This window comes from Oncorhynchus mykiss, chromosome 20 (assembly GCF_057628025.1).
Source record: "Oncorhynchus mykiss isolate SJ-2025 chromosome 20, ASM5762802v1, whole genome shotgun sequence".
Classification (NCBI taxonomy): Eukaryota; Metazoa; Chordata; class Actinopteri; order Salmoniformes; family Salmonidae; genus Oncorhynchus; species Oncorhynchus mykiss.
The window spans coordinates 7,633,505-7,705,593 of record NC_143041.1 but is presented as its reverse complement, the minus strand read 5'-3'; the positions used below and the strand labels follow the sequence as shown (position 1 = coordinate 7,705,593).

At 42.2% G+C, this 72,089-nt stretch overlaps 1 long non-coding RNA gene across 2 annotated transcripts; it reads right to left on the bottom strand.

Moving 5' to 3' along the window:
• Window positions 1-18,810: 18,810 nt before the first annotated feature.
• LOC110499238 (uncharacterized) lies at window positions 18,811-25,960 on the bottom strand. 2 transcript variants are annotated; one of them, XR_002469934.3, is made up of 3 exons: window positions 25,822-25,960; window positions 20,445-20,778; window positions 18,811-19,871 (listed from the first exon to the last, which is right to left on the bottom strand). It is a non-coding gene; the product is annotated as an uncharacterized LOC110499238 (long non-coding RNA). The 2 variants fall into 2 exon arrangements; XR_002469933.3 differs by having other exon boundaries at window positions 20,445-20,714; window positions 25,822-25,957.
• Between the last annotated feature and the right edge of the window lie 46,129 nt (window positions 25,961-72,089).

The window sequence follows — 72,089 nt, the reverse complement described above, 5'->3', positions numbered from 1 at the left end:
CTGGTAAAATAACGGATAAATAAAATAAAATAAAAAAATGTACCAGGCCTTTCCCAATCGGTCGATGAGCTCGTCCACCCTCGAGATGGGGTAGGCGTCGAATAAGCTTATGTCGTTCACACCCCAGAAATCATTACAGAAGCGGAGGCTACTGTCCGGTTTGGGCACCAACACGATGGGGCTGCACCATGCACTGTGGCACTCTTCAATGACCCCCGTCCTCATTATAGTCTCCACTTCTTGTTTCAAGGCATTCCTCCCTGCCACCGAAATCCGATATGGCCTCCTTCATAGGCCCAGTATGGATGTGGTGTTCAATGAGGGTCGTGCGGCACGGCTTCTCGGAGAACACCGCCGTGTTCCGATGGACGAGCTCCCTGAGCTCTTGCTTCAGGGCCGGGTCGAGGTCCTCATTGCTCGGGACCACCACTGGTCCCTTTGGCATCCTGGGTCTCAACCATAACATGGCCAAGGCTGTCCTCTCGTGCCACTTCTTCAAAAGGTTTGCGTGGTAAATCTGTTGGAGATTCCATCTCCCTGGTTACGGTACGCGGTAATTGACAGGTCCCAGCTTCTCGATCACCTCGTATGGCCCGTGCCATGTTACCAGGAACTTACTTTCGGCCGTGGGGATTAAGACCAGCACCCTGTCTCCCACCTGGAATTCTCGGGGCTGGGCTCCTCGACTGTAGATCTGGGCTTGGGGGAGTTGGCCTTCTCCATATGTTCCTTCGCAACTGGCCATATGGCGGTCATCCGCTCCCTCATCGTCTCCACATGTTCTACCACGCTGCGTAATAGGGTAGGTTGGGCTTCCCACACCTGCTTGGCGAGGTCCAGTAGGCTACGTGGCCTCCTCCCGTAGAGGAGTTTGAAAGGGAAAATCCAGTGGCGGACTGGGGTACTTCTCGGATTGAGAACATTAGGTGGGGTAGTAGCTGGTCCCAGTTCTTCCCGTCCTGCTCGATGACCTTCCGCAGCATTTGTTTGAGCGTTTTATTAAAGTGCTTGACGAGCCCATCCGTCTGCAGGTGAAAAACGGAGGTCCGGATCTGCTTGATCTGCAGGAGAGCACACAACTCTTTCATTAGGTGGGACATAAACTCCGTACCATGGTCTGTCAGGAACAGCTCCCGTGCAATTCCCTTGGATATCGCCGCCTGTAGGGGAATGGGCTCAGGATACTGAGTGGCATAATCTACTATCACCAGGATGTACCGGTGTCCTCATGCTGTTTTTACCAGGGGTCGCACTATGTCCCTGGTGATGAGTTCAAAGGGCACCCCGATGATCGGTAGGGTTTCGGCAGCTGCGACAATAGTCTTCCACGGCCCTCCTCATCCCGGGACATTGGAACCGGGTGGCGATTCGTTCCCGGGTCTTCTCCATTCCCAGGTGTGCCCACAACAGGTGGGTGTGGGCCAGCTGAAGAACGGTTCTCACATGCCGTCGAGGCAGCAACAATACCTCTCGAAGTTCCCCCTGTTGGCGCGACACCTGATACTAAAGGTTATTCTTGATTTGGAAATGGGTGGGGACCAGTAGATACAGGCTGGTTAACCGGTTGCTTTCGGGCCATACAAGCGATGGGTCGTCCCCGCTCTCTTCTTCGGCCGGCTTGTATCTTTTCCTCAACTCATGCCCACATAGGGCCATGAACAGCGGACAATCCCGTCCCACTAGGAGAGGTACCGGCAACTCTTGTACTGCACCCACCATCATCTGGCAGCTCCATTGAGGCGTCACGATGTTTGTCCATACAGTTGGATACCGCTTTGTGTCCCCATGAACACAAGAAATGGACATCTCCCTACCCCATTTGGTCTCCTGGTTCAGCAGGCTCGTGGTTACGAGCGTAACCATACTTCTGAAGTCTAATAGCGCTTCCATGTAGTGTCCGTCAACCTTCACCGGGACCATGGGTGCAGTTGATTCGTGGTGCGCCCAACAGGAGATGACATAGTTCACGGCGTGACCCACCTCCCCTCTGGGGCTAGCCGAAGGCATCGACTCCTCTCGAGCCAAGCAAGTACAGGCAATGTGCCCCCGGGCGCCACACTCAAAACACCTTCTTTGGTCTCCATCTACCTGGTCTCCATCTACCTGGGGTCGTCGGTGGCGGGTCAGCCCTACCCCAGCCATCTCTCCATGGGTTTGCGGTCCTTTGGCCCTGCCGACTGTTGGTTCGGGGGATACAGCGGTGGGGCTGTCCTTCCGTCCCCTCGAATGGGTCGTCGACTTGTCCCGGCTCCCACTCAGCAGGGCCTGATTGTTCTGATACGTCTCCACTGCTTCCAGGAAGCCTTCCAAGGTCTGAGGCGCGCAAAACTCACTGCCCTCTTCATGTCGTATGGGTATGAGTCGGTAATAAGCGATCCAGAACCACTTTGTCTAGGATGGAGAGGGTTAATACGTCAGTTAGGAGCCATGCCCTGGTGACGCACAGTTGGTCGCTCATCTGGGCTCGGGGGGATGCGTTGGGTATGAACCTCCAGTCGTGGAACCGTTGAGCCCGATCGGCCAGGCTGTACCCGTAGTGGCTGAGTATCTCCCATTTGAGTCCTTCGTAGTTAGGTTCATCGTTCAGGTCCCAATACACCTTTTGGCCATTCCCAGAGAGGAACGGGGCCAGCAGACTTGCCGACTTTGGCCTTGGCCATCCTTCCCGTAGCGCTGTCCTTTCAAACATACAGAGGTATGTTTCCATGTCATCGTCTTTCTTCCCCCACTCTTCCCTGTGTGCTGCCCTTCTGGCAGCTTTATGGGCCTTACAAAGCTGGTGAGCAATCAGCCCTTGATTTCAAACGTGGGAGCTCAGCCCCAGTAATGTATTGGGCCGTACGCATTACCCTCTGTAGCGCCTTGCAGTCAGATGCCAAACAGTTACCATACCAAGTGGTGATGCAGCCAGTCATGACGCTCTCAATGGTGTAGCCTACAGCTACACCATTGAGAGCGTCATGACTGGCTGCATCACCATAACCTTTTTGAGTATCTGAGGGCACATGACAACTCTTTTCAGTCTCCTGAGGGGGAAGAGGCGTTGTCGTGCCCTCTTCACGACTGTGTTGGTGTGATGTGGACACCCAGGAACTTGAAGCTCTCGACCTGCTCCACTACAACCCTGTGGATGTGGACATGCTAGGCCCTCCGTTTCCTCTAGGCCATGATCTGCTGCTTTGTCTTGCTGATGCTGAGCGAGAGATTGTTGTCCTGGCACCACACTGCCAGGTCTCTGACCTCCTGCATGTAGGATGTCTCATCATCGTCGGTGATCAGACCTATTGTGTCGTCGGATTTAAAAAATATATATTTTATTTTTTATTTTTTATTATTTATTACAAAAAAACATAAGGAAGGGGTAACAGTCAAATATTAGAACATGAAGGACAAACAATACAGTATCAAGACACATTCAAACATGTATCAGTCTTTCCGCAACAGAGCCATCCTTATGTGTGGGGGTGTGTGTGCATGATAGTGATATCAAATATATGTCATAGTTTCCTTTTTCATGATCACAATCTTGTGAAACCCGAACCCTCCAAGATCCCCCCACAGTTCCCCAATAGCTGCCCCTAAACCATTCGAGACCCCTCTCACCATTCGAGACCCCCCCCCCCCCCCAGAAAAAATATATTCTATTAATTCCATTCCCCACCTTCAAGAACCCCCCCAATGCACCAACAACCAAGATAATTAACTAAACTGTATATGCATGTGTACAAACACCTGCACGGCATCAGCCTCAGGCAAACCGGCATTAGTTGTAAAAACACTGCCCCTTAGTGTCATTCAAATGTACTTTTATTGTTTTATTTATATATATATTTTATTGTTTTATTTATCTTTTGACCATCATTCTCTCTCTCACACACAGCAACTCCACTCCCACTTGTCTACAATTCCACATCCCAACCCTCAGCTTCCTTCAGCCCATCCCATCTATCTCTGTTGGCCACCCACTTCGTGTTTTTACACAAAACATATCTTTCAACTATGCTATGATGTTTAACGTACAATTTCATTTATATCTAATCGAATAGAATCTACTGATTGCGTGTTGAAGATAAATATTTTTACTAAGAGTATTGGTATATTAGTAATTGACTGACCCAGTCTCTCCAGATCTCCTAACAGTACAATTTCTATGGTCAATTTCTAGATCCATGCTATGCATTTTCAGCCATTCCTGAACCTGAGACCAGAAACAGGCTACCTGAGTGCAATACCAAAATAAATGGTCTGTCGTCTGAAAACTTAATTATGGTGTTGGAGTCGTGCAGGCCACGTGGTCGTGGGTGACTAGAGAATACAGGAGGGGACTAAGCAGGCACCCCCGAGGGACCCCAGTGTTGAGGGTCAGTGTGGAGGATGTGTTGTTGCCTACCCTCACCACCTGGATCAGGAAGTCCAGGATCCAGTTGCAGAGGTAGGTGTTTAATCCCAGGGTCCTTAAATAAAATTGTATTGGTCACATACACATGGTTATCAGATGTTATTGCGAGTGTAGTGAAATGCTTATGCTTCTAGATCCGACAGTGCAACAGTATCTAACAGTTAATATCTAACAATTCCACAACAAAACCTAATATGTAACAAATTTCACAACAAAACCTAATACACACAATCTAGTAAAGGAATGGGATGAGAATATATGTATAAAATATATAGATGAGCAGTGACAGAGCGGCTAAGATGCAATAGATAGTAAAGAATAGATAGTGAAGGATACAACCACCACTAGAACAGAGAGGTGGCTGCATACCTACAGACTTGAAATCATTGGCTACTTTAATAAATGGAACACTAGTCACTTTAATAATGGCACTTTAAGAATGTTTACATATCTCAAATTACTCATCTCATACGTATGTGCTGTAATTCCTAACATATGTTGGTAGACAGATTGAAATTTACAATGTTACATCTACCCCTGAGTCCAGGTTGCATGAAAGGACCTGGTAATAAGTAACTAAATTAATGATGGAGTTTGTGTATGTGGGAAAGAACACGAGACAACACAAGAAAAGGACAGATAGAGGCTACAGGCAGGAAGGATTCAATGCCATTTTCATCATCAACTCAGTAAAAATCCCTTTAACATATCTGACACTAGGATGACATTACTAAAACATCCCTGCAGCAATCTAAGACCTTGATTCTAGCATCATGTCGCTCCGTCACGTCATTCATTAGTGTAATGACCCATCTATTCCGCATTTACGTAACAAAATAAGTTGTGTCCCAAATTGCACCCTATTCCCTGGTCAAAAGTAGTGCACTAGATACTTTCAACCAGGGCCCTGTAATATAGGGAATAGGGTGCCATTTGGGAAGCATTAAAGCTTTAATATTGAAAGTGGCCATTTGCCAAGCCAATCACTCAGAGAATAGAGAAGCCAGGGTGGCTGTGCATCCTGGATACAGGAAGTGATTAAACAGACTTGGAACAGAGGAGCGTTATATTTCTCCTTTCACACTTTGATAGCTAAAACAAGTTGGAACCTGCTTAGAAGTACAGTGGTTCCTCCTTTAAAAGTTGCGAGCTTACACCGCGGGACTTAGTGGCACCCACTGTCACGGCTTCATTGCTCCAGACCACCACAAGGGGGAGTTATAGCACTCATTATGCATTTGGTCCCAATATTTTTATATGACCAATCATATCGAATGATAGTCCCAAGCGCAAACCAGATGGGATGGCGTATCGCTGCAGAATGCTGTGCTAGCCATGCTGGTAAAGTGTGCCTTGAATTCTAAATAAATCACTGACAGTGTCACCAAAAAAGCACCCCCAACACCATCACACCTCCTCCGCCTTGCTTCACGGTGGGAACTATACATGCAGAGATAATCCGTTCACCTACTCGGTGTCCCACAAAGACACGGTGGTTGGAACCAAAAATCACAAATTTGGACTGATCAGACCAAAGGACAGACTTCCACCGGTCTAATGTCCATTGCTCGTGTTTCTTGGCCCAAGCAAGACTTTTATTTTAATTGGTGTCCTTTAGTAGTGGTTTCTTTGCAGCAATTTGACCATGAAGGCCTGATTCACGCAGTCTCCCCTGAACAGTTGATGGTGAGATGTGTCTGTTACTTGAACTCTGTGAAGCATTTATTTGGGCTGCAATTTCTGAGGATGGTAACTCTAATGAACTAATCCTCTGCAGCAGAGGTAACTCTGGATCTTCCTTCCCTGTGGCAATCCTCATGAGACCAGTTTCATCATTGCCCTTGGATGTTTTTGCCACTGCACTTGAAGAAACTTACTAAATTCTTGACATTTTCCAAATTGACAGACCTTCATGTCTTAAAGTAATGATGGACTGTCATTTCACTTTGCTTATTTGAGCTGTTCTTGCTATAATAGGTACTTGGTATTTCACTAATTAGGGCTATCTTCTGTATACCACCCCTATCTTGTCACAACACAATTGACTGGCTCAAACACATTAAGAAGGAAAGAAATTCCACAAATTAACTTTTAACTGGGCACACCTATTCATTTAAATGCATTCCAGAGGGACTACCTCATGAAGCTGGTTGAGAGAATGCCAAGAGTGTGCAAAGCTGTCATCGAGGCAAAGGGTGGCTACTTTGAAGAATCTTAAAGAAAAATCTATTTAGACTTGTTTAACACTTTTTTGGTTACTATATGATTCCATATGTGTTATTTCATAGTGTTGATGTCTTCACTACTATTCTACAATGTAGAAAATAGTACAAATAAAGAAAAACCCTTGAATGAGTAGGTGTCTCCAAACTTTTGACCGGTAGTGTACATTTACATTTAGTTAATTTAGCAGACACACTTATCACACCATATTGCCATCAGATTTTTGATATCAATGTAGGGTGCATGAGGGCCACAAAATGTTGAACCGCCATAAAGAAATAGCATAGAAAAGTATTTTGGATTTTGAAAATGCAAATTACAGCTTTCAAAAGTACACTACTTGACCAAAAGTATGTGGTTACCTGCTTGTCGAACATCTCATTTGAAAATCATGGGCATTATTATGGAGTCGGTGCCCCCTTTGCTGCTGTAACAGCCTGCACTCTTCTGGGAAGGTTTTCCACTAGATGTTGGAACATTGCAACAGTGACTTGCCTCCCTTCAGCCACAAGATATTAGTGAGGTCGTCCACTGATGCTGGGCGATTAGGCCTGGCTCGCAGTCGGTGTTCCAATTCATCCTAAAGGTGTTTGATAGGCTTGAGGTCAGGGCTCTGTGCAGGCTAGTCAACTTCTCCACACCGATCTTGACAAAGCATTTCTGTATGGACGTCGCTTTGTGCATGGGGTCATTGTCATGTTGAAACAGCTTAAAAAACTGTTTCCACAAAGTTGGAAGCACAGAATAATCTAGAATGTCACTGTACGCTGTAGCATTAAGACTTCCCTTCACTCAAATTAAGGGGCTTAGACTGAACCATGAAAAACAGCCCAGACCATTATTCCTTCCGCTTCCTTCCACTTTAGCACTCTGCGGTACTGTTCTGTGAGCTTGTGTGGCCTACCACTTTGCGGCTGAGACGTTGTTGCTCCTAAACCTTTCCACTTCACAATAACAGCACTTACAGTTGACCGTGGCAGCTCTAGCAGGGAAGAAATGTTACGAACTGACTTGTTGGAAAGGTGGCACCCTAGGATGGTGACACGTTGAATGTCACTGAGCTCTTCAGTAAGGCCATTCTACTGCCAATGTTTGTCTATGTAGATTGCATGGCTGTGGCTCGATTTTATACACGGTGTGGCTGAAATAGACTAATCCACTCATTTGAAGGGGTGTCCACATACTTTTGTATATAAAGTGTATCTACAAAATACATTGGAGTGTAGTTCAGCCCATTGTAACACAACATACATAATACACAGAAGTAATTCAAATACATATTTGAAATATATAGCAGAAATACTGTCCATCTCTGCAGTGCGTGCATAAAGTGCATGCCTGTGCATGTGTGTTTGTGCAGAGGAGATGGCGGACGGCAAGGGGAAAGCAAACGATTGACTTGGCAGTGGGATCGGTACTATTCTGGGAGCGTGTTCACATTTGAGGAATCACTTTCCAATATAAACAGCTTGAAATTTCTGCTCGTCCCTGTGGGTTGGCTTTGTTCACCTGTGGGAGGTCTGTCTCCAAATGTTTTTTATATTCTCTCTGATGTCATCTGCCTGCGCCCTATGTCCAAGCTGATCCAGAGACTAATAACCAGTCACCTACTAACCTTTGTTATCATTCCCTCTCCCAAGGCTTTATACATTTACCAATGTCCTGGTCCACTCTACTCTGGACTGGTCCCAACTTCCCCCTCCTCCCCCACCAACCCCATGTAGGACTCCACACTCCCAGTATGAGCTTGTAACTGGTCCATCTATTTCTGGATGGATACATCTGCCAATTTGGGCCGTTTAGCAGGCACCTGTCGCAGGCCATTGGTTTCCATATGGACAGACAGTGTGGGTGTTTGCTCTTCCAAGACATTCCCAGCCAGCCCAGCCAGCCCTCCATCAAGCAGCTGCATTTAAAAGTGAATGAGTCAATGCGATCGTGGGTGTGGTTGAGGGTTTATGGAAACATGCATGCCGTATTGACTCAGAAGCAATTGTCCATAATTCCTTTCCTCCAAATTGGATTTGGAGGGTTTTGAAGGGCATCCTTGGCAAATGAATGCCAATGCATTGAGTTAATTGAAAAGGGTAAATACATTTATTTGTCTGTTGATATTAGATAAAATAGGCCTATATTTTCACACAAAAAAGTAAACGACAGACTCTTCTGCATGCAGAACCATTTTTCAGACCAATTAGGAACTAAAGCCTGGGGTTTGATCTGTGTGAGATGGAGGAGCAGGTGTCTCAGCTTCCCTAGACACCTTATACAAACACCTGGCCTTCTTCCCCATCTATCTTCTGTCCTTCTGTCCTTCTCACATGTCTTGGGGTGGTTTAAAAATGAATACTAAAGTTTAAGTGTAAGGCCGGCCTCGGCAGTACAAACAACCCTAAACAGTGATGTTTGTCCCAGACCTTGGTTCTAATACTATTAGAAACCATTTCAAAAACTTTATTTGGGCTAGATTGAGTTTGCCTGGTGCAATGAAACCATTAGAATTGTTGAAAAAGTGCAAATGCCGCCCATCTGGCACTCCAGTCAGACTAGAGCAAACGCTAACAGTATTTTAATTATTTCAAACAGTATTTGAACCCAGGTCTGGTTTGTCCCTCCATTCATCCTGTAGTCTCCTCCAGCTTTAACATATTGGCATTTCTGAGGTGTTTGGCGGTAATTGTCAGCTGCATGGCGTCTCCTCGTTTGTTTCACTGACATTTTGCCTTTGCTTGATTGTGTATTTAACGGGGGAAGGAAAGCAAAATTAATTGGAGAGAGGCCTAATCTGTCTGCTTGAAATGTCACCCCTGTACTGCAATGCCTGCACAGTGGCACACAAAACCGACAGGGAGGGAGAGGAGAGGAGGGTGGGTGCTTAAGACTGAGAGGGAGAGAAAGAGAGAAGAAATTAAGTTTGAGACTGTGCATTTAGAAAGTATTCAGACCCCTTCCCCTTTTCCACAATTTGTTAGGTTCAGTGGTGTAAAGTACTTTAGTAAAAATACTTGAAAATGCTAAGTAGTATTTTAAAGTATTTTTACTTAAGTACTTTACACCACTGAACCTAACAAATTGTGGATATAAATAAATAAATATAATTTAAAGTAAATATACTTTAAAATAATACTTATGTAGTATTTTGGGGTATCTGTACTTTACTTTACTATTTATATTTTTGCCAAGTTTTACTTTTACTTCACTGCATTCCTAAAGAAAATTATGTAATTTTTACTCCATACATTTTCCCTGACACTCAAATGTACTCGTTACATTTTGACAGGAAAATAGTCTGATTCACACACTTATAAAGAGAACATCCCTGGTCATCCCTACTGCCTTTGATCTGGCGGACTCACTAAACACATATGCTTAGTTTGTCAATTATGTTGGAGTGTGCCCCTGGAAATATTTTTAAAAACTTTTAGAAATTAAGTATATTTCAAACCAAATACTTTTAGACTTTTACTCAAGTAGTATTTTACTGGGTGACTTTCACTTTTACTTGAGTAATTTTCTATTAAGGTATATTTACTTTTACTCAAGTATGACAATTGAGTACTTTTTCCATCACTGGTTAGGTTACAGCCTTATTTGAAAATGGATTAAATATATATTTTTTAAATATCAATATACACACAATACCCCATAATGACAAAGAGAAAACAGTTTTTGTTGACATTTTTGCAAATGTATTAAAAATAAAACACAAATGTTTTACTTACATAAGTACTCAGACCCTTTGTTTTGAGACTCAAAATTGAGCTCAGGTGCATTCTGTTTTAATCATCCTTGAGATGTTTCTACCTTGATTGGAGTCAAACCTGTGGTAATTTCAATTGATTACACATGATTTAGAAAAGCACAGACCTGTCTATATAAGGTCCCACAGTTGACACTGCATGTCAGATCAAAAACCAAGCCATGAGGTAGAAGAAATTGTCTGTAGAACTCCAAGACAGGATTGTGTCGAGGCAAAGATCTGGAGAAGGCTATGAAAAAATGTTTGCAGAATTGAAGGTCCCCAAGAACACTATGGCCTCCATCATTCTTAAATGGAAGAAGTTTTGAACCACCAAGACTCTTCCTAGAGCAGGTCGCCCCGCCAAACTGAGCAATCGGGGGAGAAGGGCCATGGTCAGGGAGGTGACCAAGAACCCGATGGTCACTTTGACAGTGCTCCAGAGCTCTTCTGTGGAGATGGGAGAATCTTCCAGAAAGACATCCAGCTCTGCAGCCCTCCACCAATCAGGCCGTTATGGTAGAGTGGCCAGATGGAAGCCACTCCTCAGTAAAAGGCACATGACAACCCGTTTGGAGTTTGCCAAAAGGCACCTAAAGGCCTTTCAGACCATGAGAAAGAAGATTCTCTGGTCTGATGAAACCAAGATTGAACTCTTCGGCCTGAATGCCAAAAGTCACGTCTGGAGGAAACCTGGCACCATTCCTACGGTGAAGCATGGTGGGGGCAACATCATGCTGAGGGGATGTTTTTCAGCGGCAGGGACTGGGAGACAAGATGAATGGAGCAATATACAGCGAGATCCTTGATGAAAACCTGCTCCAGAGTGCTCAGGACCTCAGACTGGGGCGAAGGTTGTACTTCCAACAGGACAACGACCCTACGCACACAGCCAAGACAAAGCAGGAGTGGCTTCGGGACAAGTCTCTGAATGTTGTTGTGTGGCCCAGCCATTTAGTCATTAGAAACGGATCTTACTAACCATGCCTTTCATTCAGATTAGTGTTAGGAATATCTCTCACTTTGCACTGTAACAAAAATCTGTAATTTACACGGTAATTTTAGATATCATCAATCATAAAAAACTGAAATGTTTTACTGCTGCATACTATAAATTGTCGTGCATTGTGGGAAAATTGCTGTATTTAGAATGGTACTGTAAATCCTCCATACATAATACAGTACTGTATCTTTAGATTGCCAAAAACCTTTTGACCACTACAAAACAAAGGAGCTGATAGGGAGCTGATCGTAGACTTCAGGAAAAAGCAGAGGAACAGAGGAACTCTATCCACATTGACGGGACCGCAGTGGAGAAGGTGGAAAACCTCAAGTTCCTAAGTGTACACATCCCTGACGATCTGAAATGGTCCACCCACACAGAGAGTGTGGTGAAGAAGACCACAGGAGGCTGAAGAAATTTGGCTTGGCCCCTAAGACCCACACAAATTCTACAGATGCACAATTCAGAGCATCCTGCTGGGCTGTATCACCTCCTGGTACGGCAACTGCACCGCCCGCAATCACAGGGCTCTCCAAAGGTCTGCTCAACCTTTCAACAGGGACACACTGCCTGGCCTCAGGACACCTACAGCACCCGATGATCATCAAATACACCAACCACCAGAGCCAAGGCCTGTTCACCACGGCCTGTTCACCACGGCCTGTTCACCACGGCCTGTTCACCACGGCCTGTTCACCACGGCCTGTTCACCACGGCCTGTTCACCACACTATCATCCTGAAGGCAAGGTCAGTACAGGTGCATCAAAGTTTTGACCGAGAGACTGAAGAACAGCTTCTATCTCAAGGTCATCAGACTGTTAAATAGCCATCACTAGCCGGCTAACATTCGGTTACTCAGCCCTGCACTTTAGAGTCTGCTGCCCTTTATACATAGACATAGAATCACTGGTCACTATAATAATGTAAAACAAGTCACTTGAATAATGTTTACATACTGCTTTACACATTGCATATGTACAGTATGTACCCTATTCTATTCTACTGCATTTTAGTCAATGCCACTCCGACATTGCTCGTCCTAATATTTATATATTTCTTAATTCCACTATTTTACTTTTATATTTGTGAGTATTGTTGTGAATTGTTAGATATTAGTCCACTGGATGTAACCCACATCCTGTGCCGACAGAGATGGCCAGCTCGCTTCGCGTTCTCAGGAAACTATGCAGTATTTTGTTTTTTTTATGTATTATTTCTTACATTGTTACCCCAGGAAATCTGAAGCTTTATTACATACAGCCGGGAGGAACTATTGGATATAAGAGCAACGTCAACTTACCAACATTACGACCAGGAATACGACTTTCCCGAAGCGGATCCTCTGTTTTGTCCATCACCTAGGACAATGGATCGGATCCCAGCCGGCGACGCAAAACAACGGCGCCGCAGGAGGGGCAGAAGAAGCGGTCTTCTGGTCAGGCTCCGTAGATGGGCACATCGCTCACCGCTCCTGAGTTTACTACTCGCCAACGTCAAAGTCTTTTGACAACAAGGTAGATGAAATCCGAGGACGTGTTGCCTGCCAGCAACATCAGAGATTGGAACGTTCTTTGTTTCACGGAAACGTGGCTCACTTGAGACAAGCTATCGGAGTCGGTACCGCCACCTAGTTTCTTCACGGCATTACGCCGACATAAACAAACATCTCTCTGGTAAGAAGAAGGGGGGGTATGCCTTATGATTAACGAGACGTGGTGTGATCAGAACAACATACAGGAACTCAAGTCCTTTTGCTCACCTGACATAGAAATCCTTACAAGCAAATGTCGACCACATTATCTACCAAGAGAATTCTCTTCGATTATAATCACAGCCGTATATATCCCCCCCAAGCAGACACATCGATGTCCCTGAATAAACTTCATTGGACTCTATGTAAACTGGAAACCACATATCCTGAGGCTGCATTCATTGTAGCTGGGGATTTTAACAAGGTTAATCTGAAAATAAGACTCCCTAGATTTTATCAGCATATCGAATGCGCTACCCGGGAGGTAAATCCTGGACCATTGTTACTCTAACTTCCGAGACGCAAACAAAGCCCTGCCCCTCCCTCCTTTCGGAAAATCTGACCACGACTCCATTTTGTTGCTCCCAGCTTATAGACAGAAACTGAAATGGGAAATGCCTGTGCTCAGTTCTGCTCAACGCTGGTCTGACCAATCTGATTCCACACTTCAAGATTTCTTCGATCACGTGGACTGGGATATGTTCCACATTGCGTCGGACAATAATATTGATGAATAAGCTGATTCGGTGAGTGAGTTTATTAGCAAGTGCATCGGTGATGTTGTACCCACAGCAACTATTAAAACCTTCCCCAACCAGAAACCATGGATTGAAGCGTGAATCACTGCTTTTAATCAGGACAAGGTGACCGGAAACATGACCGAATACAGACAGTGTAGCTATTCCCTCCGCAAGGCAATCAAACAAGCTAAGCATCAGTATAGAGACAAAGTAGAGTCGCAATTCAACGGCTCAGACACGAGAGGTATGTGGCAGGGTTTACAGTCAATCAGCAGACCACAATGTCCTGCTCCCAGACAAACTAAACAACTTCTTTGCTCGCTTTGAGGACAATACAGTGCCAACGACATGGCCCGCTACCAAAACCTGCGGGCTCTCCTTCACCGCAGCCAACGTGTGTAAAGCATTTAAAGGTGTTAACCCTCGCAAGGCTGCCGTCCCAGACGGCATCCCCAGCCGCGTCCTCAGAGCATGCGCAGACCAGCTGGCTGGTGTGTTTACAGACATATTCAATCAATCCTTATCCCAGTCTGCTGTTCCCACATGCTTCAAGAGGGCCACCATTGTTCCAGTTCCCAAGAAAGCTAAGGTAACTGAGCTAAATGACTATTACCCCATAGCACTCACCTCCGTCATCATGAAGTGCTTTGAGAGACTAGTCAAGGATCATATCACCTCCACCCTACCGGACACCCTAGACCAACTCCAATTTGCTTCCCGCCCCAATAGGTCCACAGACGACGCAATCGCAATCACACTGCACACTGCCCTAACCCATCTGGACAAGAGGAATATCTATGTAAGAATTCTGTTCATTGACTACAGCTCAGCATTTAACCTTTCTGATCTCCCCATCCCGGATCTGGGATCGTGAATACAGACTCAAGCTCATTACCATAACGCAACGTTAACTATTCATGAAAATCGCAAATGAAATGAAATAAATATGCTAGCTCTCAAGCGTAGCCTTTTGTTAACAACACTGTCATCTCAGATTTTCAAAATATGCTTCTCAACCATTGCAAAACAAGCATTTGTGTAACAGTATTGATGGCTAACGTAGCATTTAGCATTAGCATTCAGCTGGCAACATTTACACAAAAAAACAGAAAAGCATTCAAATAAAATCATTTACCTCTGAAGAACTTCAGATGTTTTTAATGAGGAGACTCTCAGATAGCAAATGTTCAGTTTTTCCTGAAAGATTATTTGTTTAGGACAAATCGCTCCGTTTTCTGCGTCACGTTTAGCTATGAAAAAACCCCTGTATCCAGGATTGTGTAAATCTATCAGCAAGCTCATTAGCATAACACAACGTTAACTATTTATGAAAATCGCAAATGAAATGAAATAAATATGCCATCTCTCAAGCTTAGCCTTTTGTAAACAACACTGTCATCTCAGATTTTCAAAATATGCTTCTCAACCATAGGAAAACAATCATTTGTGTAAAAGTAGCTAGCTAGCGTTAGCATTTAGCGTTAGCATTTAGCGTTAGCATTTAGCGTTAGCATTTAGCGTTAGCATTTAGCGTTAGCATTAGCGTTAGCATCCAGCACGCAACATTAACAAAAACATAAAAGCCTTCAAATAAAATCATTTACCTTTGAAGAACTTCTGATGTTTTCAATGAGGATACTCTCAGTTAGATAGCAGATGCTCAGTTTTTCCAAAAAGATTCCTTGTGTATTAGAAATAGCTCCGTTTTATACATCACATTTGGCTACCAAAAAAAATCCGAAAATTCAGTCCTCAAAACGCGAACTTTTTTCCAAATTAACTCCATAATATCGACTGAAAACATGGCAAACGTTGTTTAGAATCAATCATCAAGGTGTTTTTCACATATCTCTTCATTGATCGTCGTTCTTCGTTCTTGGACACATGCTTTCTCCCCTGAATCAAATGGTAAAGTAGAAGCAGCTGGCAATTGCGCACCGAATTCGACGCAGGACACCAGGCGGACACTTGGAAAATGTAGTCTCTTATGGTCAATCTTCCAATGATATGCCTACAAATACGTCACAATGCTGCTAAGACCTTGGGCGAACGACAGAAAGTGTAGGCTCATTCCTTGCGCAATCACAGCCATATAAGGAGACAATGGAAAACAGAGCTTCAGAAATTCTGCTAATTCCTGGTTGATGCATCATCTTGGTTTCGCCTGTAGAATGAGTTCTGGGGCACTTACAGACAAAATCTTTGCAGATTCTGAAACTTCAGAGTGTTTTCTTTCCAAAACTGAATATGCATCGTCGAGCATCTTTTCGTGACAAAATATCGCGCTTAAAACGGGAACGTTTTTTATCCAAAAATTAAATAGCGCCCCTAGAGCTCTAACAGGTTAACACCATAGTACCCTCCAAACTCATCATTAAGCTCGAGACGCTGGTGATGCGTTGTGCAGACCTCACTACCCCCTGGATAGCCTTACGTTTGTGGGCGGAGCAGCTGCCGTACCAGGTGGTGATACAGCCCGACAGGATGCTCTCGATTGTGCATCTGTAAAAGTTGGAGTGTTTTTGGTGACAAGCCGAATTTCTTCAACATCCTGAGGTTGAAGAGGCGCTGTTTCGCCTTCTTCACCACGCTGTCTGTGTGGGTGGACCATTTCAGTTTGTCCCAGTGCAACTGGATGTAATAAATATATCACTAGTCACTTTAAACTATGCCACTTTATATAATGTTTACAATACTCATCCCATCTCATCTCATCCTCATCGCATGCCTTGTAAGAGGCTATATTTGTTGCACCTGTGAATGAGAATGCTGTACGAATTTAACTCCTATGTGGTTATAGTGCCCCATCAATTTTAAATGTTTGGGGTCTTAAACCGGACCCTCCTCCCACCTTCACCACTTCCATCACCCTTTATCCCACCACCCAGTCAGTACAGGGGGCCACCAGGCAGTACGTGGGGAGGTGGGTCAAGACTCAAGGACAGCCAAGAACCACCCAACAACACCAATGACCCCCTGAAGAACCTCATTCACATCCGCAACGGAATGATCAACCCTGGACCCAGACCCTCACCCAATAACCCATTATCATGACCCTGAAAATATCCCCAGAAGACAGACCACAGAAAGACGGAACTTGGAGAACATTCCATGACTGCCTCCCCTTCACACCTCTCCATAGACTACACAAGGCATGTACCATTGAACAAGACTTCCAGGTCTAGGCCATGTTTGTACTCTCTGTCCTCCAGCCATCAGCCTTGCTGCCACATTACTGCTTCTCAAGCACCAGACCCAGTCCCAGTCCCAGCACCAGAACACCAGAGAGGGACCAAACATCAGACCCTCGCCTGGAGAGAGCAGGCAAAAGGAGAGTGCCACTACTGACCTCTGGGTCTAGGGCTTTCTTGTGTATCTGCTTGCTTCTCAGGTTGTCCTTCATATAGGTAGGCAAGTGACTAGGTAACATGGTAGATAAAAGACTGTGTGTGTGTGTGTGTGTGTGTGTGTGTGTGTGTGTGTGTGTGTGTGTGTGTGTGTGTGTGTGTGTGTGTGTCCAGTGTTCATAGCCATGGTTGTCAACTGCACCGCAGAAGTGGAACGTGAATCACAGAAAATAGATGTGGTGGCAGCTGCAGAGAAGTACTTGAAATTCCGAGATTTTACTGCTAAAGAGTTACAAGGGGTGTTGAATGGTAGTGTTCTGTCCTCCCAGGCCGTACCCATTGTGTATTATTAGATAGGGTTAAAATTGTGGAATGTTTATTTTAAATTTTTCTGGGAGTTAATAGTTGGCAGGGTAAATTTTTCCTTTTCCATTTTCCCCTTTTGGTATCACCAAGTATAGTGGATTGTACAGTAGGTGGTGGCGTGCACCTCTAACGTTTGTTTGCAGACCACCATAATACCACAATACCATAGAAGAAGAAGAAGAAGAAATCATCATACTGAGTGCAGGTTGTGGATATCCTCCCTCTGGCTGGATTTCGGTAGGAATTACTAATCACTTCACAAATCAATTTATTGTGACTTGCCGGTCTGCTGTGGCCTACGAGCAAGGTCTTTCAGACCACAATTATTATTATTTTTAGCTTTATTTAACTAGGCAAGTCAGTTAAGAAAAAAATCTTATTTTAAGTGACGGCCTAGGAACAGTGGGTTAACTACCTTGTTTAGAATGACAGATTTGACCTTGTCAGTTTAGGGAGCTCGAAGCACTAGGCTACCTGCCGCCAACCATGTCAAGGATAACTAGGCCATAACTGAAGGCATTATGAAATCTACAGTATGTGGTCATAAAATGTTTACTTCTAAATGATATACATTTCCCAAGGCCGTTACTTGGTGAGTGCTTCAGGACTAGAAATGATTGAATGCAACAATCATGTCTCTGTCACTAACAAACACATACATGGGTGGGTATCGCACATTAACTCAAAAGGCATGCTGGCTAATATGCAAATAAGGCTTTACACCCTACAGTGTTATAACAACAACCCCAGTGTTTAGTGTTTAAAACCTAAACGCCTTGTGTTGACTAAACCTTTTCATGTGTTTAAAAAGTGTAACAGCAAATAAACATGTCCTGGTGTTAATAATCTAAACACTGTGACATGTTTTCATTGAAATGTTCAATACCTTAACACGTTTGACAAGTGTTACAGAAAAGTGTTAAGTTATGTGTTCAGATCCTAAACACTTGGTTTTACAGTGTAAGTGCTCAGAGACATATCGGAACTTTCCTACTCCTCCATGTGGTTCTTATCCTCCACAAATGTCAAAAACCTGAGTGTCTGTGGTAGTAGGAGCCAGTCAGAGTCTTCTCTGGACTGTTCTCTGCAGCAGGTTGTGTGTGTGCAAATATTTGAGTATAGGAGCTGTTCTCTTTGAAGCTTTGCCCGTGTTTGCAAGTATCAGGGAAAAATAGGGATTTAAAAAAAAAATAATAATGTATAATTTTTTTGTTTTTGCTCAATCTGATTGGGTGGGCCTTGCAGGGCCTTGTTCCCCTAAGGAGGCTGAGGCTGAAAGAGCTGTTCCTGAAAGAGTTGTTCCTTTCCCCTCCGTTCCTTTTGTCTTTTAGTCTTATCAGTGATGCTGTTCTTCAACACTTTAAGTGCGTATAGATCTGCCTCTGATGGTTTGGTCTATGAGGGTAGAGGGGAGTCACATGACGACACACATAGAAAAAAAGGTTTACATCACCATGGATGTGGACAGATACAGGGGATTCTTTTTTCAACATCTAATACATTGATAACTGGTAAGAGCTACAGTACATACAGTGTACATTGCTGTGTAGTTAAGCACTTCTATTCCTCCATCGTTTCCAAGTTTATGACAACAAGCAATCCACCATTACTGCTCTGCAATCACAGACTTGTGTTGGCACTCTCAATCACAGAAATGTTTGTGAGTCATACAACTATTTTCATATAACTCTTTTCACATCTGTCTGGGGAACACTAGCTTGGTAGGTTTTGTGTCTCTCCCCTCCTGTCCAGTCTGTCAGGGGATTTGGTTAAATCTGTCACTATGATCTCCCCTCTGACTAGATGCAATGCTGTTAATAACATCCTTTCAGAAAGTAGAGCAGAGGAACATTCGCTGCCACCACTGTCTCTTCTCTCCCCTCCCTCTCTCCTGTCTCCCTCTCCTCTCTTCTCCTTGTTCTATTCTCTTCTCTATTCTTCTCCTCTTCTTGTCTCTTCTCCTTCCAATTAAAGGTGTACTGTCAAGTTGTTGTGCCTTTCCCACCATTCACTAACAGTTAGAAGCTGGTAAAGTTCCCTTTTACATTACTTTGATTTTCATGTAGTATATTCACTCTGGGGTGGAATGTGAAGCGTTCCCACTGCCAATGTGATAGTTAAGAATAAAACATTTCCACTTTTTGAAAGTGTTTTTTTTTATCACCGAATGGAATAGCCAAATAGTATCCAAACTACCGTATGACAAACACTAAGAAATATTTGGAGAAAATAGAAAATGTATAGTTTACAGAACACTGCACAGTGGAGAATGTACAGTAGCTGACAATACTTTACATAATTATATCTAAGGACAATAAAGAGTATGAAAGGTTCATTTTGTTTCAGTTCCGTATTGTTTGTGTTGATGGTGGTTGAGATTCCAAGGAAAACATGAGAGGAGAAATGTATTCCTTTGAATACATGAAATAAGAAGAGTATGTCGAAACATTGATGTGTTTCTCTCTCTGTGGTCTAGGAGAATAGATCAAATGGTTTGTCCTTTGAGAAAAGATGGTTGGACTCTGTAAAAGATAAGAAACAAATGTCAAATCAACCTTCTGAACAGTAAGAGAATGAATCCACATTCTTATAGCTGCTACGAGTGGCGTAATGGACATTAAGTGGTGTGAGTTGAGTGAAAAGTAGACAGCTTGCCTTTACATTGGATGGGAATGACATTGTAGTCTGTCTTTAGTTCAGATGGAATAAATAATAGCATGTGGGTGGACTTTCATCTCAGAGAAATAACACAATTTAAAACACATTTTCACTTTTGTCTGTCAAGGTCTGTCAAGCTTTTTTCAGATATAAATCACAGCATGTACCCAATAAATGGTTTCTTTCTTCGTTTCAAGGTGGGAAACATACCATGGATAGAAGGGGCAATAGATGGACAGTTCTACACATTATACATTTACAATTGTTACTGAGTTGACTATCCTGATAAAATAAAGATGAACCTAATTTTATTAAACTTCTTGATATTTTTCTTAGGTTCCCCATTAGCTGTTGAAAAAGCAGCACCTATTCTTCCTGGGGTTCACACAAAACATAGATCATAAGAAAATACAGAACACTAATGGACAAGAACTTACATGTCCACATGCCAATGCACATGCCACACATTGCGATGACCTGGGAGATGTGTAGTGCACGGCCACACTCAGGACTCATGACACAGTTCCTGGTCCTGATGCAGCACTTCTTACAGCCGTTCTCTCCTGAGTCAGAGCCTGAGCGGTGTTTGTCTGAGTCTGTGTTGGGTTGTCTCTTCTCTGGTTGGGACTGTGTGGTGTCTGGGTGCTTCTCTTGCCAATCAAAGTCACTGACTCCTTTTCCCATGATGAACAGAATGCAGAGGCTCACTGAAGGATGAGGAAAAAGAAAGCTGGTTGAACAAAATGGAAGAGGTAGATTTTCTTCTGGTGTCTGGAGAAAGAGCAAGGGTAGAGAGGTGATATGTGAGTTTTATCATTTCACTGACTCAATGTAAGAAAGAGGGAATAAGAGAGCTTTCAAGTTTAGTGATTCGCTATAGTTAATTAACTAACTCTTGTCAAATATTAACGTTGAAAGAAATCTCACAGAATATCAAGGAGGAGTATAAAATGGAGAATGTGAGCTACCCGTACTCTCTGAAAAGAGACAGACTTCCAAGCGTTACTGGGTATGACGTTGTGTTAAATACAATAGGTGACTTAAATTATCATTGTCACACTGGTGATCAAATGAGAGCCTTTTCCAGAAAGACCACAGGAGCCACGTCATAACACTGCCATTTGTGTTTTTATGAGTTTACAATGAGCAGCTAACACTGTTTTATACAGTGTGACTCAACTTCTGGTCGTTGCATCCAGTTGACTGTTTTGCAACCATTTTCCCTCTCACCGCTGATTTTCATACTTAATACACCAGTGACATTCCTGACCAAGTCACTAAACCACATGTGCAACTATTATGTCACTGGAAGGAATTCCTGTGAGTGGTGGCATTTCTTTGTCTCAGGGTATGAGACAGGAGGAGCAGGTTGTGGAGGTGACGACAACAGAACACGCTGAAGAACAACAACAGCACCTTTTAACTGGGAGGGTTTTGCACAGAGTTGAATACAATGTATACACCTAACACAATACATTGTTTCATCCCATATATCAAGTCTTTAGGAATGCATATAGGGGGTCTAAGGTAATGTGTTACCTATAAATCTGTTAATCAAAAGATTATAAGAAAAACTCTCACACTGAAACTCCAAAATTAAGAGTGCCATCAACCATCAACACCTTATCTTCTTAAGTCCCATTGTTCAAGATCCATTTGACAGATTGACAATACTAATGAATACACCCTCTTTGTTTTACCTGTCGTAAGCAATTCCTTTCCGCTGATATTAACAGACATTACAGTTTTTTTCAATTGCTAACATATATTGGTCAAAACTGAAGTCACATTGTCAAAACTCTTCACACAGTCAGCGAAACAGAAGTGTATGTGGACCAAACTGTGAAAATGTTTTCATTGCTTTCACACAAAATGCATTCAATGACTAGGTTCTCCGAACTCTTTTCTCATTCATAGTCCACCACCTGAAAAAATATATATTTGCAGCAAGTTTTCAAATGCTAACACACTGTTTCCAAAATGGTTAAAAACACATTCAATACAGAATGTTAGAAAATGTCGTGCATTTCTGCAGTAATCAGATTGAAACATCTAGAAAACCCACCAGAATATTGAATCATTCATAACACAGCTGATTGCAATTTAAGCTGAAAGCCTATCCAAGTGTCCTGTTTTTAGTCTCGTTACCAAACAGACAAAAGAGGACGGCTTCAGAATGATTTAGTTTGGAAACATGGATCAAGGAAGACAGGTTGGTGGGGAAAGAAGAGTGTCAGGGAGAGGGAGAATGCGTGGAGGACAAAGGAGAGGAAGACCAAGAGCGGTGGTCTCTGATGAGACAAGGGCCACAATTATTGACCATGTTGTAAACCATGGTCTCTTTTTGAGAGAGGTCGGTTTAAGGGTGCAACCAAATCTGCAGGGTTCAACAGTTGCATCAATAGTACACATTTTCCGGCAAACCAAGTGATTACAAGGTGAGATGTGCATCGTTCAATGATAATTGAACTACATATTACAGTAAAATACAGCATGTTCACATTTTTACATGTACTGACATTTTGAATTATATTGATTCTTTTGTGTTTTTCAGTGGGATCCAAAGGTTGCCTCCCACAGGAGGGAGAGACACAATATTATCAGATGTGCAGGAAATTGCCATTGTTGACATGGTAATTGGCAATAATCCAATAAAATTGCAGGAAATATGGGACAGAATGCTGACAGATAGCACTTCTGGGAATGTGAATATGGTGAGCACAACAACAATTGCCAGAGTCCTAGAGAAACATAAAATAAGGATGATGCAGTTGTACAGTGTACTCTTTGAGAGAAACGGTGAACGTGTGAAAGAACTCTAGTATCAATATGTCCAGGTAAGATATCTGTTCAATAACCAAACCAGGGATTGTGACCAAATAACCCCTATTACTAGCCTGTTCAACCTCTCTTTCATATCGTCTGAGATTCCCAAAGATTGGAAAGCAGCCACGGTCATCCCCCTCTTCAAAGGGGGAGACACTCTAGACCCAAACACTTATAGACCTATATCCATCCTGCCCTACTGTTCTAAAATCTTCGAAAGCCAAGTTAACAAACAGATCACTGACCATTTTGAATCCAACTGTACCTTCTCCACTATGCAATCTGGTTTCCGAGCTGGTCACAGGTATACCTCAGCCACGCTCAAGGTCCTAAATGGTAACATAATTGCCATCGATAAAAGACAGTACTGTGCAGCCGTCTTCATCGACCTGGCCAAGGCTTTTGACTCTGTCAATCACTGCATTCTTATCGGCAGACTCAACAGCCTTGGTTTCTTAAATGACTGCCTCGCCTGGTTCACCAACTACTTCTCAGATAGAGTTCAGTGTGTCAAATCGGAGGGCCGGTTTTCCAGACCTCTGGCAGTCTCTTTTGGCGGGCCACAGGGTTCAATTCTCGGGCCGACTCTCTTCTCTTTATACATCAATGATGTCACTCTTGCTGCTGGTGATTCTCTGATCCACCTCTATGCAGACAATACCATTCTGTATACATCTGGCCCTTCTTTTGACACGGTGTTAACTAACCTCCAAATGAGCTCCAATGCCATAAAACACTCCTTCCGTGGCCTCCAACTGCTTTTAAATGCTAGTAAAACTAAATGCATGTTCTTCAACCGATTGCTGCCCGACCGACAAGCATCACTACTCTGGACGGTTCTGACTTAGAATATGTGGACAACTACAAATACCTAGGTGTCTGGTTAGACTGTAAACTCTCCTTCCAGACTCATATTAAGCATCTCCAATCCAAAATTAAATCTAGAATCGGTTTCCTATTTCTCAACAAAGCGTCCTTCACTCATGCTGCCAAACATACCCTCGTAAAACTGACTATCCCTTGACTTCGGGGATGTAATTTACAAAATTGCCTCCAACACTCTACTCAGCAAACTGGATGCAGTCTATCACAGTGCCATCCGTTTTGTCACCAAAGCCCCTTACACCACCCACCGCTGCAACCTGCATGCTCTCATTGGCTGGCCCTCGCTACATATTCGTTGCCAAACCCACTGGCTCAAGGTTATCTAAGTATTTGCTAGGTAAAGCCCCGCCTTATCTTAGCTCACTGGTCATCATAGCAACACCCACCCATTAGCACGAGCTCCAGCATGTATATTTCAATCATCATCCCCAAAGCCAATACCTCCCTTGGCCGCCTTTCCTTCCAGTTCTCTGCTGCCAATGACTGGAACTAATTGCAAAAATCACTGAAGCTGGATACTTATATCTCCCTCTCTTGCTTTAAGCATCAGCTGTCAGAGCAGCTTACCGATTGCTGCAACTGTACACAGCCCATCTGTAAATAGCACACCCAACTACCTCATCCTCATATTGTAATATATATATATATTTTTTGCTCTTTTGCACCCCAGTATCTCTACTTGCACATCATCATCTGCACATCTATCACTCCAGTGTTAATGCTAAATTGTATTGATTTCGCCTCTATTGCCTTTACCTCCCTAATCTTACCTCATTTGCACACACTGTATATAGATTTTTCTATTGTGTTATTGACTGTACGTTTGTTTATCCCATGTGTAACTCTGTTGTTTTTGTTGCACTGCTTTGCTTTATCTTGGAGAGGGGCAATAAACTCCCCTGCCTTCGTTGTTGTGTGGGATAATGTGTCATCCCACCACTCTGTTGCAGTCGCAGACTGGTTTGCTGCACATCCCAGGATGTCAGTACTATTCCTGCCTCCATACTCCCCCTTCCTAAACCCCTTCGAAGAGTTTTCCCTCTGCTTGGAGGTGGAAGGTTTATGACCACCATCCACATGACCAGATGTCTTTACTGGACACCATGAATGTAGGGTGTGGAGACACTTCTCCTGAAGACTGCCAGGGTTGGATTAGACATTCCAGAAGACACTTTCCAAGATGCATTGCCAGAGAAGAAATAAGATGTGATGTTGATGAGAACTTGTGGCCAAATGCAAGAGAAATGGAGAACTAGAACCCTCACAGTACTGTACAGTATTAGTGATTATACAATATAGTTGTTTTTATTATTATTATTATTGTAGCCCTGGAATTTCAGGAATTTGTTTTTGTGTAACTTTTTATTTTAAATATATATAGTAAATTACTATATGCAAAGATATAGAAATAATAATGGCGTTTGAAGCAAATTGCTGCATTTCTGGTTCATTCTTATTACATATACTTTAGTACTGTCAAGAAAGTGAAAAGGTGTTATTCTTATTCCATAATGAAATACTGATTTTATGTGAAAAATCATTCAAACTTTAAAGAGAAAAGTTCATATTTTATGTAATGCTCCCTGTTGGTGTTTTTTTAGGTCAGTGTGTTATGAGTGACAATGTATGCTTTCTGAGTGAGAATTGTTGCCAGTGTTCTGGTCAAACGAGATTATTTTGAGACATGTATGAAGTGTTTTGGTGGTTTGAATAAGTTTTGGAGGTGAGATTTGGCCAAGATGCATGTTGGTAATGCAGAGTGTGAAGATTTTTGAAAAGTGGTTTCAGTATTGACCCATGATTGTTACCAATTGAAAAAAAACTAAGTGACAACCTTGATGCCAGAGTAACATTGCATCACCATCGTTTAGAGCTCTGCAATTCTTATCAATTACAGCAAACACGATGGCTTGCATCTGGCGAGGGACACTGGCATTTGGAGTGTACCTCTCCGTCTCCTCCCTCCCTCTTTAAATCCCATTGGTTTTTCATCATAAACAAAGAAATTCCATTATAGTCCTCAATTACAGTAGTGTATGAGACATGGGAGAAAGAAAGAGAGAGAGAAGAGACAGAAGAGAGAAAAAGGTGTAATGTTCTTACCTTCTTGGTTTTGAAATCCTCTTCTCTCTTCAGTGTGTTCTATCCTTGTTGGAGCTTGGACAGTGTATAAGGAAACTGGAGAGTAACAGCAGTGTGTGTGTGTGTGTGTGTGTGTCTGACTCACATTCACAAGACAGTTGTGTGATCGGGTTTTACCTGTTTGACTAAATGTTACCGCCTGACACCATTTGCGTCAGAGAACTATCTTTATTATTTTGCTCCTGCATTGACTGAACACTATTGAACAGAAAATACTCCGTAGAACAATCCAGGGTGACAGCATGTTTTGGTGTTAAAGTGAGTCTTTGAGTTTGTCATCATGAATATTTTTTCTGGTTCTTTTTGACACAATGAAGAAGTCACTGAAATGAAAGTAGGCCTATTATCTTGCAAATGAATACATTTTACTGGAGCACAATTACATTAATGTCTGTTTATAAAATCACACGTTTTTCTCCTTCGTAACCATCTCGACCAAGCAGTTCCAGAAGGACATTTAATCAGAGCAGACTCCGCAAAAGATAATCAAATCCAATGAAACAATTACATCACGATCATTCAATTATACATCATATTCCATTACAAGACAAACAATGATTAATCAAAGAGAACACTTTATTGAAACAATTAAAACAAAACTATGAAACCCTATAATTTATTCGGACAAAGTTAGTAAATGCAATGCCAACATATCAGCTCTGTTATTCTTATTAAGAAGATGGTTACCAGGGAAGTCATAGAGATTGACATCCATTTTTCAAGTGAGCCCTGTTTTTCTATTGTTAGAAGAAAGCATACAGACAGAGGCGACCCGTCATTTAGGGCAGGTGAGGCAGTTTAGAGTTCATAGAAACATGTCAAACGATGTATATATTCAATCCTCAGGTTGTTTTTAGCCTAAATAATCGATACAATTTCAAACGGACAATAAAGTCGTCAACATAAAAGGTAAACAAGAAAGGCACTCTCTCGGTCGCGCGCATGAAAAAGCTCTGTGACACTTTAGGGTCGATTCATTCAGACTGCTCTTATTCAGAATACAAGCCTGAAACAATTTCTAAAGACTGTTGACATCTAGTGGAAGGAATAGGAACTGCAATTTGAGTCCTAAGTCAATGGATACTCTAATGGCATTGAAAAGAAAACTACAAAACTTTAAAAAATCCTACATCCTAGATGGATTTTTCTCAGGTTTTCGCCTGCCAAATCAGTTCTGTTATCTTCTCATGACTCTCAAACTCGCATGTGGGAGCGTAACCATAGCCTCAAACTAATTAGCATAATGCAGCGGACATAAATCTTCCTAGAAAATCTTCCTATTCATGAAAATCACAAATTAAATATATTGAGACACAGCTTAGCCTTTTGTTAACAACACTGTCATCTCAGATTTTCAAAATATGCTTTACAGCCAACGCTAGACAAGCATTTGTGTAAGTTAATCATGGCATAATGCTATGCTAGCTCTGCTGGCAGCAGGCAACATTTTCACGAAAATAAGAAAAGCAATCAAATTAAATCATTTACCTTTGAAGAACTTCAGATGTTTTCACTCAGGAGACTCCCAGTTAGATAGCAAATGTTTCTTTTATCCAAAAAGATAATTTTTGTAGGCGAAATAGCTCCGTTTGTTCTTCACGTTTGGCTGAGAAATCGACCGGAAAATGCAGTCACTACAACACCAAACTTTTTTCCAAATTAGCTCCATAATATTGACAGAAACATGGCAAACGTTGTTTAGAATCAATCCTCAAGGTGTTTTTCACATGTCTATTCGATAATATATCCGTCGGGACAATTGGTTTCTCATAAGAAGCGATTGGAAAAATGGCTACTTGTGTACTTTACGCAAGATTTTCTGCGGGAGCCATCATGTGACCACTTGCTAAATGTGGTCCCTCCTGGCTATTCTTCAACATAAATGCGTAAAAATATGTCACAATGCTGTAGACACCTTGGGGAATACGTAGAAAACGTAAGCTCATTCGTAGCTCATTCACAGCCATATAAGGAGTCATTGGCATGAGGCGGTTTAAAAAATAAAAATAAATGTTTTTTTTATCTGGGTTTCGCCTGTAACATCAGTTCTGTTGCACTCACAGACAATATCTTTGCAGTTTTGGAAACGTCAGAGTGTTTTCTATCCAAAGCTGTCAATTATATGCATAGTCGAGCATCTTTTCGTGACAAAATATTTTGTTTCAAACGGGAACATTTTTTATCCAAAAATGAAAATACTGCCCCTAGAGTCGATACAGGTTATACCCACAGACATTTTTTTAACAGGTTTGGAAACTTTAGAGTGTTTTCTATCCAAATCTACCAATTATATGCACATCTTAGCTTCTGGGCCTGAGTAGCAGGCAGTTTCATTTGGGCTCGCTTTTCATCCAAAATTCCGAATGCTTCCCCCTACCCTAGTGAAGTTAAACTAAATTGGGCTATCTTCTATATACCACCCTACCTTGTAACAACACATCTGATTGGCTCAAATGCATTAAGAAGGAAAGAAATTCCACAAATTAACTTTTAACAAGGCAACCTGTTAATTGAAATGCATTCAAGGTGACTACCTCATGAAGCTGGTTGAGAGAATGCCAAGAGTGTGCAAAGCTGTCATCATGGCTACTTTGAAGAATCTCCAATATAAAATATATTTCGATTTTTTTTAACACTTTTTTTGGTTACTACGTAATTCCATATGTTTTCTTTCTTCATATTTTGTTGTTGCCTGTTTTGCATATTATTTTGGCATTAATACGTGTCACATATCAAATTTGCAAACAATGAAAAAAATGTTTTATTGAGTTAATGAAGCTGCATACAAACATGGTCTCTTTTTTGCTTTCTTGAGTAAGGAGGCTCTAAAATGCAGGTGTTTCAGCCTAGCTCAGAGCTTTCTGTGGTGGTGGGGCAGCCAGCAGAAAATACGGAGCGTAGGGGTTGGTAATGATGTGTTCTCTGTAATTGGCTCAGTGTACTGTCACTCATGGGGACACTACGTCACCACAAAATCTAATGGGAGAGCTCGAAAATTCAAGCCCCTTGGGTGCTCCCATTGAGTTAAATTGCAAGTGCCCATCCAAGAAAGCTCAAGGCCACAGATAAAATGACGTCAAATCACGTTATATCTACCATAGCTTTGATTGGACTGATAATGTCAACATCATACTTTCAAAATCTTAGCTAGAAATCTAGACAAGCAGTCATCATCACGAATCAAGTCGACAATCTACTGGCAAATCCTTTTGAATCCTTGTCATTTGAAGAGAAATGATAGATAAAACTTATCGTTGCTCATCGGCCATTGGACATGAACATTACACAACAAGTTGGAATTTGCTAATTCTACAATGAGTGGTTTGGAAGGAATCAATGGCTAACTACAAGTGTTGCAAAGTAATCACTAGCCTGCTATTCAGTGAAGTGGGTGTGTGGTCCAAGTCTGGGTTTAAGGGTCTCTTTTCTAATGGTAAATATTCAACACCATGGGCCAGAAAAGGTTGAATACATTGGGCATGCTGTTTATCCAGCATGATTTTTGCGGCGTTCAAAACAACGGGAAAATCTCAGACTTCAGTGAGTTCAAGACAACTAGGAACTCTGAAGAAAACAAGCTCTGACAGGGAAAATAAGGTATGGCCTGTCATCGAATTCGGTAACCCGGGCCTCTTTCTTGAGCTCCAACCTGAAGATCACTGACGTCATGATTTAACCTTGTTTCTTTCCATGTTCGACTTTGATGACAAAATTTGCCCTAAAGAAGGACCAACGCGCCACCTTCCTGTTCAAGTGAGCACAGCACAAGAAGGTGAGTCCAAAAGGTATTGTATGATGCTGCATAAATGATGTGACACACCAGGGAGATATGTATACAGTAGCTAAGAAAGTAATACTAAGTGTATGTTGTGTAGTACGCTGTTAGTAGCCCATGTGCCTCACCCTAATAATTTGGTCCCTTTCCCACTCATAACTTAGCCTACTGTTCTGACTTGGTGGTGCACATGTAGCCTATAGCTTGTTTTAGAGAAATATCATCATTGAATATTGTAAGAACTTTCATTGGGGCGGCAGGGTAGCCTAGTGGTTAGAGCTTTGGACTAGTAACCGGAAGGTTGCAAGTTCAAATCTCTGCCTGTCTTATGTAGCAAAATTTGAAAGTGTTTTTTACATTGGATAAAAGCAGACACAGAGCTATAAAATGGTATATCATACACTGCAGTTGAGGAACAATGGGAAAGTAATTCTGCTTTGAAAGTTGATAAACTTGTAACCCCACTTTTGAGAAAATGGCCCTTTAATATTTTGGCACACCTACTGGAGGGCTTTTCTTTGACTACACCCAATCAACATTTTTCACGCCCTGACCTGAGAGAGCCTTTTTATGTCTCTATTTTGGTTTGGTCGGGGTGTGATTTGGGTGAGGAATCTATGTGTTGTTTTCTATGTTTTGGCCGGGTATGGTTCTCAATCAGGGACAGCTGTCTATCATTGTCTCTGATTGGGAATCATACTTAGGTAGCCCTTTTTCCCTCCTTTCAGTGTGGGTAGTTATCAATGTTAGTGGCACTATAGCCCTGTAAGCTTCACGGTTGTTTTTTTGTTTGTTGGCGACATTTACTCAAATAAAAGGAAAACGTACGCTTACAACGCTGCACTTTGGTCTACTTCTTTCGACGGCTGTGACAGCATTGTTCACACCCTCTTAAGCCAGCCCCACCCATCTCTTTAAGGACTCACATATGACGTCATGTGCTAAACAGTGAGTAGTCTAGTAAAGATTAAGTCTAAGAGGTAAAAGGAATAGTCTATAATAAGGAAACATTCCAAGTAAACAGAAAGTGTCCAGATACAAATATTTTATAAATATTAGTGACACACTAAATTGATGGGTCATGTGAAAAAATGATATTAACCCTCAGCCACATCTTGCTAAGTGAATGGGTCTCTGCAGGTGTAAACAGTACAGCCAAATGGTTACTTGCATAGTAGCAATATCAAAAATAGTGTCAATATAAATAAAGAAATAAGTGTAAATGCCATTAGAGAAAGAACTAAATACTATGTAGTATGTACAAGAACAATAACGATATCATTATCAGGAATCAAAGTAAGACCCAAGTTCAGACTGTGTGAGGGTAACAATGTTAATTGTAACAACAGGGGCAGGCAAACAACAGGTCAAAGCAGGCAGGGGTCGTTAATCCAGATTAGAGGCCAAGGTACAGGACTGCAGGCAGGCTCAGGGTCAGGTTAGGTAGAGGTCGGTCATCCAGATTAGAGGGCAAGGTACAGGGCTGCAGGCAGGCTCAGGTCAGGCAGAGGTCGGTAATCCGGAGGTGGAGCAAAGGTACAGGACGGCAGGCAGGCTCAGGGACAGGCAGAAAGGTCAGGCGGGCGGGTATATGGTCAGGACAGGCTAGGGTCAAAACCAGGAGGATGAGAAAAAGAGGTACTGGGGAAGAACAGGAGCTTAGACAAAACGCTGGTTGACTTGAACAAACAAAACGAACCGGCACAGACAGACAGAAAACACAGGTATTAATACCCAGGGGATAAGTGGGGAAGATGGGCGACACCTGGAGGGGGTGGAGAAGAGCATAAGAACAGGTGAAACAAATCAGGACGTGACAATCAGTGATAGATGAGGTAGTTATGTGCATACAATCAGGGGTAAAGTGGATGAGCAGCAGGATAAAAAAATAAATAGCAGCAGCAATGTATGGCTTGTGTGTTATGAGAGAGTCATGTGAATAGAGGCACTGCAGATAGGGCTGATGACTGGGAACTCGCCCACAGTGATGAACTGGTCCGTCCGAACCACGCATGAACAAGGGAATCTATATTCGGAGAGCCTGTTTCTGTCCTGCCCTTGACTTTGGTGCAAGGCATGTGATGTTCATAGCCTCTTCATTGTAAAACTCTTCTCAAAAATATAAGCTTGTCTAGCTGTGTCATATCCAGGTGGTGCTTGTACAGGCAGACCATCTATGGGAGGAAGGATGTCAGCATTGCGCAGCAGCTGAAACCTGGTCCTGGCTGAGTCCAAATGCTCCTTGGAGACAACAACATCAGGCTCCAGAGCATCAAAGCTGAGAAACAGGAAATAACGAAGACATTTCATCCTTGCATAACATCAGTTCACCTCCCAAGATAAGAAGAATAACCTTATACAATGCAATTAAAATTATATTCAGCTGAAGTGCTGGTACTGCTTGATCTGTGGCAGCGGCCTGAAGTACAGAGTCAGGTGTTGTTACCAGCCATAGCTTCCTACCAGCACCGTACCATCCTCCAGTCCAACCAGATGCAGGATGTTGACCCCTGTCACAATGCTGTCCTTCACAACATCAGCAATCTCAGACAGTCTTCACTCTGGTCTTTCTGAAGCACTGCTTGATAAGGCCGAAGCACCTGTGGTGGAAAACTGTTGTTGTAATAACAGCAGGACCCTTCTGCTGCTATACAGAAACTTTATTTAGTAGTTCTTTATAGAACCTTAGTAACAGGTTATTTATTGTACCATGAATGTTCCATTTAGCACCTTATGAGCATGTTTTTTTTTTAAACATTCAAAAAAAGGGTTCTGTATAGCACCAAAAAGGGATCCGCTATGGTTACAAGCCTAAGAACCCTTATTTGGCACTATGTAGAGGCATATGTTTTTAGTGTGTAGGTGGTGATCTAAGCCAACACCTCATAATTATCATCATAAATAAACATCATTACCGTCACAAGAAGAACACAAGAAGTGATATAATATAATTGGCTTGACAGCCAATGTTGCATTATTCAACATTGCTATTTAAATAGTACTTAAACAGGAATGGGTAATTATTTACAAGCTATCCCATAACGCCATCACTGAAAACCACATATCTTCTTCTGAGTCTTGCAGCGCAACAAATTCAATGGCTAAATACATTTGAAGTACTCCGCACCTGCCAGCAAAAAGGTTCCTCTAGGAACCTTTTGCATCATTGAAACATTAAAGGTTCCTCCAAGAACCCCTAAACTAACCAAAGTTGCAAATATGAACCCTTTGACGTGCAATGGTTCCCTTGAGGATCTACAGGGTTCCTCGAGTCACTCCTATTTCAAAGAGTGTATAGCGACCATGGCGATGAACAAACACACAAAACAACTGTTTCTGCAGGTTAAAGACGCTCAGCCTGTCCTCAGTGAAAAATGTGTTTTACAGACATAGGTGTTTTGGAATACAATTTCTCAAATATACCACTATAGTGAAGTGTGTGTGTGTGTGTTTGTGCGAGGGTGTATGTGTGTGTGTGTGTGTCCCTCCTAATGACCAAGTTGATCATAATAAGGCTGAACTGAAAATAGTTTAGGTAATTTGTTTTCATTGCTGTGGGATAATGAAAGAGTGCATTGTTATTTGCTGCATTGATTGAATGCAAAATGTTACTTTTAATTGGAGATAAATCCTCCGGGTTTAAATTTGTGTATGTGCATACGTGTATGCATGTTTGTATTTATATGTGCATGTGTGCGCGTGTGTGTATGTGCGTGTCTGACTGTGTGTGTGACCACTCATGCATGCGTTCATGCAGTGTGTGTATGAAAGTTTGACAGTGCGTGTAAACTGCAATCTATGAGGTTCACAGTGGGGTGCAGCAGACACTCACAGTGCGGGGGGCTGTGTTGCGAGACGTGTGCAGAGAGGTTAATGATGAGCACAGGGATGGAGACAGTTCATGAGACATCTCCTCCCTTCCCCTCCCCGCCACAGTGCTTCACCCCAGGCCGCTGTTAGCCCCGAGCCTGCACCACAGATCAGCCCTGTGTGGGGGCCTTGCACCGCCGGCGTGCCTCTTCCATCCCTCCCTCTCCACCACTCTCATTTCTCACACCAAGCATCAAGCACAGGGCCAGGCACTAGGGACCAAACACTGAAATTGAATAAAGAGAGGCACATTTTTCAACTCCAACCCCCCCCAAAAAACTGCTGGTGGTGTTTCCCACCACATCCCACTGCTCTGCTGCTCCCCTAACTGAGCAGTTCTTGCACAACCATACATTTTTTTCTTTTTTTAAAGGCTGTTTTGCTTGTCTGACTTCGGGCCAATGACCATACTACCTCGTTTGTGTTTGAAATGTTTGAACAAGGGGAAGTATATATATGGATGAGGAAACAGGAAATGGTCATCCTGATTTACCCTCTAACAATGGCAGCAATTCAGTATATATATTTTTTAATTATCGAATAGGAGATTAAATTTGAATTGACCAATCCTGGTGCCTCAATTGTGATATCTCAGATCCTGTAAGCCTACTGCTGTACCAGTGGATCTAGTTAAGATCCTGCGACACATTCCGATCATCTCACAGCAGGAGCATCCGCAAAAATGTTTATATTGTTCAAAACATTTCCTCAGTCATTGAGCTTTAGTCATATTAGCAAACAGGACCGATTGGGTGATGATTCACTTTGACTATATAGCCACAATGCATTCATGACACATCTATAAGTATTTCATGAACATGTTATGACAGGTCCTAACTGCATTTTTAAAGGTTAATGGAGTACATCTATTGATCATGCATGGCATGCTATGCAAGCGGTCATATTAACAGTAGGTATATTAATAGATGCATCATTATAATGACAGTGTAGTGTCATTATTATTGCTGTTCTTAAAAGTATGCTTCTGCCATACCAGTGTTGGGGAATATGCATAAAGGCCAAACCACGTTTCGAAATGTATGTTTCGAAATGTATAGCCTGAACTACGGAAATCTTCTTCTCACTGAGGTCAATGGTGCATATAAATCCCCACAGCGTTGAATTCTCAGGGTAAATTTTACAGATACAATCGGGGTGATATCATCTCTTTCATAACTCATTAACAGCCCTCCTCCACATGGCAATTAAGTTGGTCATATTGGTCTATAGCACTCACACGAAAGGTCTATCTATGAATTCTATGCTGTCAAAGTACAGTCAAATCTCTTTTTATACAGTCAAATCTCTCATTTATAAACATGCCCCACTTATCAAAAAATAACACGGACACAACACAGAATGTTAAAGGAAATATGAACATGGTATTTACATTTTCCAGATGTAGGTAGTGCAGAAAAAAATGCTGAGGACATAGCAGAAGAATCCTACTATTGATATTTTTGAGTTTTACTTTTCTCAAAGTATTTCTGCCGTTTTGTTTCATAGCTGGTAAAATAATCGCACAAAGCCGAAGAACTACGAATCCTATACAGCCTATCTCACCTCACGATGCAATACTGCCTGGCTGGGGACTGGGCGCAAGTGAAAGGCTGAGTGAAAGATTCATTTTCAGAAACGCTGCGCACAGCGTTGGGTCTAATTTATTGAAACAAAAGTCTACTGAAGTAAGACTTTGTAATTGTGTTTCTTGGCTATTTACATTGATTGTTCACAAGCTAGGTTGTTTTTCAATGTTTGAGTTTAAACTGCTAGGGAAGAGAAAACGCTTCTACTAGTCAGACTTAGTCGCACATGCACAAACATAAGATAACATTACCACAATAACATCCCGCCCTTAAAAGGTCTGGTGAACGTGTTTTTCTCGTTTGTGATATTTTGGTTAAAAGACTCAGGTTTATACTGCAGCGCCAGCTGTGCCATCATCCCTGGGTTCGCGCCCAGGCTCTGTCGTAACCGGCCGCGACCGGGAGGTCCGTGGGGCGACGCACAATTGGCCTAGCGTCGCCCGGGTTAGGGAGGGCTTGGTCGGTAGGGGTGTCCTTGTCTCATCGCGCACCAGCGACTCCTGTGGCGGGCTGGGCGCAGTGTGCGCTAACCAAGGTGGCCAGGTGCACGGTGTTTCCTCCAACGCATTGGTACGGCTGGCTTCCGGGTTGGGTGCGCGCTGTGTTAAGAAGCATTGCGGCTTGGTTGGGTTGTGTATCGGAGGACGCATGACTTTCAACCTTCGTCTCTCCCGAGCCCGTACGGGAGTTGTAGCGATGAGACAAGCTACTACAACAATTGGATACCACGAAATTGGGGAGAAAAAGGGGTAATTTTTTTTTTTTTTAAAGACTCAGGTTTAAAAAAAATGCAATAAAACAATATACCACATTACTTCTTACTAGTAATACATTTGTTATTTTAGAAACATAACAAAACATGCTCATCCTCTTTTTGATGTTTTGTTGGTGTAATTTTAGGGAAAAGTATTTTGTCTGGTAAAAAAATGGATTGGCTACCTGCCACAGTGGCTGGTGGACCAAAAAGTACATTTTAGGGCCTTATTACGAACCTTTTACCAATAGGACAAATTTAGATACAGAAACATCATGACATTCTTTCTATTTTGGCTACACAGTGCACGGTTTCCACTAGATAGCACAGCCTCAAACTGGCTATTTCGTAAAAATGTATAAAAAACAAATGTGCTCTTTGGTCTTCATTTAAGGTTAGGGTTTTGCATAAGGTTAGCAGTATGGTTAAGGTTAGGGTTAATGTTAAGGTTAGGGTTCAAATGATATATTTTTTAAAGACACTGTTGAAATAGGTAGGGTTCATGACATTGTGGCTGTGTTAACTAGCGACGACAGAGGAGAATGAGAGAGGTCAGTGAAATGTCACTTCCGGGTTACCTCTCAGTTTGACAAAAATCGTTTGGATTGCCCATTCACCCTCTGAATGGCACAAATACAGAATCCATGTCTCATATGTGACTCGTTTCAGGAAACTAGGCGTATGTTGCGCGTCACTACTTCACAGGAGAGCCATTTAAATGTAAACGTTTTTTGGAAGAAATGCCTTCTGAAACATTTGAACTTTCATATGCCTTAATAACAAACTTGTATGCCATCTGTAAATAACAATACAATTGTTAAATTACGAGCCTAGTTGGTTTAGCCACAGAAAAACTCAGAAACCTCCCCACTAGCCATGATTGGCCGAGATAATGAATGGGCTGGAAATGCCTAGAGATGAGTTCGGATTGGTCTGACAAGTAGCGCACTTCTGTCTATTTGAGCTGGTTAGTATGTGTAGGTAATCCTTTCTAACACTGCTTTTCTTTTTAAAGATATCACATAGTAGACCTGCATAAGTGTTACTCTCCACTTTTAGGAGGACTGAGTTTTGAAATCAGTGAAATTAGAGTGTGACAGCTAAGGGGATGGAGAACACACCTGTCCAGATTACATCTTTAAACTAAGGGCAACAATGGCATCCGTGACAGAGAGGGAGACATGTCCATCCATGTATATGGGTAAGATAGTCTAGCTAGCTACATTTTCAGATATTACACATTTTTAATTTGGTCAGAAAGTCGTTTTAATTTCAAGTTAAAGTGTACTGGTAGCTATCTAGCTAAAGTTAGCTGGCTGGCTTGCTACCTAACGGTACGCATATGATCTGTGTGGTAATATTATTCGTATCTCAGAGCCATTTGCTTTGCTAGTTATAGCCTAATGTTAGCTAGCTAACATTGAAACTGGCTGGTTAGCCACGTGAAGATTCATGCAGGGTCGGAACATCATGAGTTGGGATTATGGTTCATTGTTTAGCTAGCTAGCTACATGTCTAAACAACAATCTCCAATATGAAAGTAAACATTTCAATAGAATGTTAAGGATGTCACTGCAACAAATGTTGATAGACGTAGCAAGTCAATTTGCTCTGGCTATCTGCTTCGATTTCAGAGCACTGTCGTCTGAGTGTGCCATAGCGCAGAATTGCTGACAAATTGAATATGGCTGGTGTGAGTAAACCTTTGCAAAAAAACTGCAATTAAATTGTCTCTGGATAACAAAAACAGCATAACCAGCTCTGCTAGGGCGAATAAAATGGTCAGAGTGAGCTGTTCTCTCATTTGTTTCTGGAAGTAGCTAGTAAGGTAGCCAACATTAGCCAGTTAGCTTGGGTTCTTGACTGCTGTTGTTAGGACAGAACGCTTGGATCAACCCTGCTCCTCGGCCTCACATGCAAATACTTAAAGAGATGGGTGGAGCTAAAGCTTAAAATGGTGTGAATGATGCTGAATGGGTGTAGACAAAGAAGAGCACTCCAGTAGGTGTACCATAATATTTAAAGGTAATTTTCTCAAAAGTGAGGTTACAAGTTAATCAACTTTCAAAGCAGAATAACTTTCCCATTGTTCCTCAACTGTAGTGTATGATATACCATTTTCTAGCTCTGAGTCTCTACCTTTATCCAATGCAAAAAAAACACAATTTCAAATTTTACTACATAAGACCGAATCGAGCGGGTCAGTCACAAGTGTTTCAAGGCTTATAAATCCTTCTTTAACTCGTCTCCTCCTCTTCATTTACAATGATTGAAGTGGATTTAACAAGTGACATCAATAAGGGATCATAGCTTTCATCTGGATTCACTTGGTCAGTCTATGTAATGGAAAGAGAAGGTGTTCCTATTGTTTTTTACACTCAGTGTATGCTACTTTTAAGGTTTTAGTGCGCTTGTAAAAGAAAAACATACAGCTGAAGTCAGAAGTTTACATACACCTTAGCCAAATACATTTAAACTCAGTTTTTCACAATTCCTGACATTTAATCCTAGTAAAATTGACCTGCCTTAGGTCAGTTAGGATCACCACTTCATTTTAAGAATGTGAAATGTCAGAATAATAATAGAGATAATGATTTGTTCAGCTTTTATTTCTTTCATCACATTCCCAGTGGGTCAGACGTTTACATACACGTAATTAGTATTTGGTAGCATTGCCTTTAAATTGTTTAACTTGGGTCAAACATTTTGGGTAGGCTTCCACAAGCTTTCAACAATAAGTTTTAGGCTTCTACAAGCTTCCCACAATATTCCTCCTGACAGAGCTTGTGTAACTGAGTCAGGTTTGTAGGCCTCGCTCGCACACGCTTTTTCAGTTCTAACAACACATTTTCTTTAGGATTGAGGTCAGGGCTTTGTGATGGCCTATCCAATACTTGGACTTTGTTGTCCTTAAGCCATTTTGCCACAACTTTGGAAGTATGCTTGGGTTCATTGTCCATTTGGAAGACCCATTTGCGACCAAGCTTTAACTTCCTGACTGATGTCTTGAGATGTTGCTTTAATATATCCACATGATTTTCCATCCTCATGATGCTACAGTGGGGCAAAAAAGTATTTAGTCAGCCACCAATTGTGCAAGTTCTCCCACTTAAAAAGATGAGAGAGGCCTGTAATTTTCATCATACTTCAACTATGACAGACAAAATTAGAAAAAAAATGCAGAAAATCACATTGTAGGATTTTTATGAAATTATTTGCAAATTATGTTGGAAAATAAGTATTTGGTCAATAACAAAAGTTTATCTCAATACTTTGTTATATACCCTTTGTTGGCAATGACAGAGGTCAAATGTTTTCTGTAAGACTTCACAAGGTTTTCACACACTGTTGCTGGTATTTTGTCCCATTCCTCCATGCAGATCTCCTCTAGAGCAGTGATGTTTTGGGGCTGTTGCTGGGCAACATGGACTTTCAACTCCCTCCAAAGATTTTCTATGGGGTTGAGATCTGGAGACTGGCTAGGCCACTCCAGGACCTTGAAATGCTTCTTACGAAGCCACTCCTTCATTGTCCGGGCGGTGTGCTTGGGATCATTGTCATGCTGAAAGAACCAGCCACGTTTCATCTTCAATAACCTTGCTGATGGAAGGAGGTTTTCACTCAAAATCTCATGATACATGGCCCCATTCATTCTTTCCTTTACACGGATCAGTCGTCCTGGTCCCTTTGCTGAAAAACAACCCCAAAGCATGATGTTTCCACTGCCATGCTTCACAGTAAGTATGGTGTTCTTTGGATGCAACTCAGCATTCTTTGTCCTCCAAACATGACGAGTTGAGTTTTTAACAAAAAGTTATATTTTGGTTTCATCTGATCATATGACATTCTCCCAATCTTCTTCTGGATCATCCAAATGCTCTCTAGCAAACTTCAGACGGGCCTGGACATGTACTGGCTTAAGCAGGGGGACACGTCTGGCACTGCAGGATTTTAGTCCCTGGCGGCGTAGTGTGTTACTGATGGTAGGCTTTGTAACTTTGGTCCCAGCTCTCTGCAGGTCATTCACTAGGTCCCCCCGTGTGGTTCTTGTCACATTCTGACCATAGTTCTTTTGTGTTTTCCTTGTTTTAGTGTTGGTCAGGATGTGAGCTGGGTGGGCATTCTATGTTGTGTGTCTAGTTTGTCCTGTTCTATGTATGGCCTGATATGGTTCTCAATCAGAGGCAGGTGTTAGTCATTGTCTCTGATTGGGAACCATATTTAGGTAGCCTGTTTTGTGTTTGGGTTTGTGGGTGGTTCTTTCCTGCCTTTGTGTTCTCTGCACCAGATATAACTGTTTTGGGTTTTGCCACGTTTGTTGTTTTTGTAATTGTGTTCATGTTTAGTTTCTCATATTAAAACCATGAACTCTAACCACGCTGCATTTTGGTCCTCCTCTCCTTCGACGGAAGAAAACCGTTACCGTTACTGGGATCTTTGCTCACCATTCTTGTGATCATTTTGACCCCACGGGGTGAGATCTTGCGTGGAGCCCCAGATCGAGGGAGATTATCAGTGGTCTTGTATGTCTTCCATTTCCTAATAATTGCTCCCACAGTTGATTTCTTCAAACCATTGGTGGCTGACAATACTTTTTTGCCCCACTGTATCTATTTTGTGAAGTGCACCAGCCCCTCCTGCAGCAAAGCACCCCCACAACATTATGCTGCCACCCCCGTGCATCACGGTTGGAATGATGTTCTTCGGGTTGCAAGCCTCCCCCTTTTTCCTCCAAACATAACGATGGTCATTATGGCCAAACAGTTCTGTTTTTGTTTCATCAGACCAGAGGGCATTGCTCCAAAAAGTACGATCTTTTTCCCCATGTGCAGTTGCAAACCGTAGTCTGGCTTTTTTATGGTGGTTTTGGAGCAGTGGCTTCTTCCTTGCTGAGTGGCCTTTCAGGTTATGTCGATATAGTACTCGTTTTACTGTGGATATAGATACTTTTCTATCTGTTTCCTCCAACATCTTCACAAGGTCCTTTGCTGTTGTTCTGGGATTGATTTGCGCTTTTTGCACCAAGGTATGTTCATCTGTAGGAGACAGAATGCGTCTCCTTCCTGAGCGGTATGATGGCTGCATGGTCCCATGGTATTTATACTTGCGTAGTATACAGATGAACGTGGTACCTTCAGGCGTTTGGAAATTGCTCCCAAGAATGAACCAGTCTTGTGGAGGTCTACAATTTTCTTGACTGATTTCTTTGGATTTCCCATGATGTCAAGCAAAGAGGCACTGAGTTTGAATGTAGGCCTTGAAATACATCCACAGGTACACCTACAATTGACTCAAATGATGTCAATTAGCCTATCGGAAGCTTGTAAAGCCATGACCACATTTTCTGGAATTTTCCAAGCTGTTTAAAGGCACAGTCAACTTAGTGTATGTACACTTCTGAACCACTAGAATTGTGATACAGTGAATTCTAAGTGAAATAATCTGTAAATAATTGTTGGAAAATTGACTTGTGTCATGCACAAAGTCCTAACCAACTTGCCAAAACTATAGTTTGTGAACAAGACATTTGTGGAGTTGTTGTAAAATGAGTTTTAAATACTCCAACATAAGTGTTTGTAAACTTCTGACTTCAACTGTATGTAATTCGACTCAACATACTCTCATTATTTTTCCCCTGCCCACCCCTGCTCTGTTAGCTAGAGACACCACCTTACCTGGTAGTGATTGCTGAGGGCATTTATCAGCCAGTGGTCCTCTCCTTCCCTCCCACTTTCCTTCCACATCTTGTTATCTCTCCTCATCCCTCCCTGCCTACAACTCTCTCCCTCCCTCTACTCTCCCTCTTTCCTTCCCTTTTCTCTCTCCTTTGTATGAGAGACAGGCGCCAAGCAATGTGTCTCTCTCCTCTCAACTAGCAAGCTAATAGACTTGCTAAAAACAGCTTGTCACCTCAGTAGTTAATCTCTGCTCACATCCGTAATTGAAATGCATTCTTAATTGCTGCGCATTCTTAATTGCTGCATATAAAATTGTTCCTAGAAACCTGAGGTTTAAATGTATAAAATTGTATTTTAGTTTGATCAAATCGAGAGAGTGAGAGTGGAGACAGAGAGTGCAACGAGAGAGAACATCCCCACTATAGCCAAGCAGAACGCCACACTCTCTTCCGTTAGCTAACAGTGGCTAGCTACTTAAACAGCTTGTTAGCCACCTACTCGTGGTAAATCTATGATCGATTCAACAATTCAGCATGAATTCTTAAAAGCATCACAGAAAAATGTACCCAAAATTCTGATTTGTGCAGTGATATGTTTTTTTGCGTTTCGACAAATGCACAGTATCTGGTCAAACAGTGTAGATGAAGGCTTGCTGTCACGCCCTGGCCTTATCTTTGTTTTCTTTATTATTTTGGTTAGGCCGGGGTGTGACATGGGGGATTTATTGTGTTTCGTCTTGTCTAGGGGTTTATTAGATTAATGGGGTTGTGTTGAGTTTAGTTGTCTAGGTAAGTCTATGGTTGCCTAGAGTGGTTCTCAATCAGAGGCAGGTGTTTATCGTTGTTTCTGATTGGGAACCATATTTAGGCAGCCATAATCTTTGGGTATTTTGTGGGTGATTGTTTCCTGTGTCAGTGTTTGTGCCACACGGGATTGTTTCGGGTTTTCACGGGTCTTGTTTTGTAGTTGTGTTCATGTTGAGATTTTTTTATTAAAAGAACCATGGACACTTACCACGCCGTATATTGGTCCTTCTCACCTCTCCTCTTCAGATGAAGAGGAGGAAAACCGTGACACTTGCTTACCTTCTCACTCGTGCAATTTTTTTACTTTCTCCACAAAACTCCTTCCAGTCAGTCAACGTATATACTTCAACTTGGTAATCAACTTTTTCTATAATTAGACGAGATAACACCTCCCGAAATGGATGCATGTGAAAGCAGAATAATCATGAGAGTGCGAAAAGTGGTTGTCAAGCGTCAAACCGATCTGGCCCCACTGATTGAGGGAGAGACATGCACACGAATGGTTTATCAGACAATATTGACATTTACACAAGTTTTTCTCAACATCTAAAGATATATTTTAGTTAAAAAATATTTCCTTTAATTCACAGTTGATCAGAATATCATGATTTATGAAATGAGCAGCAGAGTCAAACAGTAAATTCTTGCTCAGCGTCCAGATTTTGTCACTTGACCTAACACCCTACCTTTAACATTGTGTTGTGTCTGTATTCTTTTTGATAAGGCATTTTTATAAACGCTTCATGAATGGGAAAATAAAAATGACAGTATATACAGTGCACTCAGAAGGCATTCAGACCATATTGACTTTTTCCACATTTTGTTATGTTACAGCCTCATTCTAAAACTGAACAAATAGTTTTTTTCCCCTCATCAATCTACACACAATAGGCCATAATGACAAAAACAGATTTCATACATTTTTGCAAATTTATAAAAATTGAAATATCACATTACATAAGTATTCAGACCCTTTACTCAGTACATTGTTGAAGCACCTTTGGCAGCGATTACAGCATCAAATCTTCTTGGTTATGGCGCTACAAGCTTGGCACACCTATATTTGGGGAATTTCTCTCATTCTACTCTGCAGATCTTCTCAAGCTCTGTCAGGTTGGATGGGGAGCGTTGCTGAATAGCTATTTTCAGATCTCTCTACATATGTTTGATCGGGTTCAAGTTCGGGCTCTGGCTGGGCCACTCAAGGACATTCAGAGACTCCTGCTTTGTCTTGGCTGTGTGCTTAGGGCTGTTGTCCTGTTGGAAGTTCAACCTTCGCCCCAGTCTGAGGTCCTGAGCACTCTGGAGCAGGTTTTCATCAAGGATCTCTCTGTTCTTTGCTCCGTTCATCTATCTCTTGTTCCCTTGATCCTGACTAGATTCCCAGGCCCTGCCGCTGAAAAACATCCCCACAGCATGATGCTGCCACCATGCTTCACCGTAGGGATGGTGCCAGGATTCCTCCAGACATGATGCTTGGCATTCAGGCCAAAGAGTTCGATCTTGGTTTCATCAGACTAAAGAATCTTTTTTCTCATGGTCTGAGAGTACTTTAGGTGCTTTTGACAAAATCCAAGTGGCTGTCATGCTTCTTTTACTGAGGAATGGCTTCCGTCTGTCACGACTTCTGCCGAAGTCGAAGCCTCTTCTTGTTCGGGCGGTGCTCGGCGGTCGATGTCACCGGTCTTCTAGCCATCATTGGTCCATTTTTCATTTTCCATTGGTTTTGTCTTATCTTCCTACACACCTGGTTTCAATCCATTCATTACCTGTTGTGTATTTAACCCTCGGTTTCCCCTCATGTCTTTGTCAGAGATTGTTTGTTATTCAGTGTTGTGTTGGTTTTTGTATTGGTACGCAACGGGTCCTCGTACCCACTTTGTTTATTGTTTACATTTAGTGTTTGGAGTATGTTTCGTTTATCGTTATTAAATAACTCCATTACACTCAGTTTGATTCTCCTGCGCCTGACTTCCCTGCCACCTTTTCACACGACTCTGACACCGTCTGTCCACTTTACCATAAAGGTCTGATTGGTGGAGTGCTGCAAAATGGTTGTCCTTCTGGAAGGTTCTCCCATCTCCACAGAGGAACTCTGTCAAAGTAACCATTGAGTTCTTGGTCACCCTCCCTTCTCCCTGATTGCTCAGTTTGTCTGGGTGGCCAGCTCTAGGAAGAGTTTTGGTGGTTTCAAATTTCTTCCACTTAAGAATTATGGAGGCCACTGTGTTCTTGCCCTTCAATGCTGCACGCATTTTTTGGTACCCTTCCCCAGATCTGTGCCTTGACACAAATCTGTCTCTGAGCTTTAAGGACAATTCCTTTTACCTCATGGCTTGGTTTTTGATCTAATGTGCACTGTCAGCTGTGGGACCTGTTAACGCTTTGTCATTATGGGGTAATTTTATTTATTATTTAACCCATTTTAGAATAAGGTCGTAGAGCAACAAAATGTGGAAAAAGTCAAGGGGTCTGAATACTTTCCGAATGCACTTTATACTGCATAGAATTCATACATAGCCCTTTAATGTTGATGTTATACATCAGAGTGGCAAACTATGCAGTTATTTACCAGGAAGTGCTTACCTATAAATACTTTATGAATGGGAAAATAGATTTGATTTTACTTTGACTGCATATAATTCATAGATAGACCTTTCATGTGTGGGTTATAGACCATTATGACCAACATAGGCCTAATTGTGATGTGGAGGGGGGCTGTTAAAGACCTATGAAAGAGATGATATGACACTCAATTACAAAATTTGATCTGTAAAATTGACCCTGAAGAGTCAACCCTGTGGGGATATTCAGGCACCATTGATCTCTGTGAGAAGAAGATTAAGGTAAGTCACAGGCCTCTACTGGCCGTTGGGGGAAATGGGGCTCGTACAGGCTATCAGCATAATTTTCAAAACGTGTTTTAGCCTTTTGGCATATTCACTAACAATGGTCTGGCAGAAGCACATTTTTGAGAACCGCCAAAATGACACTATGCTATCATTATAACGGTGCCAAAACAATGCCAATTCTTATAGCGATCAATTTAGACACCTAAATATGAGCTCTAGCATGACATGAATGCGCTATAGATATGCTACGGATATTGTTAGGACACTTTCATAAAATTCTTATAGATGTGTAAAAAATTTGTTAATGTAGTCAAAGTAAATCGGTACCTTTATCATATCAAAATCACGTTTTGTATCAAAACGACATTAGTAATTAAACAAAATAGCAAATAAATCAAATACAAATAGATCCTCCAAGTTGATAAGTGTCATTTGGAATGTTGAGAATAAATAATTTGACCGGGCGAAAGGCAGTCAGAAGCAAGGCGATGATTTAGTTGCTCTGGTCATGACATTGTATTGGTGGGAACCTATCACAGTGGAACATCAACATCCCAGGCAACTGCATCCAAATAAAAAAAGTTGAACTTTACAATGAAACTCGTGGGAAAGAGAGTTACCTCGCCTACTGGTTTTAATAGGGAGGCACAGACTGTTGTGTGGGTTTTAGGGTGTGGGTATCAAGACTAAGCACCTAACATAGACAGAGCCAGATGAGCCAGATCACAGAAAAACATCACAGAAACAAATTGTTGTACAACCTGGGTATATACCAATTTGAAGCTCTCAATCTGTACTTTTATAAACAGTAAAAAAATAAAAATGAAAATAAACTAAACTGACTAGTGCCTAGTAAGAGGTAATCCGTTACATATGCATGAGGTATTGGATTAGGGTTAAATGTAGATAGGGTTTAAGGGAAAACTCATGCCAAACTCACCTGCATTTCTTACCGTGATCCTGGGCCTGGTTACGCAGCAACTCGCGAAGCTCTCGTTGCAGATCCAATAAGCATTTTTGTAAAGTTAACCTAGGCAAGTCAGTTAAGAAAAAAAAATCTAATTTACAATGACGGCCTACCAGGGAACAGTGGGTTAACTGGCTTGTTCAGGGGCAGAACGGCAGATTTTTACCTTGTCAGCTCGGGGATTTAATCCAGCAACCTTCCGGTTACTGTCCCAACGCCCAACCACTAGCCTTCCTGCCGCCCCTGCGTCACAGGAGTCCTCACAGGTCCCTCCTCAACAGAGCCCGCAGAACGGGTCACAGCAGGTTACGCAGCATGTGTTACAGCAGCGGTCGATATAGTTCTCGTCTCACTGGCACACATATGAACAACCTTCCTCCACACAAGTCTCAGTGCAGCGGCTGCAACCTCCTCCCTCTGTCTTACTGGAGGATGAGCCGATGGTCAGGGTCCGCTAGCAGTCAGAGATGGGTACCTGTGGTGGGGCAATTACTAGCCAACACAGGCAAATAAAGACATAGTTTTGACTGAGCTGTAATCTGGTCCGGTCAGACTATCCTGTTTCATACCTGAGAGCATGTGATCTCACTGACTTACCTGGTTAACAAAGGCAAGAAAAAAATAAAGAAAAACGAGCTAACCTAATTTTCCATGACAACTTGTGTGTCAGAGTTCAAATAGAAGTCAGGAAGGGGAAAAAAAGAGTTGAATTATGAAATAAATAAAAGTCAGGTCACAGTAATGTCACAAGCCTTTGACAAACACAAACGAGTCAGCATCGAGAAAGCAGCATTCTGTTTGTTTTTCCCTGGGTGAGATCAAAAGGCTCAAAAAAAGCTTTGACTTGAGTCTTTCATGTATACACACACACATCAAGTGCCTCATGGGCGAAGGTCGGTCTGTTTTATGAGTTTATCAAAGGACAAAAATAAAGGGATCCAATACTACATGTGACTTCTAACACCTCAAAACAAAACATGGTATCAAGAACGAGATTAAACTAGCTGAAACGAGTCACTTGCGATACCCCACATGAGAGTTTCTTGTCATTGTTGGTAGCCATCTAGCCATCAAGAATCACAACAACTCACAGACTTCTGCCTCATTGAAGCTTGTGCATCATTTTTCTGACATTGCCAGCTAACCCATCTATGTTTCATGAGAAGAATATTTTTCAAGCGGGTTTAGCCTATTTTAGCATATTAGCATAAGGTGGCCATCTTTGAAAGCATCAAGGTTATTTTCTCAAACACTTTAGGGACACATTTGGAGTGAATCTGACTTTTAGTCCATGAGAATAATATTTTTTAATGATTATTTTATGCGTTAGCGTTAAATAGTCCAAAAAGTGAAATGTTAATAGTTTTCTTCTTTTTTTAATATCAATGCAGCATTTAGGCATAGATTCAATCAGATCAAGTGCTAACCAGTGATAACAGACACCCGTATAGCGGATGTTTAGGTGGTGTGTTACGTACGCCTCTTGGATGAGGGAACGCATCACCCTGCTACATCTCAACTCCCAGTAGAATGAAAAAGTATGTCATCGTAGGTGCGGGGAAGGACAACAGAGGCAGAGAAAAATACAGTTTACAGGGAATTTATTATTCCTTAACACGGTAATGTGGGGAAAAGGGGCTGGATGGAACCAAAGCAAAGAAAGTAAAAATTAAAGAGTCCACTCTCCTACCTTACCTGCCTTCCCACTTCTTACCTAACCTTTAGCACCACCTGGCACGCTAACCAAAATACAGGGGCTGTCCGCCCAGGTTTTATCTAGTGTGCATAGACAGATTAAATACTACGGGTTATGTATGCCCGCAGGCCTCTTGCCTAAACACTCTCGAGGTTAGTTCCCCTCCCCCTAGGAACAAATTAAACAGAATAATTGACCAATAATTTAAGTGAACAATTTCAATCGAATCAGACAGCTGTTTCCCCTGATGAGAGGGAGGGGTCAGAGCTCCAATCAGCGATGGGGCCAACCAATTAGCTGCTTTAGGATTCCAGGAAGCCATTTCCTGAAATACACACACACATACAAACACAACAACACGGTGTCTGAGGTGGAACTGTGTTGAAGCCGTCAAATCGGTGAGCAGCTGCTCTTGCGATCATTGTCATGAGCCCCACTTGCATTAGAAGTTCAGAAGGAGAGAGTGTAGGCTATATACACATAATTACTCTCAACTTGAAAAATCATTCAACTAAATAATGAGGATTTCTATCATCATAATGAAGGTGTAGATTACATCTCACGTTCTACTGTTCAAACGTGTAAACAAGGCTGCATGAGATTTCTGTTAATGTGACTCCGTGCAGCCAATGGCAATGTCCGCCTTAGGTATAATGCCTCAAGCAACTTGTGGATTTGACAGCACTAACGCAGTTCCACCTCCGACAAAACAACCGCTATTTGGATGTTGGCTATAGTGGATCTGATTGAATTAAGCCCTTTACATGGTTCATCATGGTAATGTCTTTGATGACCCTAAAAAGTTTCAAATTGACAGGCCTTCGTGGAGTGGGTTTACAAAGGATATAAAAGGACATGTCAAATCTGATTTCCTGATTTATCATTAACTCAGCCACCTCTTAACCGATCCTTTAGCTTTTCTCAAACTGAGATAAGATATGTATTTTGGGCCTACATACTATCATGGTTCAGGAGAGTTTTCAAAGACTTTCCAAAATGTTCAACCTCTTAAGGCAGTGTTCGGAAGTTCGGATGAACGATATGCCTAAAGTAAACCGCCTGTTACTCAGGCCCAGAAGTTAGGATATCCATTGGATAGAAAACACTCTGAAGTTTCTAAAACTGTTAAAATAATGTCTGTGAGTATAACAGAATGGATATGGCTGGCGAAAACCCGAGGATAATCCATCCAGAAAATTAGTTTGAGGTCACAGGCCATTTCAATGCTAGCTTATAGGAAAAACAAATCGATATTACCCCGACTGCAGTTCCTATGGCTTCCACTAGATGTCAACAGTCTTTAGAAAGGGTTTCATTTTTTTTTTTTTTTAACTAACAAGTAGTTGTAGTTTATCCAAGGTGTCTCTCATTAGAAAAGTACTCTTGTTGCGCGCATGAATGAGTTGCACGCTCTTTGTTATTTATCTTCCCTATTGAATAGACTATTCTCCGTCTTAAACTGTATTGTTTATTTAGATATTAGAATACCTCAGGAATAATTAGAAACATCATTTGACTAGTTTGGACGAACTTTACCGGTAGCGTTTTGGATTCGTTTGTGTATGTTGCGCATGTTGCGCATGTTGAATGAGTGGATTACTGAAATCAATGTAGCCAACTAAACATACTTTTTTTGGATATAAAAAGGGACTTTATCGAACAAAACGACCATTCATTGTGTAGCTGGGACCCTTGGGATTGCAAACAGAGGAAGATCTTCTAAGGTAAGTGATGTATTTTATCGCTATTTGAGATTTTGTGATGCCTGTGCTGATTTGAAAAAGTATTTTGATGTGGGGCTCTGTCCTCAGATAATCGCATGGTATGCTTTCGCCGTAAAGCCTTTTTGAAATCTGACAACACGGTTGGATTAACAAGAAGTTAAGCTTTTAAACAATGTAAGATCTTGTATTTTCATGAATGTTTATTATTAAGATTTTTGTATTTTGAATTTCGCGCTCTGCAATTTCACCGGATGTTGTCGTAGTGGCACGCTAGCGGGACACCGATCCCAAAGTTAAGAGATGTACTATGGGCCTACATACTATTATGGTTCATGAGAAGTTTTCAAAGTTGTTCAAGATGGAGGAAAATCGATCCTGACGGTCCTTGAGGAAAATGTGTTAAACAGGAGGGAAAACGCCTACATAAAAAACTGTCAAGTCTCTAGGTCAAACGGGGTGACAGATGTGAGGATTTAAGTACGAATGTGTATAACACCGCCACCTATAGGCCAATCAATGCAATTATTTTTGACCAAGTTACTCATGGCCTCTAGTTTCTGTGCCAAATTAGAAAACAGTTACCGATCTATGAGTTATTTGACGATAATAATGAAAAATAATTCAGAGAATAACAATCGGTTTCACAGGTTTGCTGTGACTGTGAACCCCTATTGAAGACATTGCTAAAAAACAACAAGCGACTTTGAGCGTGGTATGATCATCGTTGCCAGGCGCGCCAGTTCCAGTGTCTCAGAAACGGCCTGCCACCTGGGCTTTTCACGCAGGAGCGCGTCTAGGGTTTACCGAGAATGGTGCGACAAACAAAAAATTGTCCTGTTGGCGAAAACAGTTAGTTGATGAGAGGTTGAAGGAGAATGAATCATGCAAGCTAACAGACGGGTACAAACAGGCAAATGACGGAGCAGTACCACAGAGGTGTGCAGAATGGCATCTCGGAACGCACAACTCGTCGGTCCTCGTCACGGATGGGCTATTGCAGCAGACGATCACACCGGGTTCCACTCCTATAAGCTAAAAACAAGAACAAGTGGCTCCAGTGGACACATGATCAACAACACTGGACAATTGAGGAGTGGAAAAACATTGCTTGCTTCAACAAATCCCCGTTCCTGTTGCATCATGCTGATGGCAGATTCAGGATTTGGTGTAAGCAGCATGAGTCCATGGCCCCATCCTACCTGGTGTCAACGGTACAGGCTGGTGACGTTATATTGGTGTGGGGAATGTTTTCCTGGAACGCATTAGGTGCCTTGATACCAATTGAGCAACATTTCCATGCCCTGAAGAGTTCAGGCTGTTCTGGAGGCAATGGGTGGACCGACCCAGTACTAGATAGCTGTACCTAATCAACTGGCCACTGAGTGTCTATTCCAATCAGAACTCACCAGTGATTGTTTGTCAGTGATTGGCCAATGTGGTGTCTTCTTCTGGGTGTCAGTGATTAATGCTTGCCTCTGATAGGTTAGATGCCCTCAGTGGGGGCGTGGGCTAGTACCCTGCTGACAAGGGTGCCATCCGTCCCCTCCATGCCCACCTCCACCCCCTATCCGTGGGGAAGGTGACCCAGAGTATCACCTGTTCTGTGGGTTGGCAGTGATGCATGTTCCCTGTGTTCCCATACCACTCTGCCTACCTCCTTCAGTCACTCTGGGTGATCAAGAACAATTGAAGAGGCTTTGGAAGAGCCAGAGGCAGATGCAAAGGCTGTGGCAGAAACAGAAACGGAGACAGTGGCAGAGGCAGAGGCAGAGGCAGGGGAAGCGGTAGAGGAAGAGGCAGGGGAAGCAGTAGAGGTAGAGGCAAAGGCAGAGGCAGAGGCAGGGGAAGCAGTAGAGGTAGAGGCAGAGGCAGGGGAAGCAGTAGAGGTAGAGGCAGGGGAAGCAGTAGAGGTAGAGGCAAAGGCAGAGGCAGAGGCAGGGGAAGCAGTAGAGGTAGAGGCAGGGGAAGCAGTAGAGGTAGAGGTAGAGGCAGGGGAAGCAGTAGAGGTAGAGGTAGAGGCAGAGGCAGGGGAAGCAGTAGAGGTAGAGGCAGGGGAAGCAGTAGAGGTAGAGGCAGGGGAAGCAGTAGAGGTAGAGGTAGAGGCAGAGGCAGAGGAAGCAGTAGAGGTAGAGGCAAAGGCAGAGGCAGAGGCAGGGGAAGCAGTAGAGGTAGAGGTAGAGGCAGAGGCAGGGGAAGCAGTAGAGGTAGAGGCAGGGGAAGCAGTAGAGGTAGAGGTAGAGGCAGGGGAAGCAGTAGAGGTAGAGGTAGAGGTAGAGGCAGAGGCAAGGGAAGCAGTAGAGGTAGAGGCAAAGGCAGAGGCAGGGGAAGCAGTAGAGGTAGAGGCAAAGGCAGAGGCAGGGGAAGCAGTAGAGGCAGAGGCAGAGGCAGAGGCAGGGGAAGCAGTAGAGGTGTGGGCCAGACTCACTTGTCATTGTGCTCTATTTGTGGTTTGACTTGAGGGATAATACATCATTAAAAGTGCTTCCTCCCCCTTCTCTTTCTCCTATAGAAAAGTTGTTCATAGATCAGGTTTAAGGTGTGTACTCACATCTAACGTTAATGTGTGTCAGGGCTGCAAATTGCATCCTAAAACTCTGTGTTGGGCATGGGTGGGTTTATGGTATACCACGTTAACATTTGTTAATCAGGGGTTGATTTACTGGCTATGGCTTGATGCAGTTTTCTTCAGGCCATCTGATAACTTTTGATTATCCTTTAACTGCAAAATGAACACATTTAAGACACAATGTTTTGACTCTCACGAAGAAAGGAAAAACAACTGAAATGAATGACTACTCCTCTGTAAACTGGTCATCTCTGTATACCCATCGCAAGACCCACTGGTTGATGCTTATTTATTAAACCCTCTTAGGCCTCACTCCCTCCTATCTGAGATATCTACTGCAGCCCTCATCCTCCACATACAACACCCGTTGAGTCACATTCTGTTAAAGGTCCCCAAAGCACACACATCCCTGGGTCGCTCCTCTTTTCAGTTCACTGCAGCTAGCGACAGGAAAGAGCTGCAACAAACACTCAGACTGGACAGTTTTATCTCAATCTCTTCATTCACAGACTCAGTCATGGACACTCTTACTGACAGTTGTGGCTGCTTTGCGTGATGTATTGTTGTCTCTACCTTCTTGCCCTTTGTGCTGTTGTCTGTGCCCAATAATGTTTGTACCATGTCTTGTGCTGCTACCATGTTGTGTTGCTACCATGCTGTGTTGTCATGTGTTGCTGCCTTGCTATGCTGTTGTCGCAAATCTCTCTTTATCTAGTGTTGTCTCTTGTCGTGATGTGTGTTTTGTCCTATATTTATATATTTTAAAAAAATTTATTTTTAATCTCAGCACCCGTCCCCGCAGAAGGTCTTTTGCCATTTGGTAGGCCGTCATTGTAAATAAGAATTTGTTCTTAACTGACTTGCCTAGTTAAATAAAGGTTAAATAAAAATAAAGATCCACCATGAAAATGAAATAAATGTAGTCCTCAACAGCAGAAGAAACTCCAGTGACATTCACTGACACCTATAATTTTACGTTTTACAATGTCTGTACACATGCATTGCAAAGCAATTAAATATCATTTTCTGTAGCTGGAATAAGTCTCAAGTGTCAATTCATTGTCATGCTACCGAAATAATCTACTGGAAGGCTCAGTCCTGGTGATACTTCAAAACTCAACCTAATTTAAGATGTGATTTTGCCAGGTTATTGGGTTTCCGGGAAAGAAAAAAAAATTCCATTTTAATCTACTGCCATTCCTCTGCATTTGAACAGAAAATCGTCATGAAATGAAATAGGGAAAAAATGTCTTAGCTATTAGCCACTCATTTATTTAAAAGTGAACTTGAGTTTTTCTTTCAGTTGTACCAGGCTTCTTTCACTCATTCTTTCCCTTTCCTCTTTAACCCTATCCCCTCCCTCACAGAAACAGAAACACACAGTGACCCGACATACAGTACATCCCTCCTTCCATACAGGAACAGTGTAGAAATATGTTATCTGTGACCGTTGAATACCTGTGAAGTATGCAGAACTGACCTTGCTCACTCCTGTGGGGGGTTGGTAAAGTGAGCTATAACAACACGAGACGCCATTAATCCACACATAACACCATCTGCCCTAAAATACAAAATGCAGTAACTAGGTATATTATCTGATTAATGTGGAATTGAGTTTCCTGACACTATACAAAGTCAGTTGATATATATCATAGAGTATCAAAAATGGCTATCTGTCTCGACGTAGTACCTTTGTAGGTCAAGACACAACCTGAAGGTTTGTTTGTGAAGGCATTTCTACCCTGGCCAGCTCAAATCAACCTTATATCTTGAGGTCAGTGATGTGTCCATATGATGTGATGTGCACATAAGGTACGCACCATTAAACTGCTGTTCGCCATTTCTCCCTGCTACTCACCATGGATATAATTGGATATAAAACATTACTGAAGACCTATAGCTCTTCTACCCCCTCCCCTTCTTTGCATGGCCTTCCTAGACCAATATAAACAATGAAGTACCATTAAAGTAACAGTCCAGTGTTTCCAGATTTCTATGAACAGAATATGGACAGTTACTAAAAACCTCATGAGGAGCTGTTGATTGAATGTAGACAAGGGCAGGAGTTCAATAGTCCATTATTGATGATTATGGGTAACACTTGATATGAAGGGGTCAGTTAAATGTGTTATGAGGTTTGTTAGGAATGATACTGCAACACTCATACAGTAAAGGCGTTTCTGTATGACTGGTTTCATGAAGGTGTTACTCCCTTCATATAAACTGTTAACCCATTATGTAATGTTTGGATCACAGGAGGACTAAGGGTGCACCCCAAATAGCACCATGTTCCCTATATAGTACACTCCCTCTGACCAAAAGTACTGCATTATGTAGGAAATACTTGGGTCCCATTTGGGATGAAGCCTTAAAATAAAGAGTAAAGACTGACCTTAACCCTTCGCTGGCCACCCCCTCCTCCACCATTCCCCATCCTGTGTCACTACCCTCAACACCTGAACTACTCCATCCTCCCTGTTGTTTTATGTATTGATGTATTGTTGGAAGATCATTAAATGAGTGAGATTGGAATAGTGGTGTTGGGCTATTTCAAACAGACATCTCCAATAACATGATAAAAACCAAATGTTTTTCTTCTTCTGTGTGTCACTACATGAAGAGGAGACCCAGCGAAGTGCAATTACACTGACTGCCACTCCTTCCCCTTCTCCCCCTCCCCTCCTCACTTTCAGCCCCAAACATGCCCCCTGGCCTAGTGGTGAAATACAGTGCCTTGCGAAAGTATTCGGCCCCCTTGAACTTTGCGACCTTTTGCCACATTTCAGGCTTCAAACATAAAGATATAAAACTGTATTTTTTTGTGAAGAATCAACAACAAGTGGGACACAATCATGAAGTGGAACGACATTTATTGGATATTTCAAACTTTTTTAACAAATCAAAAACTGAAAAATTGGGCGTGCAAAATTATTCAGCCCCTTTACTTTCAGTGCAGCAAACTCTCTCCAGAAGTTCAGTGAGGATCTCTGAATGATCCAATGTTGACCTAAAGGACTAATGATGATAAATACAATCCACCTGTGTGTAATCAAGTCTCCGTATAAATGCACCTGCACTGTGATAGTCTCAGAGGTTCGTTAAAAGCGCAGAGAGCATCATGAAGAACAAGGAACACACCAGGCAGGTCCGAGATACTGTTGTGAAGAAGTTTAAAGCCGGATTTGGAAACAAAAAGATTTCCCAAGCTTTAAACATCCCAAGGAGCACTGTGCAAGCGATAATATTGAAATGGAAGGAGTATCAGACCACTGCAAATCTACCAAGACCTGGCCGTCCCTCTAAACTTTCAGCTCATACAAGGAGAAGACTGATCAGAGATGCAGCCAAGAGGCCCATGATCACTCTGGATGCAGCTGCAGAGATCTACAGCTGAGGTGGGAGACTCTGTCCATAGGACAACAATCAGTCGTATATTGCACAAATCTGGCCTTTATGGAAGAGTGGCAAGAAGAAAGCCATTTCTTAAAGATATCCATAAAAGTGTCATTTAAAGTTTGCCACAAGCCACCTGGGAGACACACCAAACATGTGGAAGAAGGTGCTCTGGTCAGATGAAACCAAAATTTAACTTTTTGGCAACAATGCAAGACGTTATGTTTGGCGTAAAAGCAACACAGCTGAACACACCATCCCCACTGTCAAACATGGTGGTGGCAGCATCATGGTTTGGGCCTGCTTTTCTTCAGCAGGGACAGGGAAGATGGTTAAAATTGATGGGAAGATGGCTGGAGTCAAATACAGGACCATTCTGGAAAACCTGATGGAGTCTGCAAAAGACCTGAGACTGGGACGGAGATTTGTCTTCCAACAAGACAATGATCCAAAACATAAAGCAAAATCTACAATGGAATGGTTCAAAAATAAACATATCCAGGTGTTAGAATGGCCAAGTCAAAGTCCAGACGTGAATCCAATCGAGAATCTGTGGAAAGAACTGAAAACTGCTGTTCACAAATGCTCTCCATCCAACCTCACTGAGCTCGAGCTGTTTTGGAAGGAGGAATGGGAAAAAATGTCAGTCTCTCGATGTGCAAAACTGATAGAGACATACCCCAAGCGACTTACAGCTGTAATCGCAGCAAAAGGTGGCGCTACAAAGTATTAACTTAAGGGGGCTGAATAATTTTGCACGCCCAATTTTTCAGTTTTTGATTTGTTAAAAAAGTTTGAAATATCCAATAAATGTCGTTCCACTTCATGATTGTGTCCCACTTGTTGTTGATTCTTCACAAAAAATACAGTTTTATATCTTTATGTTTGAAGCCTGAAATGTGGAAAAAGGTCGCAAAGTTCAAGGGGGCCGAATACTTTCGCAAGGCACTGTACATACCTTTTATTTATGTGGCGTAATCATAGACTACACCAACGCATAACTGTCCTATGCATCTGTTTGATAGCGTTTCATTGATTATATTCCAGTCTTTACAATGAGCCTGTCCTCCTTATGTCCACCTCCACAAACCTCCACTGTCATACAACCAGTGGTGTTTATAATAAGGACCCAGTCCCAGTGTTTAGGTCTGGGGTGACTGAGGCGTCTGCATCCACAGACAGACAGAGGCCTTTAACTGCCTTTCCCATCGCACCACTGCCTTCTCTTCCTGCTCATCCCATGAATAACAGTTTATGTCTGTGGAAACACACAAGATTTACAGACACTGTCAGAGAGGGGGGTTATGGGGTGTGAGGGAGTGGGCATGACAACCCTCAGTGGTGGTGGTGAATGGGGTGGAGGGGGTTGAGATATGGCAGCGATGAAATGCGTGGCACAAACTCCCGCGCCATTTGAACGTTTTGGGGGGGGAATGGCAAGCCTGCTGACAGGGCGCCCATATTTTATCCTCCTCATTTTCTGAGGGCCCTGCTCTGGAGCTGAGTGGCTCTCAATCCCTTTTGACAGCAGGGGTTTTATTGGACAACACTGAGCGAGGATGAACCGCTGTAACCCTCACTGGCCGTGGTGGTGGCCGGGGTGGCTACTGTGTGTGAGGGTTAATCTGTCCAGCAGCTGATTATTTGTAGGGTCACCACACACTTCTTTTAAGTAGTCAGGGGAATTAACCATAACTCAAATACAACTATCAATGACTACATGATCCTCGCAGAGAGATGATTCTTATTATGTGGCAGCTTTGTCTGAAGGAGGCATCGAGAGAACATGCTCACAAAACCAGAAGAGTTTTTGGATGATACTTCAACATGTGTCTACTATTCAACATTCGTGTCTACTATTGGTAGCTTTCCAGGCCACAATTAGAGTCTACTAGGTTTTGTTAACTGTTTGTTTAGTCTACCATTTTACCAGGAAATCTGTAAATTAGTTGCATATTCAATGTTGACTCATAAGTCTGTACTTGCTCATGGTATGTCTGTCAATACTGTATACTGCTTGAAAAATTTGACCAATTACTGGACAAACGTAAGGAAATGTACTTCACCTTCAGATGTTGTTGGAAAATGCTGCATCCCCAAGGGCATATCCTTCACAATAAAAATCTATTCCATTCCCTTCAATAACGTCCTATCCCACTGAGAGAGAACATTAAGTACACTACAGCACAACATAGAAAAATAGCCATGACTCACACGGCTCACAGGTGTTGTGGTGCCAAAAAGCAGGTTTTAATCGCAACTAGGTGGTTCTGAGAATCAATATTTCTCTGAATACCTGGTATGCGTCCCAAATGGCACCCTATTCCCCATACAGTGCACTACTTTTGACCAAAAGTAGTGCACTAAATAGGGAATATGGTGCCATTTGGGACACATCCCTAGAATACCGGAGAATAAAATGTCCTCCTCCGCTGCTGCTGCTGCTGGATTGTCACCTCATTCAACTCCAACTCCCTTATTTGCAGCTAGGAGCTGTCCAAGTACTTCCAACTATCGAGGGTTTGTGTGTGAGTGTATGTGTGTTTGTGTGTGTGCGTTTATGCTTGCGAGTGTGTTTGCGCGTGTGCGGGACTGCATGCGTGTGTGAGAAATACAGTCCTTATGACAGGCTCCAAAGACTCAGGAACCCTGTTTTTTTTCAGCCCACATAAATATCGGGCTCTTTTCTCCCCCCACCGACCCCCACACCTCCCTTCCCGTATCCCATTGGCAGGAACCATCTTGGGGCCGTCTTGACAGAATGAAAGGCCTGATTTACACCCTGTCCACTGCAGAAATTCAATTAAAAGAGAGGACATGAATAAGGGGCTCACCTCTCTGCTGTAATCCTTTTACATTGCAGGCATTAGTCCACATGGGAAGTGCTGTGAAATCATTTTTGTGTTGTGTTAAGATAATTGTATATCAAAGAATAAAAAAGAAAAAAAAGAAATGCCAGACGGAGAGAAATACAGTGCCTTCAGAAAGTATTCACACCCCTTGTCTTTTTCCACAGTTTGTTGTGTTACAAAGTGGGATTAAAGTGGGTATATTTGTCATTTTTTGTCAACGATCTGTAATAATGGAAAATAAAACTCTATGAGTCAATACATTAGAACAAACTTTTCTGAGTCAAGATTACTTTCTGAGTCAAAATGCATGCTGAGATCCACCGCTCTGATTTTTTTATCAACATGATTTAAATGTAAGCCTATGCAACATTAACAAATTAAAAACAGTACTGTAGCAATGAGGTTTGTGCAGTAAGCTATAGGCCCAATACATTATCACCGTATACTGGCTTTGCTTGAATTTACCTGCCAATGCATTGTTGTGCGGTATGACGCATGCGCGGTCCCATGGTGTTTATACTTGCATACTATTGTTTTACAGATGAACGTGGTACCTTCATTGCTCCCAAGGATGAACTAGACTTGTGGAAGTCTAAAAAAAAATTCTGAGGTCTTGGCTGATTTATTTAGATTTTCCCATGATGTCAAGCAAGAGGCACTGAGTTTGAAGGTAGGCAGGAAATACATCCACAGGTACATCTTCAATAAAAAAATAAAAAATCACCTTTATTTAACCAGGTAGGCTAGTTGAGAACAAGTTATAATTTACAACTGCGACCTGGCCAAGATAAAGCAAAGCAGTGTGACACAAACAACAACACAGAGATATACATGGAATAAACAAGGGTACAGTCAATAACACAATAGAAAAAAATAAAGTCTATATACAGTGTGTGCTAATGGCGTGAGGAGGTAAGGCAATAAATACACCGTAATAGCGAAGTAATTACAATTTAGAAAATGAACACTGGAGTGATAGATGAGCAGATGGTGATGTGCAAGTAGAAATACTTGTGTGCCAAAGAGCAGAAAAGTACATAAAAACAATATGGGGATGAGGTAGGTAGATTGGGTGGGCATTTTACAGATGGGCTATGTATAGCTGCTGCGATCGGTTAGCTGCTCAGATAGCTGATGCTTAAAGTTAGTGAGGAAAATATAAGTCTCCAGTTTCAGGTGTTGGTTTTGGGTATGACCAGTGAGATATTCCTGCTGGAGCGTGTGCTACCGGTGGGTGTTGTTATCATGACCAGTGAGCTGAGATAAGGCGGAGCTTTACCTAGCATAGACTTATAGATGACCTGGAGCCAGTGGGTCTGGCAACAAATATGTAGCAAGAGCCAGCCGATGAGAGCATACAGGTTGCAGTGGTGGGTGGTATAAGGGGCTTTGGTGACAAAACGAATGGCACTGTGATAGACTGCTTCCAGTTTGCTGAGTAGAGTGTTGGAAGCTACTTTGTAAATCACATCGCTGAAGTTGAGGATCGGTAGGATAGTCAGTTTTACGAGGGTATGTTTGGCGGGATGAGTGAAGAAGGCTTTGTGCGAAATAGGAAGCTGATTATAGATTTACATTTTGGATTGGAGATGTTAAATATGAGTCAAGAAGGAGAGTTTACAATCTAGTCAGACACCTAGGCATTTGTAGTTGTCCACATATTCTAAGTCAGAACTGTCCAGAGTAGTGATGCTAGTCGGGCGGGCGGGTGTGGGCAGCGAACGTATGAAAAGCATGCATTTGATTTTATTAGCATTTAATAAGAGCAGTGGGAGGCCACGGAAGGAGTTTTGCATGGCATTGAAGCTCATTTTGGAGGTTAGTTAACACAGTGTCCAAAGAAGGGCCAGATGTATACAGAATGGTGTCGTCTAAGTAGAGGTGGATCAGGGAATCACCCGCAGCAAGAGCGACATCATTGATATATACAGAGAAAAGAGTCGGCCCAAGAATTGAACCCTGTGGTACCCCCGTAGAGAATGCCAGAGGTCCGGACAACAGGCCCTCTGATTTGACACACTGAACTCTGTCTGAGAAGTAGTTGGTGAACCAGGAGAGGCAGTCATTTGAGAAACCAAGGCTGTAGAGTCTGCCGATAAGAATACAGTGATTGACAGAGTCGGAAGCCTTGGCCAGGTCGATGAAGATGGCACAGTCCTGTCTTTTATCAATGGCGGTTATGATATCTTTTAGTACCTTGAGCGTGGCTGAGGTGCACCCGTGACCAGCTCGAAAACTGGATTTCACAGCGGAGAAGTTACGGTGGGATTCGAAATGGTCAGTGATCTGTTTATTAACTTTGCTTTCGAAGACTTTAGAAAGGCTGGGCAGGATGGATATAGGTCTATAACAGTTTAGGTCTAGTATCACCCCGTTTGAAGAAGGGGATGACCGTGGCAGCTTTCCAATCTTTAGGGATCTCAGACGTTATGAAAGAGAGGTTGAACAGACTGGTAATATGGGTTGCAACAATGGTGGCAGATAATTTTATAAAGAGAGGAGTCCTAATGGTCTAGCCCAGCTGATTTGTAATTGACCCAAATTATGTCAATTAGCCATTCAGAAGCTTCTAAAGCCATGACATAATTTTCCAATCTGTTTAAAGGCACAGTCAACTTAGTGTATGTAAACATCTGACCCACTGGAACTGTGATATAGTGATATAATCTGTCTGTAAACAATTGTTGGAAAAAAATACTTGTGTCATGAACATAGTAGAATTGACTTGCCAAAACAATAGTTTGTTAAGAAGAAATTTGTGGAATGATTGAAAAATGAGTTTTTATGAACCTACGTGCATGTAAACTTTCGACTTCAACTGCATATGCAGCACTTTAGGCCGCCTGGCTCGTTGTGAACTGTGTGAAGACCATTTCTTCCCAACAAAGACCATAATTAATTTGCCAGAATTTTACATAATTATGACATAACTCTGAAGGTTGTGCAATGTAACAGCAGTATTTAGAACGGTTCCGTATTTCACTGAAAGAATAAACGTTTTGTTTTCAAAATTATAGTTTCCGGATTTTACCATATTAATGACCTAAGGCTCATAATTCTGTGTGTTTATTATATTATAATTAGGTCTATGATTTGATATTTAATAGAGGAGACTGACTGAACGGCGGTAGGCAGCAGCAGTAAGCATTCATTCAAACAGCACTTCCCTGCGTTTGTCAACAGCTCTTCGCAATGCTTGAAGCACAGCGTTGTTTATGACTTCAAACCTATTCAAACCTAACTCCTGAGATTAGTGCCTATAAGAACATCCAATAGTCAAAGGTTAATGAAATACAAATGGTATAGAGCAAAATAATCCTATATTTCCTGTAATAACTACAACCTAAAACTTCTTAACTGGGAATATTGAAGACTCATGTTAAAATGAACCCCCAGCTTTCATATGTTCTCACGTACTGTGCAAGGAACTTAAGCGTTAGCTTTTTTACATGGCACATATTGCACTTTAACTTTCTTCTCCAACACCCTTTTTGCATTATTTAAACCAAATTGAACATGTTTCATTATTTATTTGAGACTAAATTGATTTAATTTATGTATTATATTAAGTTAAAATAAAAGTGTTCATTCAGTATTGTTGTAATTGTCATTATTACAAATATATATATACATATATAAAAACCATTGTCCAATTAATCGGTATCTGCTTTTTTTGGTTCTCCAATAATCGGTATCCGTGTTGAAAAATCATAATCAGTTGACCTCTAGCTAATGGTGCCTGCGTCTGATGGTCAGTCTCAGCGGAGGGAGAGAGCAGCAGACTGACAGTCTGTCTCTCAACATCCCTCGGCTCTCCCTTTCCTCCACTGACACTGACCAAAAAGGGACACTGTCTTAAAGCTGATGGCGAAACTCGAGTCGCACCGCATTATTTCTGCATCATGCACAAATTTATGTTGTTACTCCTATGACCAGAGAAAGTGAAATATTATTTGATATTAAAAAAGACCCAAGCCACTATTAATAACAACAACGCAAGCCTATAGATACACTTTCCTACTCATTCATTACTGCTGGAGTTCTTGTTGTAGCGCTGAGTGGAAATAGGAAGAATGCACATTTTATGGCTTATAAAAGTGTTGACAGTGCTGAGTAAGAACTTAAACATGAACTCACTCATAAGAACAGCAGTTCTTTGCTGTATTCGTTGACAGTCTCTCTAGTCATGGTTTGAAACGTTTTGAAATCTCACAGTATCAATTTTGCCCGTAGCTTTCTTTTATGCCTGCTACATTACTGCAGACTCGGTCATCTGAGCAATCCGATTGGACAGCGGTAGCATAGTGCACTTGATTTCCTCTCCAGAACCACCGGGAAGGCAGAGCTTGTACCTTCAGACACATGAAATGACAACAGTTTGCCTACCCGCCGCTTCAGGGCAGCTGAATTGGCTGCATTTACCCCCAACAGCCCGAGACTAATAAAAAAGAATAGGAACACAAGGCTTTATCATTGGGAGTTTGGTTGGTGGCCACAGTGTTAGAATTACCTTTATTAGCGATTACAGCTATGAGTCTTTCTGGGTAAACGAGATTTGCAAACCTGGGTTGTACAATATTTGCCAATTATTCTTTAAAAAAATGTTCAAGCTCTGTCAAATTGGTTGTTCATCATTGCAAATCATTGCCATTTTCAAGCCATATATTTTCAAGCCAATTTAAGTCAAAACTGTAACTACGCGTCTCAGGGATATTCAATGTAGTCTTAGTAAGCAATTCCAGTGTATATTTGGCCTTGTGCTTTAGGTTATTGTCCTGATGAAAGGTGGATTTGCTTCCCAGTGTCTGTTGGAAAGCAGACGGAAGCAGGTTTTCCTCTAGACTTTGCCTGAGCACTATTTATTTTCTTTTATCCCCCAAAAACTCCCTAGTCCTTGCCGATGACAAGCAAAACCATAACATGATGCAGCCACCACCATGATTGAAAATATGAAGAGTGGTGATGTGTTGTGCTGGATTTGCCCCAAACATAATTCTTTATATTCTGTACAGGCTTCCTTTTTTCATTCTGTCATTTAGGTTAGTATTGTAGAGTAACTACAATGTTGTTGATCCATCCTCAGTTTTCTCCTATCACAGCCATTTAACTCTCTAGCTGGTTTTATGGTGAATTTGCTAAGAGGTTTCCTTCCTCGCCTTCAATTAAGTTAGGAAGGACACCTCTATCTTTGGACACCTCTATCTTTATAGTAACTGGGTTTATTATAATGGCGCCGGAGGGGATGGCTGCCGTCTTCAGGTTCCTAACCAACTGTGCTATTTTGTTCGTTTTTTTCGCATTGTTTGTAACTCATTTTGTATATAATGTTGCTGCTACCGTCTCTTATGACCGAAAAGAGCTTCTGAACTGGGTGAAGAGGGATCCTTTTTTAATGAGTCCGACTCAAAGGATATACTGCTTTGTCAAGACAAGGCCCAAATCCCCGTCATCAGAGTGAAGAAAATACAGAGGAAAAGGGGAAGGAGGGTGGGGTGCCTTGTCAGAAATGTGCAGACGAGTAGGTAAACCACTGTTTCCCTCCGTATTATTGACCAACATGCAATCATTGGAAAACAAACTGGACAATCTACGATTAAGACTATCCTACCAACTGGCCATTCTAAACTGTAATATCTTATGCTTCACCGAGACATGGCTGAACGACGACACAGAGAGCTGGCTGGTTGGCAGGACAGAGCAGCTACGTCTGGTAAGATGAAGGGCAGGGAAGTGTGTCTATTTGTCAATAACTCCTGGTGCGTGATGTCTGATATTAAAGAAGTCTTGAGGTATTGCTCGCCTGAAATAGAATGCCTCATTATAAGCTGTAGACCACACTATCTACCAAGAGAGTTCACATCTATATTCTTCTTAGCAGTCTATTTATCACCACAAACCGATGCTGGCACTAAGACCGCACTCAATGATTTGTATAAGGCCATAAGCAAACAAGAAAATGCTTATCCAGAAGCCGCGCTCCTAGTGGCCGGGGACTTTATTGCAGGAAAACTTAAATCCGTTTTACCTCATTTCTACCAGCATGTCACATGTGCAAACAGAAACACATACAAAGCCCTCCTTTGCCCTCCATTTGGCAAATCTGACCATAATTATATCCTCCTGATTCCTGCTTACAAGAAAAAACTAAACCAGGAAGTACCAGTGACTCGCTCAATATGGAAGCCTGGAATATGTTCCATAATATGAGTATACCACCTCAGTCACCGGCTTCATCAATAAGTGCATCCACGACGTCATCCCCACAGTGACTGTATATACATTTCTCAACCAGAAGCCATGGATTACAGGCAACATCTGCACCAAGCTACAGGCTAGAGCTGCCTCTTTCAAGGAGAACGACACTAATCTGAACGGTTATAATAAATCTCGCTATGCCCTCAGACGAACCATTAAACAGGCAAAGCGTCAATGCAGGACTAAGATTGAATCCTACTACATCGGCTCTGACGCTCATCAGATGTGGGAGGGCTTGAAAAAGATTGTGGACTACAAAGGGAAACCCAGCCACAAGCTTTCCAGTGATGCAAGCCTACCAGACAAGCTAAATGCATTTTAGCCTCGCTTCGAGGCAAGCAACACTGAAGCATGCATGAGAGCACCAACTGTTCTGGACGACTGTGTGATCACGCTCCCCGTAGCCGGTGTGAGCAAGACCTTTTAAACAGGTCAACATTCACAAAGCCGCATTACCAGACGGATTACCAGGACGTGTACTCAAAAGAATGCAAGGACTAACTGGCAAGTGTCTTCACTGACATTTTCAACCTCTACTTGACCGAGTCTGTAATACCTACATGTTTCCAACAGACCACCATCATCCCTGTGCCAAAGAAAGCAAAGGCATTCTTCTTAAATGATTACCGTCCCGTAGCACTCATGTCGGTAGCCATGAAGTATTTAAAATGCTGGTCATGGTTCAGATCAATACTATCATGCCGGAAACCCTAGACCCACTCCAATTCGCATACCACCCCAACAGATCCACTCAATCGCACTCCACACTGTCCTTTCACACCTGGACAAAAGGAACACCTATGTGAGAATGCTGTTCAGCTCAGCATTCAACACCATATTATTCCCACAAAGTTCACCACTAAGCTAAGGACCCTGGGACACCTCCCTCTGCAACTGGATCCTAAACTTCCAGACGGGCTGCCCCCAGGTTGTAAAGGTAGGCAACAACACGTCTGCCACGCTGATCCTCAACACTGGGGCCCCACAGAGGTGTGTGCTTGTTCACCTCCTGTACTCCCTGTTCACCCACTACTGCGTTGCCAAGCACGACTCCAACACCATCATTAAGTTTGCCGACGACACAACAGCCTTATCACTGACAACGATGAGACAGCCTATAGCTTAGAGGTCAGAGACCTGGCAATGTGTGATGCCAGAACAACAACCTCTCCCTCAATGTGAACAAGACAAAGGAGCTGATTGTGGACTATAGGAAAAGGAGGGCCGAACAGGCCCCCATTAACATCGACGGGGCTGAAGTCGAAAGTTAAGTTCCTTGGTGTCCACATCACTAACAAACTATCATGGTCCAAACACACCAAGACAGTAATGAGGAGTGCACGACAACACCTTTTCCCCCTCAGGAGACTGAAAAGATTTGGCATGGGTCCCCAGATACTGAAAGAATATTACAGCTGCACCATCGAGTGCATCCTGACCGGTTGCGTCACCGCCTGGTATGGCAACTGCTCGGCATCTGACCGTAAGGCGCTATAGAGGGTAGTGCGTATGGCCTAGTACATCACTGGGCCAAGCTTCCTGGCATCCGGGACCTATATATTAGGCAGTGTCAGAGGAAGGTCCAAAAATTGTCAAAGAATCCAGTCACCCAAGTTGTAGACTGTTCTCTCTGCTTCCGCACGGAAAGCGGTACCGGAGCGACAAGTATAGGACCAAAAGGCTCCTTAACAGCTTCTACTCCCAAGCCATAAGACTGCTGAACAATTAATCAAATGGCCACCTGGACTTTTTACATTTTTTTTTACATTGCTGCTACTCGATGTTTATTATCTATGCATAGTCACTTTACAAATGACCTCGACTAACCTGTACTCCCACACATTGACTCGGTACCGGTACCCCCTGTATATAGCCTCGTTACTGTTGTGTAATTTTCTTGTTACTTTTTTAATTATATTTTTTACTTTAGTATATTTAATAAATATTTTCTTTACTATTTCTTGAACTGCATTGTTGGTTAAGGACTTGTAAGTAAGCCTTTCACGGTAAGGTCTGTTATATTCAACGCATGTGACAATTCAAATTTGATTTGAAAACCTCCCTGCTGTTTGTTGTTGAATCCGTTCTTGAAATTCACTGCTCGACTGACTTGTTAAGCACATTTCTACTCTTAAAGTTATTTTGGCTTGTCATAACAAAGTGTTTGAATAATTGACTCAAAACATTTCAGCTTTTCATTTATTATTCATTTGTAAACATTTATAAAAACATAAATCCACTTTGACGTTATGTGTTATTCTGTGTAGCTCAGTGACAAAAAATCTAAATGTTATCCATTTTAGATTCAGGCTGCAAAACAACAAAGTGTGTAAAAGGTTAAGGGGTGTGAATACTTTCTGAAGGTACTGTAGATGTACTGTAGAGCGAGACCGAGACAGATACAATTGTTTGTTGATTACATTTTTTTAAGGCACCTAGCTGCAATAGTGTTGTGAGTTTTCCCAACTTTTGGGAATATAACTGAACCGACATAGATTCTCAAGTCGAATTTTACTGTATGTTCACTCAACTTTGAACACTGAGCACTGAATTTTAGGTTGAGTGAACATACAATTCAAGTTGAGAATGTATTCTACATGATTTGCATATTACCCAGTGTAAAATTAAAGTATTTATGACAATACATTACATAATGTATATCATAAGGCCTTTCTTTGAGAGTTACACCCTAACGCAGAAGTCTAAAACTCCTGGTCTACAGGCTACATCAAGCCTCCTAGTCACATTATGCTGGTTTGCAAAGCAATGTGTAATTCCTATTGGATATCCAACAATTGGAACTTTAAATCACCCACAACCTGCATTGAGAATGACTGCCAGGGTAGGATAGATTGATTATTGTGACTACCTAAATCATATACGTTGGAACTGCCATCTCAGTAACAGGTGCAGAAAAGTCAAACTACTTACAGATTGGATTAGTAATTCATTTTTATTTTATTTATGTTTGTGTAGCATAATATTCGAAGAATTAACGTACGTGCAAAAACACATCTCTCTCTCTCTTTCTCTCTCATCACCCTCTCTCTCTCTCTCATCACTATCGAGATATGATACTCCAACCCTTCTCAGATTTGTCCTCATCCCTCTCCCAATTTAGATGTGACCTTTTTATCCACCTGCCACCTCAACGGTAAACTAGCTTGAGACATGAAAATAGGATAAACTCATGAAGGACATGTAAGCCTGTATGGAGTTGATGTACAGTGTTTTTTGTTGGGGGCAGGGGGCGGGACTACAATTAGAGATGGGGCTGGGTGGTGACTCACTGCAGATCCAGAACACTTGATTTGACGTGCATCTGATGTATTTATAGTGCTCTCTCTTTCTCGCTCTCTCTCTCTCTCTCTCTCTCACTGCAAATGCAGCACTTGTAAAATAAGCCCTCATCATAAATAATACATTGCCTGAAGTTGCCTTTCCCTCAAAATAGGATGCAAGTACAGCATGCTAGTTTCCTGCATTCATAATTGTCCCCAGCTTTATTTTATATATTTTTATTTCTCTGTCCTGTGGTGATGAAGCAGTTTCCGCCATAAAATATCACCCTGTTCCCTATCTGGTGCACTACTTTTGACAAGAACACTATTGGCATAAGTCAAAAGTAGTGCACTTTATAGGGAATAGGGTGCCATTTGGGATGCACATATCTCCCTTCATTAATAACTTACTCCCTGGTTGGGATGCCCTTGTCTCGACAAGGAGCTCTAAATGTGTACAAGTGGTTAGGAGGGCAGGCAGGCAGGCAGGCAGGCACTCATCTCTGCTGCTCAATGAGCCCAGGCCCGTTCTGTCCTGTCCTCCTTCTTAAGGAGGTACTTATTTATGCAGGGTGATAAAAAGTACATAAAATAAAAGCAAGACAGGGGAGTAGGGAGGGACTAGTGTAGCCTGGGCCAGGGTGTTGTCATTGTGGGTAAAATGACCTAAATCCCATTAGAAACTGGGTTGTTTGGGTCCTACACACAACAAAAGTATATAGTCACATTCAGATTCCCTCTGATGTTTTCAACAGCCTGACTCCCACTATTGCAACCCACCAGGACTAAGGGTCACTCTCTCTAAAGCTCTCTCTCAACACTCCCTAGCTGGCACTGCCACCAACCTGGTCTTCTTAAGGCTTGGGGGCACTATTTTCACATCCGGATGAAAAGTGTGCTCAAAGTAAACTGCCTGCTATTCAGGCACAGAAGCTAGGATATGCATATTATTAGTGGATTTGGATAGCAAACACTCTGAAGTTTCTAAAACTGTTTGAATGATGTCTGTGAGTATAACATAACTTATTTGTCAGGCAAAACCCAGAGGACAAACCATCCAGGAAAAACATTTTTGAGGTCACTTTCTTTTCAATGAGTTTCCAATGGAAATCCAGAATTCTAATGCAGTTGCTTGCTGTTTCTATCACTTCCACTAGATGTCAACAGTCTTTAGAAATTGGTTGATGTTTTTCCTTTGAGAAAAACATGTGTCTAGTAGAGCTGTCCAGAACGAGGATCGAGTGAAGTGTACTGTTGTGGTTGAGGCGCGCGACCTGAAAGCACGCTCCACTTTGTTTTCCTCCTGTATTGAACACAGTTTATTCCGTCTTCAATTTGATGGATTATTTACGTGAAAAAATACCTAAAGTTGGATTAGGAAAGGTGTTTGAAATGTTTGGATCAAGGTTACAGGTAACTAATTAGATCATGTGTAGTCATGTTGCAGGAGTTGGAACCGGTGTATTTTCTGAAACGACAGAATTTTTCGAACAAAAGGACCATTTGTGATGTTTAATGGATGTATTGGAGTGCCAACAGAAGAAAATGTTCAAAGGTAAGGCATGCATTATATGTTATTTCTGACTTTTGTGTCGTAGAAGTAGACCAAAGTGCAGGGTGGTAAGCGTACATTTTCTTTTCTTTTAAAATGTCGCCAACAAAAGAAAGAATCAACCGTGAAGCTTACAGGGATAAGTGCCACAAACAAAATTAACAACCCACACTGAAAGGAGGGAAAGGGCTACCTAAATATGATTCCCAATCAGAGACAAGGATAGACAGCTGTCCCTGATTGAGAACCATACCCGGCCAACACAAATCATAGAAATAAAGGACATAGAATGCCCACCCAAATCACACCCTGACCAAACCAAAAAGAGACATAAAAAAGGCTCTCTAAGGTCAGGGCGCGACACATGGTATGCTTTACGGCAAAAGCATACCATGCGATTATCTGAGGACAGCGCCCTACATCAAAATACTTTTCCAACCAGCACAGGCTTCACAAAAATCCCTAATAGCAATAAAATAAATCACTTACCTTTGAAGATCTTCCTCTGTTTGCAATCCCAAGGGTCCCAGCTACACAATGATTGTTTGTTTTGTTCAATAAAGTCCTTCTTTATATCCAAAAAGTTTGTTTAGTTGGTGCCATTGATTTCAGTAATCCACTCCTTCAACATGCATACAAAGGAATCCAAAAAGCTACCGGTAAACTTCATCCAAACAAGTCAAACAATGTTTCTAATCAATCCTCTGGAGAAAAGGAGAATAACGAAGAGCGCGCCCTCGTTCACACGAGTCAAAAATCTCCCTGTCCTGATGAGAACACCTTGGATAAACTACAACTACGTGTTCTTCCTTGAAACAAGCCTGAAACCCTTTCTAAAGACTGTTGACATCTAGTGGAAGCCATTGGAACTGCAATCTGGGTCCTATTTTTTGGCATATCCCATAGGCTGGCATTGAAAAGGCATGTGACCTCAAAAGGAAATCATTTCTGGCTGGATTTTCCTCGGGTTTTCGCCTGCCATATCAGTTCTATTATACTCACAGACATTATTTTAACAGTTTTAGAAACTTCATAGTGTTTTCTATCCAATTCTACCAATTTTATGCATATCCTAGCTGGCACGACTTCCGCCGAAGTCGGTCCCTCTCCTTGTTCGGGCGGCGTTCGGCGGTCGACGTCACCGACCTTGTAGCCATCGCCAATCCACTTTTTATTTTCCATTTGTTTTGTCTTTGTTTTACACACCTGGTTTCTATTCCCCAAATACATGTTCATTATTTAACCCTCTGTTTTCCCCATGTTTTTTGTGCGTTATTGTTACATGCATGTTTGGTCCGTTATTGTGGGCTCGGTTTTATGACATGTTTGTTATGGCGTGTACTGGAGGCAAAGTCAGGTGCAGGAGAGCAGAGTATAGTTAACTTCTTATGGCTGGGGGCAGTATTGAGTAGCTTGGATGAATAAGGTGCCCAGAGGTGCCCAGAGTAAACTGCCTTTTTTTATTTATTTTGATTTTGTTTTAAATCAAATCAAATTTTATTTGTCACATACACATGGTTAGCAGATGTTAATGCGAGTGTAGCGAAATGCTTGTGCTTCTAGTTCTGACAATGCAGTAATAACCAACGAGTAATCTAGCTAACAATTCCAAAACTACTACCTTATACACACAAGTGTAAAGGGATAAAGAATATGTACATAAAGATATATGAATGAGTGATGGTACAGAGTGGCATAGGCAAGATGCAGTAGATGGTATCGAGTACAGTATATACATATGAGATGAGTATGTAAACAAAGTGGCATAGTTTAAAGTGGCTAGTGATACATGTATTACATAAAGATGCAGTAGATGATATAGAGTACAGTATATACGTACACTTATGAGATAAATAATGTAGGGTATGTAAACATTATATTAAGTAGCATTGTTTAAAGTGGCTAGTGATATATTTTACATCAATTCCCATCAATTCCCATTATTAAAGTGGCTGGAGTTGAGTCAGTGTGTTGGCAGCAGCCACTCAATGTTAGTGGTGGCTGTTTAACAGTCTGATGGCCTTGAGATAGAAGCTGTTTTTCAGTCTCTCGGTCCCAGCTTTGATGCACCCGTACTGACCTCGCCTTCTGGATGATAGCGGGGTGAACAGGCAGTGGCTCGGGTGGTTGTTGTCCTTAATGATCTTTATGGCCTTCCTGTGACATCGGGTGGTGTAGGTGTCCTGGAGGGCAGGTAGTTTGCCCCGGGTGATGCGTTGTGCAGACCTCACTACCCTCTGGAGAGCCTTACGGTTGTGGGCGGAGCAGTTGACGTACCAGGCGGTGATACAGCCCGATAGGATGCTCTCGATTGTGCATCTGTAGAAGTTTGTGAGTGCTTTTGGTGACAAGCCAAATTTCTTCAGCCTCCTGAGGTTGAAGAGGCGCTGCTGCACCTTCTTCACGATGCTGTCTGTGTGGGTGGACCAATTCAGTTTGTCTGTGATGTGTACGCCGAGGAACTTAAAACTTACTACCCTCTCCACTACTGTTCCATCGATGTGGATAGGGGGGTGTTCCCTCTGCTGTTTCCTGAAGTCCACAATCATCTCCTTAGTTTTGTTGACGTTGAGTGTGAGGTTATTTTCCTGACACCACACTCCGAGGGCCCTCACATCCTCC